The 67,550-nt window shown below is 53.8% G+C and overlaps 4 protein-coding genes and 2 long non-coding RNA genes across 33 annotated transcripts; 3 read left to right on the top strand and 3 right to left on the bottom strand.

Annotated features, from left to right (window-relative positions):
- Positions 1 to 4,382: 4,382 nt before the first annotated feature.
- On the bottom strand, positions 4,383 to 14,124 carry HEXIM2 (HEXIM P-TEFb complex subunit 2). 16 transcript variants are annotated; one of them, XM_074019897.1, is made up of 5 exons: positions 13,773 to 14,124; positions 13,086 to 13,192; positions 12,390 to 12,559; positions 12,163 to 12,272; positions 4,383 to 5,403 (listed from the first exon to the last, which is right to left on the bottom strand). In XM_074019897.1, exons 4-5 carry the CDS (start codon positions 12,226 to 12,228, stop codon positions 4,609 to 4,611), a joined length of 861 nt encoding a protein of 286 aa, XP_073875998.1. In that variant the 5' UTR covers positions 12,229 to 12,272; positions 12,390 to 12,559; positions 13,086 to 13,192; positions 13,773 to 14,124; the 3' UTR covers positions 4,383 to 4,608. The 16 variants fall into 16 exon arrangements, with proteins under 16 accessions (XP_073875998.1, XP_065387761.1, XP_065387762.1 ...); XM_065531689.1 differs by lacking the exon at positions 12,390 to 12,559 and having other exon boundaries at positions 12,163 to 12,275; XM_065531690.1 differs by lacking the exon at positions 12,390 to 12,559.
- LOC141408833 (uncharacterized) lies at positions 13,483 to 14,847 on the top strand. The gene is made up of 2 exons (XR_012425950.1): positions 13,483 to 13,560; positions 13,842 to 14,847. It is a non-coding gene; the product is annotated as an uncharacterized lncRNA (long non-coding RNA).
- Positions 14,848 to 26,044: 11,197 nt separating this feature from the next.
- Positions 26,045 to 28,225, bottom strand: HEXIM1 (HEXIM P-TEFb complex subunit 1). Its single transcript, XM_005584493.4, has one exon. It carries the CDS (start codon positions 27,507 to 27,509, stop codon positions 26,430 to 26,432), a length of 1,080 nt encoding a protein of 359 aa, XP_005584550.1. The 5' UTR covers positions 27,510 to 28,225; the 3' UTR covers positions 26,045 to 26,429.
- Positions 28,226 to 28,527: 302 nt separating this feature from the next.
- LOC141408832 (uncharacterized) lies at positions 28,528 to 29,104 on the top strand. The gene is made up of 2 exons (XR_012425949.1): positions 28,528 to 28,596; positions 28,775 to 29,104. It is a non-coding gene; the product is annotated as an uncharacterized lncRNA (long non-coding RNA).
- Positions 29,105 to 32,426: 3,322 nt separating this feature from the next.
- On the bottom strand, positions 32,427 to 40,898 carry ACBD4 (acyl-CoA binding domain containing 4). Of its 12 annotated transcripts, none has more exons than XM_065531700.1 (11): positions 40,834 to 40,898; positions 40,609 to 40,739; positions 40,326 to 40,450; positions 39,942 to 40,062; positions 39,786 to 39,870; positions 39,417 to 39,537; positions 39,101 to 39,187; positions 38,726 to 38,796; positions 38,569 to 38,647; positions 37,399 to 37,529; positions 32,427 to 33,165 (listed from the first exon to the last, which is right to left on the bottom strand). In XM_065531700.1, the coding sequence occupies exons 3-11, from the start codon at positions 40,411 to 40,413 to the stop codon at positions 33,037 to 33,039; spliced, it is 912 nt and encodes a 303-aa protein (XP_065387772.1). In that variant the 5' UTR covers positions 40,414 to 40,450; positions 40,609 to 40,739; positions 40,834 to 40,898; the 3' UTR covers positions 32,427 to 33,036. The 12 variants fall into 12 exon arrangements, with proteins under 12 accessions (XP_065387772.1, XP_073876002.1, XP_065387773.1 ...); XM_074019901.1 differs by having other exon boundaries at positions 38,569 to 38,644; XM_065531701.1 differs by having other exon boundaries at positions 40,609 to 40,734.
- A 2,492-nt stretch (positions 40,899 to 43,390) lies between these two features.
- PLCD3 (phospholipase C delta 3) lies at positions 43,391 to 65,903 on the top strand. 2 transcript variants are annotated; one of them, XM_005584492.4, is made up of 15 exons: positions 43,391 to 43,671; positions 55,532 to 55,693; positions 55,774 to 56,002; positions 56,441 to 56,570; positions 57,820 to 58,048; positions 58,366 to 58,567; positions 58,721 to 58,865; positions 60,368 to 60,520; positions 62,062 to 62,208; positions 62,316 to 62,466; positions 63,213 to 63,329; positions 63,970 to 64,136; positions 64,311 to 64,446; positions 64,554 to 64,703; positions 64,862 to 65,903. In XM_005584492.4, exons 1-15 carry the CDS (start codon positions 43,521 to 43,523, stop codon positions 64,948 to 64,950), a joined length of 2,358 nt encoding a protein of 785 aa, XP_005584549.2. In that variant the 5' UTR covers positions 43,391 to 43,520; the 3' UTR covers positions 64,951 to 65,903. The 2 variants fall into 2 exon arrangements, with proteins under 2 accessions (XP_005584549.2, XP_065387760.1); XM_065531688.1 differs by lacking the exon at positions 64,311 to 64,446.
- Positions 65,904 to 67,550: the final 1,647 nt, after the last annotated feature.

Genomic DNA, 67,550 nt, shown 5'->3' with positions numbered 1-67,550 from the left:
CCCTTCACCACGCCCAGCTAATTTTTGTATTTTTAGTAGAGACGGGATTTCACCATGTTGGTCAGGCTGGTCTCAAACTCCTGACCTCGTGATCTACCGCCTCGGCCTCCCAAAGTGCTGGGATTACAGCCGTGAGCCAGCGTGCCCGACCTAATTTTTATATTTTCTAGTAGAGATGGGGTTTCACCCTGTTGGCCAGGCTGGTGTCAAACTCCTGACCTCAGGTGATCCGCTCACCTCAGCCTCCCAAAGTGCTGGGATTACAGGCATGAGCCACTCACGCCTGGCCTTTGTTCAATTTTAAAGGGGCGAGTTCGTGGCATGTAAATTTCACTTCAAGAATGAAAAATAGGCTGGGTGCAGTGGCTCAGGCCTGTAATCCTGGCACTTTGGGAGGCTGAGATGGGCGGATCACCTGAGGTCAGGAGTTTTTAAGACCAGCCTGGCCAACAAGGTGAAACTCCGTCTCTACTAAAAATATAAAAATTAGCTGGGCATGGTAGCAGGCACCTGTAATCTCAGCTACTTGGGAGGCTGAGGCAGGAGAGTTGCTTGAACCTGGGAAGCGGAGGTTGCAGTGAGCTGAGATTGCGCCATTGCACTCCAGCCTGGGCAACAAGAGTGAACCTGCATCTCAAAAACCAAAACAACAAACAAAAAAAGAATGAAAAATAGGCTGGGCGCGGTGGCTCACGTTTATAATCCAAGCACTTTGGGAGGAAGATCACCTGAGGTCAGAAGTGTTCGAGACCAGCCTGGCCAACAGGGTGAAAACCCATCTCTACTAAAAATACAAAAATAAGCTGGGCATTGTGGCAGGCGCCTGTAATCCCAGCTACTCCGGAGGCTGAGGCAGGAGAATTGCTCGAACCCAGGCGGGGCAGAGGTTGCAGTGAGCTGAGAACGCACCACTGTACTCCAGCCTGAGCAACAGTGAGACTCTGTCTCCAAAAAAAAAAAAAGAAAGAAAGAAAAAAGAAAAATAATGGTACCAGTAGCTAAGAGTGGACAAGTGCTAAAGGGGTGGGGGAGGTAACAGGAAGGGCTGAGGGCTGGGAGAGGGGAAGACTTGGCAGAAACAGGTAAGGTTGAGGTGGTGGAAAGGTTCGAGGGAGGGTCCCAGGCTGCAGGTGAAGGTAGTCTGGAGGAAGCTGACTTTGATTCCTTGGCCAGCAGGGGAGAAGCAGAAGGAGTGGGATTCAGGGAAGGCCCTTGCAGCCTCTGGGCTGTTTGCTTCCTCTCTGACTGGAAGGTCCTGGTGGGGGGGTAGGGCCTGCATCCTTTGAGCTGTTTCACTTTCAAAGTGGCATCACAGGTGGATGGTTCTTTTAAAAACCCTGGCACCAATGGAATGAAATGGAACACGTAGGCAGCAGGAAGATTCGCCGCCGCCCACACCAGGGAAGTGAGGCTGGCACTGGGGCTACGTGTGTGCCACCTCCAGGCGGCCAGGAGACTCCCCAGGGCAGAGAGGGCCTGGCCAGCACCCATGACAGCTTCAGCAATTGCAGAGGGCAGCACCCCCTGGGGCCTGGGGTGGGGGAAGGGATTGGGTGAGCACCATGGGCTCCTTTGTCAGACCCAGGAAGGAGAAGTGGGGGCAGCTACCGGAAGTAGGGGGATGAGAAGCTCCCTCCGGAATGTATGCCCCCCCTCCCCTCCCCTCCCCTCCCCTCCCCTCCCCTCCCCACATGCACAGCCCCTGCACATGCTCAGTGTGCCCATGAATTGGGTTGGTTGGGGGAGGGCACTAACTGGCACCCCCACTTAAAGGGCCAGTGCCACACTTGTCTGTTCCCAACAGGGGCAATGGCACCTGGCTACCTTTCCCCCCAATACCGTTACTTCCCTTTGGACCCCCTTCCCCACTCCCTGACAGCTTCCTCCTGCTCCACCTCACCAACCTCTGCCCACCCCTCTCCCTCATTCCCTGACCCTATCGCAAGCAGGGTCTGTCCACTGGACACAGGAATTTCCACCTGGGGTCGGGGAGTTCCTGCCGGGGAAGAAAAAGGGATCCTAAGCCAGGCTGGGCTGGGGTGGTGGGAGGGTGGTGGGAGGCTTCAATAGTCACTCCCGTGAAACATCTGTTCTCTGCGCTTCCCTCCCCGACCCAGTTGACCAAGAGGGTCCCAGAAAGCACAGGGCGTGAGGGCAGCTCTGGAAAGGCCCAGGGAGGCTGTGTCCAAGCCCAACTTCCCCAGTTAGGGCGTGTGATGTGGGGGTAGGGGTGTCTTGTAAACTGGAGCTTCTACCATTGCAGTGGGCGGAGTGGAGGCCTAGGCTTCAAGACCAAGCAGCAGGTGTGGGAACAACTGGAAGCGGCGAAGGGGGCGGGGCACCAAGGGACCCAGGCCTGGCTCCCACCCACAGCTGAGCCAGTTCTCTCCAGTGCTAAGCCCCAGCTCTGGCCCCAGGACGATCTCCTCCCTGCACACCCCTTACCCAGGAATCAGGGAGCCAGACAGGGGGAGGGGCGGACAGGGACCCTCTTCACGGACCCCTCCCATTTGGGTTCAGACCCTCCCACACTCCCGGCTCGCATCCTCTCCTTTGTTCTCTTCTTGCCCCACCCGCCCTCCAGCGGGGTGAGGCGGGGGTGCGGGAATTAACCTACCGAGGTGATGCCCTATTTGCGCCCTTCAGCCTTTTATGTGAAGGGGGATGTTGGGGGAGCGGCTGGCAGCTTTCCTTCCTCCAGGCTCCGCAGCTTCTGGGCCAAGAAGGGCCAGACTCTTCACCTGCCCCTCCCTGGCACGACCAGCCCACAATGCGCCCCCAGCACCCGCACCCACACCCCTCCCCCGACACTCCAGCAGCCCTCTGGAATCTTCTCTCACCTCCTAGACACACATACACACACACACAGAGGCACCTCCGGGTAAACAACCTTTGTCCACCTTTGTCCCAGGCCTCCTCTCTCCCTCAGGCTCCATGCTGAGGAATGCAGCTGGGAGGCTGCCAGCAAATGCCAAGGGGCCTCTGGGTCCCAGGTTAGCACCCCACAGCACTCCACAGGGGCAGGCAGGCCTCCAGAGGCTCTCCTGGAATCCGAAAAGCCACTTCCTCGCTAAGCCTCCGGTTTCCCATCTGCAAAGTGGGGATGATCATTCCTGCTGCCCTTCCTGACTGAGCCGTCTGAGGACCCAGGGTTCTAGGGGCAGGTCTCCCAGGATGGGATTTTGCTTTCTCTTGAAACCCATGCGTTCCTAGAATCTGTTCTGTGTTTCATTGTAGGAGACTCTGGCCAGGCCTGGGTGTGGCAGGATAGAAATGAAAGTTGTCCTGGCAACACACAAGATTTCATCAACATTTCCATCCCCAGAAGCTCCTGGGCTGAGCCTCATCTTGCCCAATGTGGCCTGTCAAGATGAGGGCCTGGAAGAGAAGCCAGGCTGGGCAGCCAGGCCTCTGCCCCTCCCCTTGCCTGGTGGCACAGCCAGCACTGGCTCACTGGTGAGTTGACTAATTTCCTCCACCACCACTAGTTATCCATGTTCATTGCTGCCTGACACCCAACACTGGCCTGCAAGGGCACCAGGAAGGGATGGAAGAGACAGGGTGCCTGGGGAAGGGTGGGTCTGAGTATGAGTGGTGAGTGAGCTTGTCTCAGAGCGTGACACTGGCTGGTGGTATCTGCCTTACCCAGGCTGACCCAGCTGTCTCTGATGCACAGACAGGCAAGGGCCTCACACACTTCAGAGGGAATTCACACCCACATGATGAGGCTGAGAGGAGCAGGACGCACAGACGCACGGCAGGCACCAGGAGAGCCAGGCTGCTCTGCTCTGCGGGGGATCCATGTGCTGTCCCCCTCTGTCTCTTGACTTTATTTTCCACCAGGAGAGCACCTCCCTTAGTACCCTTGGGAGGTAAAGGGACAAACACAAACATATGATGACTAACCTCAGGACCAACCCCCTGCTGAGAGGGGCCGGGGTTGGGGGCTGTCAAGAACAAGGAGGTACAAGGCACCCAGAACCCGTCTAGTCCAGCCTTTAAACTGTGGGGAGAATACAGGGAGCTCAGCAGCAAACTCTGAAGGAACCCCTGGGTCTTCTCCAAAAACCCCCGTTCTCTCCTCTAGGGAAAGCTCACAACTCCTCACAGCGATCTGGTATTTTGAGCTTCAGTTTCTGGCCGAAACTGGGGGCTCCTGACGGAGTTCCCTCCCACCTAGAAAACCTTTCGTGCAGTCTGATTGCTCCAACACCCACAGAGCAGGATTCAGGTATCCTGGAGAACTTGGGAGGTCCCCATCCAGAGGTCCGCTGTCCTGCCAGGCTTGGGGCAGTGGGGACTGGGACCCCACTCAGACTTCTCTGGGGCAAATGTTTTGGTTCTCACAACAGCCCTAGTGAAATCAATCCTAGACACTCCCATTTGGTCCCACTAAGACCATTTAATTTATCTGTAAAGAGTAAGATGACACGAAAGAGCCAACTGTGGAAACGGTGAGGTGGGAGTCTGAACCAATTTAGCCGTTCTCAGGGGGCAAAGGGTGTTGACGGTGGTTTTCATCTGCCACCTGCCTCCTTGAGACCCAGCTGGCCTGAGTGTGCACAAAATGGGACCTTCTCCTTGGGTCCACCAGGCTGGGAGGCACCCCTAGGTACCCGGCTCCTCATCACAGCAGCAGCCCTCTCGGTTCCACATCTGGTTCTCCTGCCGAAGCCGCTGGTTCTCAGTCCGGAGCCTCTCGACCTCGGCAGCCAGCTCCTCCACCTGGCGGCAGGACTGCTGGCCAGTACACGCCTGCAGCTGCTGCAGCCTCCTAGTCTCCTCCTCTGCCTGCGACAGCCGCTTCTCCAGCTCCAGGTAGTCTCGCACCAGCTCCTGCTTGCTGCGGCCCTGCAGGCTCTCAGTGTGGAAGCGCTCGTAAGTCTCAGAGAAGTCCTTCCGCTGGAACTCACCGTGCGCTCGGCCCCGCCCATCACTGTCCCCAGCCTCACTCTCCCCACTGGAACCTGGGTGGGAGATCCCATGGGGCACATCCAAGTTGGGCTCCTCCGGGTCTCGGTCATTCATCAGGAACTGGGTGGTGTTGTAGGGGGCCACGGGCTGGCCTTTGGCGAACATCTCCTCGCGGACCCGGGAGGCCCTCTGGCTCTGCCTCTCATCCCGCTGTTGTTTCTCAGCCCAGCTCAGCTCCAGGTAGGGTCGCCAGTGCCGTTTGCGCTTGGACGGCCGCCGACGGTGTTTCTTCCGGGCCAGAACAGCCTCCGCTGAGCAGCCCCCTGGGTTCTGGGTCCGGGGACTCCTACTGTACCAGCCCAGGCCACCGACAGCCCCAGCAAGATCTTCATCCTCTGAGTGGCTCTCCATCCGGGGTGTCAGGGGCAGGGAACCACCAGAGTCATGAGGCCCAGGGGGTGTCTGGGGGCTCCCCGGGGCACCAGAGGTCTAAAGAGGGGGAGGAGGAAGAAGGATGGATCAGACAGCCTGTCCTTGGAGGTGGAACCCTTCCCTCTCTACCCAGTTTGAAGCCAACCTTCCCACACTCAGCTAACTTGGTCACTCTTAGCCCCTCACCCTTTTGCAACCATTTGTTTACAAAGTGACCTGTCTACTGTCTGTCCCCCAGCCTTCCCCAAGTAAACTCATGGTGACAGCAGGAATTTTGCCTGTGTGTTTCACTCTGTAATTTCAATGCCTAGAATAATACCTGGCACTGAGTAGGAGTTCCATAAATACTGTCCAAATGAGTAAAGTAGGAGAAGAAGAAAACTGGGATAGAAGACAGATCTTGATCCATTTGCTTGATCAGAAGCCCAAATGCCACTGGCTCTTCCCTCTTCCCAGAAAGCCTGACTTTCAAACACAGCTGGCTTCATGGGCAGGTGACCTGTTAAGTTCCACAGAGGCCTCACACCTGGCTTCATGCTGTCCTTGTCTTAAACATATTATTTTTAAAAACCCTTATTTTATTTCATTTTTTGAGATGGAGTCTCCCTGTCACCCAGGCTGGAGTGCAGTGGCGCAATTTCAGCTCACTGCAACCTCTTCCTCTGGAATTCTCCAGCCTCAGCCTCCCATGTAGCTGGGATCACAGGCATGTGCTACCACGCCTGGCTAATTTTTTGTATTTTTAGTAGAGACAGGGTTTCACCATGTTGGCCAGCCTAGTCTCGAACTCCTGACCTCAGGTGATCCACCCGCCTTGGCCTCCCAAAGTGCTGAGATTACAGGAGTGAGCCACTGCGCACGGCCTAAAATAAGTTGTTTTTTTTTTTTTTTTTTTTTGAGATGGAGTCTCTCGCTCTGTCGCCCAGGCTGGAGTGCAGGGGCCAGATCTCAGCTCACTGCAAGCTCTGCCTCCCGGGTTTACGCCATTCTCCTGCCTCAGCCTCCTGAGTAGCTGGGACTACAGGCACCCGCCACCTCGCCCAGCTAGTTTTTTTTTGTATTTTTTAGTAGGGACGGGGTTTCATTGTGTTAGCCAGGATGGTCTCGATCTCCTGACCTCGTGATCCGCCCGTCTCGGCCTCCCAAAGTGCTGGGATTACAGGCTTGAGCCACCGCGCCCGGCCGAAATAAGTTTTTTTTAGGCTCAGCGTGGTGGCTCAGGCCTGTAATCCCCAGCACTTTGGGAGGCCGAGGTGGGCAGATCACCTGAGGTCAGGAGTTTGACTCCAGCCTGACCAACATGGTGAAACCCTATGTCTACTAAAAATACAAAAATAAGCCAGGTGTGGTGGTGCATGCCTGTAATCCCCACTACGCTGGAGGCTGAGGCTGGAGAATATGGGAGGCAGAAGTTGCAGTGAGCCAAGATTGTACCACTGCACTCCAGCCTGAGTGACAGAGCGAGACTCCATCTCAAAAACAAACAGGCCAGGTGAGGTGGCTTATGCCTGTAATCCCAGCACTTTGGGAGGCTGAGACAGGCAGATCACGAGGTCAGGAGATCGAGACTATCCTGGTTAACAAGGTGAAACCCTGTCTCTACTAAAAATACAAAAAACTTAGCCAGGCGTGGTGGCGGGTGCCTGTAATCCCAGCTACTCAGGAGGCTGAAGCAGGAGAATGGTGTGGACCCAGGAGGCGGAGCTTGCAATGAGCTGAGATTGAGCCACTGCACTCCAGCCTGAGCGAGAGCGACACTCCATCTCAAAAACAAAAAAACAAAAAAGACCTTTTATTTTTAGAGACAGGGTCTTACTCTATTGCCTAGGCAGGAATGCTGTGGTGCAATAACAACTCCCTGCATCCTCAAACTCCTGGGCTCAAGCAATCCTCCTGCCTTAGCCTCCCAAGTAACTGGATCTACAGGCATGCACCACCACACCCGGCCACTATCTTTAACTTTTTAATAATTTTTGAATAAGGTGCCCTTCTGCACTAGGCCCCACAAATTATGTAGCTGATCTTGCTTCCAGCTACTTGCATGGCTGACTTTTTCTTCATCTTTGTGTGTGTGTGTGTGTGTGGGACAGTCTCACTCTGTTGCCCAGGCTGGAATGCAGTGGTACCATCTCGGCTCACTGCAACCTCCGCCTCCCGGGTTCAAGCGATTCTCCTGCCTCAGCCTCCTGAGTAGCTGGGACTACAGGTGTGCACCACCATGCCAGGCTAATTTTTGTATTTTTAGTACAGATGGGGTTTCACCATGTTGGCCAGGCTGGTCTGGAACTCCTGACCTCAAGTAACCTGCCCACCTCGGCCTCCCAAAGTGCTGGGATTACAGGCGTGAGCCACCACACCTGGGCTTTTTTTTTTTTTTTTTTTTTTTTTGAGACAAGAGTCTCCCTCTGTTGCCCAGGCTAGAGTGCAGTGGCCCGATCTCAGCTCACTGCAACCTCCACCTTCCAGGTTCAAGCGATTCTCCTGCCTCAGCCTCTGGAGTAGCTGGGATTACAGGCACCCACCACCATGCCCAGTTAACTTTTTGTATTTTTAGTAGAGACAGTGTTTCACCATGTTGGCCAGGCTGGTCTCAAACTCCTGATGTCAAGTGATCCACCTGCCTCAGCCTCCCAAAGTACCAGGATTACAGGCATGAGCCACTGCCCCCAGCCACCTTTTTTTTAACCTTTTAGAGCTTAGTTCCAATGTCACTTCCTCAGGGAGCCCCTCCTTGACCACCCTACCTAAAGTAGACTCCCCATCTACCCTCCCTAGTGATTCTATCATGTCACGCAATTAGCACACAGCATTTAGCATATGGCCATTTAACATCTGTCTTCCTCATGTAAGAACACATCTTGTCTGTCTGTCCAAGTCACCACTATATTCCTATGCACAGCACAAGGGCAGTGCTCAGTAAATATCTGTTAAGTGGCCTAAAACCTATAAGATAGGGAGATCCAAAAGATATTGGGAAATAAGACTTATGGACGAGCATGGTGGCTCATGCTGGTAATCCTAGCACTTTGGGAGGCCGAGGCAGGTGGATTGCCGAAGCCCAGGAGTTCAAGACCAGCCTGGGCAACATGGCAAAACCCCATCTCTACCAAAAATTACAAAAAATTAGCCAGGCATGGTGGTGAGCACCTGTAATCCCAGCTACTTGGGAGGCTGAAGTGGGAGGTTGAGGCTGCAGTGAGCTGTGATCACGCCACTGCACTCCAGCCTGAGTGACAGAATTGGAGTCTCAAAAAATAAACAAATAAATAAATAAAATAAAAATAATAATTTTAAAAAACAGACAAATAAGACTCCCCTCTCTATCCTTCTGGCATAAAGAAGATGTAGCAGGTTGGTCATGGTGGCTCATGCCTGTAATCTCAGCACTTTGGGAGGCTGAGGCTGGTAGATCACCTGAGGTCAGGAGTTTGAGACCAGCCTGGCCAACATGGTGAAACCCCATCTCTACTAAAAATACAAAAAAATTGGCCGGGCATGGTGGTGGGCACCTGTAATCACAGCTACTCGGGATGCTGAGGCAGGAGAATCGCTTGAACCTGGGAGGTGGAGGATGCAGTGAGGCGAGATCGTGCCACTGCACTCCAGCCTGGGCAACAGAGTAAGACTCTGTCTCAAAAAATAAAATTAAATTTAAAAATTAAATTAAATTAAAAAATAAAATAAAATGATGGAACATATTTATTCCAGGCAGAAGTTGGTAGTTGGCATCACTCTCCAATATGAATGGCAGGAAAGAGGTCCTCTCCAAGGAGAGGGAGGGTCGGCCTCCAGTCTGCAGTGAGAGAGTTCCAGAACTTATCTAAGAGGTAGAAAGATTCTGTCAAGACAGTATAGGCTCAGGGCATCTGTTTATCTCTGTTGTGGGAAGGGTGGGAGTACTGGGTGTGGGAGATGGGAAATGAATTGCTCTAAGTCTGTGGTTTGGACAATTTCTAATAATAACCACTACCACTGGTATGTTGTTGAGTAATATGCAATGTAGTTCACAGACATGTGAGCATGGGTCCATGCACACAGGGTGTGTACTGAGGAATGTGGTGTATGCGCAGCCCTTAAGAGCCAGGCATATGTCATGTGTGTTTTGCAGACCCTGAAGAGAATTTCAGGGAAAAGGAGGTATGTCAGGCTGTGTATGTGTATGGGGTATGTATGTATGTGGAGTTTGTTGTGTTACTTCACCTGCAGGGAGATCACTAAATATAAGCAATAGCCCTTGTCTCCACCAGTGGCTTGGGCCAAATGAGATAGAGCTGTCGCCCCACCTGGGACAGGCAAGGCCACTGGGACGCCAAGGCAGGGTGGCTTGTTGGTGTGCACAGTCACATGTTCCCAGCCCTCAGTAAAAGTGCCCTGTTGATCCTCCACCCTCACCCAAGCAAACCCAGCCCCCTAGCCCTACCTGCTGCCTCCCTCCTGAAGACTTGGCCCTCTACCACCATGACCACTACTGTAGATAAGCTGTGTGACCTGGCTGAACACTGTAGCCCTGACACGTCATGAATTCCAAATTCAGTCAATCCAGAAAACACGGAATAGGCTAGGCAGCGTGGGTCAGAAGCTCTCTGACCCCTCTCCTAAGCTCCCTGCTCATCTATAGGGAGGCATGGACTAAGGAAGAATGGGTAAGGGCAGGTAGTGAGAGAACACGGGCTGAACAAGCATGGGTTCCTGTTGCCAAGTTGGAAAGTGGCATCCTCTGAGGGTCTGATATGATCTTTCTCTCTCCTCTTTTGCGGGTTATATCCTAACCCCCTACCTCCATTCCAAATTATTTTATTGAGACAGTATGACTTCATCACCCAGGCTGGAGTGCAGTGGCGTGATCTCAGCTCACTGCAACCTCTGCCTCCTGGGGTCAAGTGATTCTCATGCCTCAGCCTCCCAAGCAGCTGGGATTACAGGCATGCCCCACCACACTGGGCTAATTTCAGGGGTTTTTTTTTTTGTTTTTTTTTTTGAGATGGAGTTTCACTGTGTTGCCCAGGCTGGAATGCAGGGGCGTGATCTCGGCTCACTGCAACCTCTGCCTCCCAGTTTCAAGCAATTCTCCTGCCTCAGCCTCCTGAGTAGCTGGGATTACAGGCACCTACCACCATGCCCAGCTAATTTTTTTGTATTTTTAGTAGAGACGGGGTTTCCTCATGTTAGCCAGGCTTGTCTCGAACTCTTTTTTTTTTTTTTTTTGAAGACGGAGTTTCCCTCTTGTTGCCCAGGCTGGACTGCAGTGGTGCAAATTCTGCTCACAGCAACCTCCACCTCCCAGGTTCAAGCGATTCTCCTGCCTCAGTCTCCCAAGTAGCTGGGATTAAAGGCATGCGCCACCACACCCGGCTAATTTTGTATTTTTAGTAGAGATGGGGTTTCTCCATGTTGGTCAGGCTGGTCTCCAACTCCTGACCTCAAGTGATCCGCCCACCTCGGCCTCCCAAAGTGCTGGGATTACAGGCGTGAGCCACTGCGCCCAGCTTCGAGCTCTTTTCTTTTTTTTTTTTTTTTGAAAGAGTTTTGCTCTTGTTGCCCAGGCTGGAGTGCAATGGCACGATCTCAGCTCATTGCAACCTCTACTTCACGGGTTCAAGTGATTCTTCTGCTTCAGCCTCCTGAGTAGCTGGGATTACAGCCGCCCATCACTACACCCATCTAATTTTTGTATTTTTAGTAGAGACAGGGTTTCACCATGTTGGCCAGGCTGGTCTTGAACTCTCGACCTCAGATGATCCACCTGCCTCAGCCTCCAAAAGTGCTAGGATTACAGGCGTGAGCCACTGCCTGGCCTGTTTTTTTGTTTGTTTGTTTGTTTTTTTCTTTTTTGAGATGGAGTGTCACTCTGTCGCCCAGGCTAAAGTGCAGTGTGTGATCTCAGCTCACTGCAACCTCTGCATCCCGGGTTCAAGTGATTCTCATGCCTCAGCCTCCTGAGTAGCTGGTATTACAGGCATGTGCCACCATGCCCAGTTAATTTTTGTATTTTTACTAGAGATGAGGTTTCACCATGTTGGCCAGGCTGGTCTTGAAATCCTGGTCTCAAGTGAATTGCCTGCCTGAGTCCATTCAAATTATGAACCAAAAACTCTTCTTCCTGCTTCCGACTTGGTTCATGGCCTGGACAAAACACATTCAACCCAGTCCCTCCATGCCCTCTTTGAACTTGAGGTCAAGGCAATGTTCAGTTGTCAGAAGGCCCTAAGTTTAAACCCTGGGTCTGTTGCTTGTAGACAGCATGATTCTGGAACAGGTATTTCAGGTCTCAGAACCTTGGCTTCTGGGAATTGGAAATAATTCCTGCCTGAAAGGGTTACTAGGATTCCTTTTTTTTTTTTTTTTTTTTTTTGAGACAGTCTCGCTCTGATGCCCAGGCTGGAGTGCAATTGCGAGATCTTGGCTCACTGCAACCTCTGCCCCCTGGGTTCAAGTGATTCTCCTGCCTCAACTTCCCAAGTAGCTGTGATTACAGGCATGCACCACCACCACGCCAGGCTAATTTTGCATTTTTAGTAGAGACAGGGTTTCGCCATGTTGGTTAGGCTGGTCTCGAACTCCTGACCTCAGGTGATCCACCCACCTAGGCCTCCCAAAGTGCTGGGATTACAGGTGTGAGCCACCACACCCGGCCAGTTACTAAGATTTCATAAGCTAGCATAGACTGGGATTCCGGCCTATTGCCTAGTGCATAGTAGGGACTCATCAAAATATTGGTTTTCCAAATCTACCAACATATCTGAGACAAGAAGTTTGGATCTCAGCTGCGGGACCCATGCTCGGGGTACTCGGGTGGGCAGGAGGGCAGGGGCTTACCTTGGCCTCCTCCAGGGCTATTGGTGACTCTGCATTACAGGCGGTCTGGTTCGGAGTGGCCATCATCTTCCGTTCCAAATCTTTCAGCAGACACCTGGAACTAGTGACACCTGCTTTGAACAACATCAGAAATCCAAGTTCTGAAGGAACGTTCTCAGGAAGACTCTGGCTGCCCAGAATTGTTTGCCCAGGCAGCGGCAGCCATTTTGTACCCCAGCTCTTCATACCCTTATTCTCAAATGCAGGCCCCGAAGGCTGCCTCCACCACTGGTTTTCACACCTCCAGCCAGCAAGGGGCCAAATGGGATTCAGGGGCCGTTTTCTCTGTCCTGCTCCTCGGGTCTCTCACCAGGTCTCATGTCCTGTACTGTCCTCCTGGAAGTCATCGAGGCCCAGGCTGGCAGCCAGCAAGCCAGGTGTAAGCTTTGTTTCCCCAACCACCAAAGGGGAAAAGGAGGACTGCCTGGGGAGGCTGGGAGTGCAGCGGGGCTGCTGCTGCCACGGGAGAACATGGAGCAAGCTCAGGAGTCCTTTCCCACTGTCTCCAGGGGCCTCAATCTTCATGCAGCCCTGCACCCCCAACCTTCTCCCCAAGCTGGGCTCCAAAGGCCAGAAGCACAGCTGGGACCTGGGCCAAGCCTAGTGCTGAGGCCTTTTCCTCTAAGGTCATGGCCTGCCTCCCTCCTTCCTCTCAGAAAGGGAAACAGGGGAAAGGGGAAAGAGGTCTTTGCGCTACATGCAGCTGAGCGGGAAACCCAACTGGGACAAGGATGGATTTCTTGGAAGAGGGGAGATAGTCATGGAAAGAGGTTTTGCAAAAGTGGAACTGACCTATTCGCTGTCAAGGGCTATGCACACCACTACATCTGTGTGTCTTTCTGTGCGACTGCCTGTCGGTGCAATTCCCAACGCCTCAGCCCTACCTCTTGCTGCAGTTGCAGCAGCTGTGGTCAAGCCGCTCAGGCCACTAAGATGGGGGAGGAGATAGCCTGGACGCGCGGTGCCTGCTGGGGATTGTAGTTCTTCTAGCCTGAAAAGCAATCCGAGCGCCTGTCACGTCAACAGCCACACCCGAGACTCCGAAACCCATCTACCCTTGAGCGGGGACAGACTGCGCGTGCATCGCTGCCTTCTTTGATTGGTCAAGCCTTCTGCCAATATTCTCACTTTTGGCAACGATTAGCTGTGAGGAGGCATAACTGGACCCGCCTTCTCCGAACTCAATTAAAGAGTTCATTGATGGCGTTAATCTTTACGGGGCAGAAAAGAGATCCGGCTAAGATGGGCGGGGCAGTATGCGCGGAGGGATCCTTGGCCTTTGAGGAAGGCGACGAGAAGATCGGCGGCCATCGCCGCCATTTTGGGCTGGGAGGAGGCAGCGGAGGGACTCGCTGCGCAGTGAGAGCACCCCGTGGGGGGTGGTCCGGGCGCGGGGAGAGGCCGGGCCGAGTGGGCTGCCTGAAGTGGCGGCGCCGGGAGAAGGCGGGAAGTGGGACCGGGGGCCAGGGAGGGTGAAGGTTGGAGTCTCCCCGGCCGAGCCCGGTCCTCAAAATGTCCCGGCAACCCCGCAGCCTCGCATCTCACAGAGTGCGGGGTTCTTCGGTAATTACCGCGTGTTTCCCGAGACCCTAGCACGGGAGAGACTGGTGAAACGGCTCTCCTCTGCCGTCCTTCCACAGGGGCGCAGATCCTGAGGCCGAGCTCTGCCAACTTCCTTCCCCACCCCCATTCGGCCTGGGTATGGCGGCGAGGTCCCGCACAGAGGGACTCCCACTTCGACTGGAGAAGTGGGGGCGACGCCAGATTCCAGAGGCTGGCGCCGCGGGGGAGGGCGGAGGTCGCAGGTCTGGCCGCAAGTCGGCGTGGCAGTCAACTGGAGGCTCCGAGAGCGGAGATCCCAGTGCACCCACCTTACCTCGCTTACACCAAAGCGCCATCTCGCCGCCCGGGTTGCGAAAAACCACGGCCGTCTTAAACTACTGTAGCAACCACTAATTCCCCCTGGGACCAGCTAGATAGGGGCACGTGGAAACCTTCACGAGCCCGGTGCCTGAAGGTCTCTGAGGCTCTTGCCCTCAAGATCTCTCCCATTCAGCCCCGATTCTCCGGACACCCTGACCTAGCATGTCGCCAGCCTGTTGGTGAAAAGCCTGAAGTGTGCTGCCCCACTTCTCTTGAAGGTTTACACCAAAGGGATGAGGTTTTGTGCTTTACAGGCTTGGGGCACAAAGTCGGAGTCACTGCGGCTCCGAAATAGAAATGGAGTTGCCCATTTTGTATGCTTCATCAACATCTGCTTGCATTTTGAAATCCGAGTCTTAACTTTTACAAAACTTGTAGAGAAATGGCTGCCCTCCTAGAGGGAAAAACGAACTACAGTAATTCCAATTCCAATGTAATAATCTTCATAAGGCTACAGAATCTTTCCAGTTTAAAGATGTTTTTCCCCCTACAGACTAAACAAAATCAGAGTATTTTGTGTTCTACTGATGCATTGTTACTAGGTAACCTCTATTTTGAAATTCCAAGTAATTGAAAGATCACTTTTGTAGATCCTAAATGCTACCAAAATAGAAATTGCAGTTTTTATCTACTTAATATATATAGGGTTTAAGAGATGAGGAGACCTGCTTTGAAAGAATAAACTCTTAACCTTACAGTATAGCTGTAGCAGCTTCTTAAAGATTGAAGTTTGATGTGAAGTTCTTTTACTGAATTGCAGGTTAAACCATCTTATTTTCTACTGCTTGAAATCTAAATCCAGAGAGATTTGTGGCTCAAGGATATCTTCAAATAAAAGTTTTGTTGCTAAAATGTCAGTTAAAATTATGGCTAGGTAGGTTCTGAAGTAGGAGAGGCTTTGACGTAGCAGGGTGACTGGCAGTGAATTTTGTGGGTACCTTGTGATGAGTGTCATTACTAGTTACAAATGGTCAAAACATGCCTAAGCCTTCAGCCTTACTAAAAGTTTTCCAAAACTTGGCCCGGCGCGTTGGCTCACACCTGTAATCCCAGCTCTTTGGGAGGCGTAGGTGGGTGGATCACCTGAGGTCAGGAGTTTGAGACCAACCTGGCCAACATGGTGAAGCCCCTTCTCTACTAAAAATACAAAAGTAGCTAGGTGTGGTGGTGCGTGCCTGTAATCCCAGCTACTCGGGAGGCTGAGGCAGGAGAATCGCTTGAACCCAGAAGGCACTGTTTGCCATGAGCCTCTCACCATTGCACTCTAGCCTGGGCGACAGAGCAAGACTCTGTCTCAAAAGAAAAAAAAAGTTTTCCAGAACTGAAGTTCTGCTCCTTCTATTAATAATTTTTCTTCAGTTGGAGTGACAACTCCATAGCGTTAACTTTTTTCCCTCTGCTCCCCAGATATCTTACAACTGGATTACAAAATAGGATCATCATTGACTAGGGTCCTCAATCCAAAACTGGAACCACTTACTCCTAACTGAAGCTTCAGTACACTTGATCCCTACCGTGGGTTGATTTTTTACCTACATATGGCATGTTGCCTCTACACTGATCAAGAGATGTGAGCTTTAAAAAGCTAACTAACTTGGTGGGACTTAAATAGTCATAGGAGCAGAAAAGGGGTTTAAAGATGATCTTTGTGGGTCTTCTGTCAAGAATTTAATGGTGGAGGATCCTAGATATTTGTGATTCATCCTCCATTATAAAGTAATCTAGTGAAACTTTTGAATGCTACTGAGTGGCAAATACGGTACCAGCAGCAGAAATTTGTTAACTCATTTGTAAATGAAAGTTACTATCCTTAAGGTTGACCCACAAGCTTTTCCATTCTTTGCTAAGAAAAATTGGGCATAGGCCAGGTACAGTGACTCACGCCTGTAATTCCAGCACTTTGGGAGGCCAAGGCAGGAGGATCACAAAGTCAGGATTTGAGACCAGCCTTGCCAATATGTTGAAACCCTGTCTCAAAAAAAAAAAAAAAAATAGGCCGGGCGTGCTGGCTCAGGCTTGTAATCCCAGCACTTTGGGAGGCCAAGGTGGGCAGATCAGGAGGTCAAGAAATTGAGACCGTCCTGGCAGACATGGTGAAACCCGGTCCCTACTAAAAATACAAAAATTAGCTGGGTGTGGTGGTGTGCGCCTGTAGTCCCAACTGCTTGGGAGGCTGAGGCAGGAGAATCCCTTGAAACGGGGAAGGGGGCGCGTGGAGCGGGAGTTGCAGTGAGCTGAGATCACATCACTGCACTCCAGCCTGGGCGACAGAGCGTGATTCCATCTCAAGAAAATAAAAGAAAAAAAATTAGCCAGGCGCAGTGGTGGGCGCCTGTACTCCCAGCTATGAACCCGGGAGGCGGAGGGTCCAGTAAGCTGAGATCGCGCCACTGCACTCCAGCCTGGGCCACAGAGCGAGACTCTGTCTCAAAAAAAAAAAAAAAAATTGGGAATAAAACCAGCATATTAATGGCCTCCTGGTTATCTAAAGAAAACACAGGACTGAAGGACTGAAAATTAGGAACTCCAAGCTCCATTTCTGTGTGTGCTGCCATTGACTTGGTTGGCTTGGCCAGAGGCCAAATACTGATGATGAGGCCAAGCTGGTCATTTTGTTGCTTAGTCTGTTGTTCATCTACTGTTCAACCAGACTTTCAACTTCCTCCTCAGCTGTCCCCTCTGAGATGAGTTGTGTTATGCTTTTATGACAAATTCTACAAACTCATGTTCTTTATGACAAATTCTACAAACTCTATATTCATAAGTTTCCTCATTTGAAAATGGTATCAGTACTGTCTCCCTCATAAATACCTAGAGGAGTAACTAGTCTTAGTCGCTATGTAAACACCTACTCCCTGTAACTTTGTTATATGAGAACTGCACAACCAATGCTTCAAAGATCATTGGGGCAGTTGGAAAGCCTGCCTTACCAAAGTGTGGCCTTAGTTGTCCATAGCACCACAAAAGAGCCATCCAAGTAGGCTGAATGAGGATCAGTCTCTCAGGGTGCCCAGTGGTTGTTTCCATGAAGTCATGGATGCTCATTTTGCCTGATGGCCAAATCCTAGGGACCAGAGACTATGTGTGAGTAGGATTTATTGACAGAGGTAGGAGTTATTTGTTTTTCCTACTGCCTGTATAATTGCAGAAAAGGACTGATTCTTTACAGTGATTCCCCCTCTTTGGGATGAAGATGCTTGCTTCTCTTTGGTTTCCACAGTTAATCAATTTTTTTTCTTTTTTCTTTTTTTTTGAGATGGAATCTTGCTCTGTCACCCAGGCCGGAGTGCAGTGGCACGATCTTGGCTCACTGCAACCTCCGCCTCCTGAGTTCAAGCGATTCTCCTGCCTCAGCCTCTTGTGTAACTGGGATTACAGGCACTTGCCACCATGCCTGGCTAATTTTTGTATTTGTATTTTATTTTATTATTTTTTATTATTTTTTTGAGACAGAGTCTCACTCTGTTGCCCAGGCTGGAGTGCAGTGGCATAATCTCAGCTCACTGCAACCTCCGCCTCACGGGTTCACGCCATTCTCCTGCCTCCCGAGTAGCTGGAACTACAGGCACCTGCCACCATACCCGGCTAATTTTTTGTATTTTTAGTAGAGACAGGGTTTCACCATGTTAGCCAGGATGGTCTCGATCTCCTGACCTCGTGATCTGCCCGCCTTGGCCTCCCAAAGTGCTGGGATTACAGGCGTCAGCCACCGCGCCCAGCCTATTTTATTTTTTTTGAGATGGAGTTTCGCCTGGTTGCCAAGGCTGGAGCGCAATGGCATGATCTCAGCTCACCACAACCTCCGCCTCCCAAGTTTGAGCGATTCTCCTGCCTTAGCCTCCTGAAGAGCTGGGATTATAGGCATGCGCCACCATGCCCAACTAGTTTTGTATTTTTAGCAGAGATGGGGTTTCACCATGTTGGTCAGGCTGGTCTTGAACTCCCGACCTCAGATGATCCTCCTGCCTCGGCCTCCCAAAGTGCTGGGATTGCAGTCAGTGAGCTACCGTGCCCGGACTGTATTTGTATTTTTAGTAGAGATGGGGTTTAACCATGTTGGCCAGGCTGTTCTCGAACTCCTGACCTCAGGTGATCTGCCCACCTCGGCCTCCCAGTGTGCTGGGATTGCAGGTGTGAGCTACAGTGCCTGGCCAGTTAATTTTTTATGCTCCTTTGTTTAGGCCCCAACATCCTGTTCTTGATTTTTTTTGGCAAAAATTTGGCCAAAGATTGAAACTTTGCCTCCTGGAGCATATATTTTGCTCCAGTTGCAAAGTATGATTACTATCCTTTGGTCAGCAGTTTAGGGCTAAATTTGACATTCTTTTTTTTTTTTTTCTTTTTGGCACGATCCTGGCTCGCCACAACCTCTGCCTCCCAGGTTCAAGCAATTCTCCCTGCCTCAGCCTCCCAAGTAGCTGGGATTACAGCAGCTCACCACCACACCCGGCTAATTTTTGGAGGTTTTTTTTTTTTTTTTTTTTTTTGAGACAAAGTCTCACTCTGTCACCAGGCTGGAGTGCAGTGGCGCAGTCTCGGCTCAATGCAACCTCCACCTCCTGGGTTCAAGCGATTCTCCTGCCTCAGCCTCCCGAGTAGCTAGGATTATAGGCGGGCGCCACCATGCCTAGCTAATTTTTTATGTATTTGTAGTAGAGACGGAGTTTTACCGTATTGGCCAGGATGGTCTCGATATCTTGACCTTGTGATCTGCCCACCTTGGCCTCCCAAAGTGCTGGGATTACAGGCGTGAGCCACTGTGCCCGGCCAATTTTTGCAATTTTAGTAGAGACGGGGTTTCACCATGTTGGCCAGGCTGGTCTCCAACTCCTGACCTCAGGTGATCTGCCCATCTTGGCCTCCCAAAGTGCGGGGATTATAGAGCCATGAACCACTGTGCCTGACAACATTCTCTTTTTTTTTTTTTTTTTTTTGAGACAGAGTCTCGCTCTGTAGCCCAGGCTGGAGTGCGGTGGCCTGATCTCAGCTCACTGCAAGCTCCGCCTCCCGGGTTCACGCCATTCTCCGGCCTCAGCCTCCCGAGTAGCTGGGACTGCAGGCGCCCGCCACCTCGCCCGGCTGGCTTTTTGTATTTCTTAGTAGAGACGGGGTTTCACCGTGTTAGCCAGGATGGTCTCGATCTCCTGACCTCGTGATCCACCCATCTCGGCCTCCCAAAGTGCTGGGATTACAGGCTTGAGCCACCGCGCCCGGCCAACATTCTCTTTTTTTAAAAAAATAACTTTTATTTCTAGCCTCAATCATTTACACTTTGTGTGAGAAAGAATAAAGTGGAATTGTTATTGCAGTGATGTTGTGCAAATGTGAAAAATAGTACTTTCCCCCAAAAAACAAACCTTGAAACCCCACAAACTCAAGTGTACTTGAGTACTTAATTTTCAAATACTAGTTAACTATAACCAACTTTTCCACCACACTGTTGTGAATATTTGTTGCTAGCTGTTACGGGTATAAGTGATCAAGGGAACAACTGATGCATTACCTAATGCTTGACTAAATATAGCCAGCCCTTGAGTAGGTAGACTATTTGGTTGTGGCTTTCGTTGTTTAAGTCTGTGGAGTCCCTCTTTGGTTTCTCTAACTTTTGCAGTCATTAGGGCAGAGTATATTTATTTACATTTCTCCGAGCAAAGTCGTGCTCTTTTGCCTAGGCTGGAATACGGTGGTGCAATCTCGGCTCACTGCAACCTCCACCTCCCAGGTTCAAGCAATTGTCCTGTCTCAGCCTCCTGAGTAGCTGGGATTAGAGGTGCCCGCCACCATGCCTGCCTGGCTAATTTTTGTATTTTTAGTAGAGACAGGATTTTGCCATGTTGGCCAGGCTGGTTTTGAACTTTTGACCTCAAGTGATCCATCCCAAGTGAGCCTCCCAAAGTGCTGGGGTTACAGGTGTGAGCCACCATGCCTGGCCTAAATTTACTTTTTAATAGAGAGGAGGCTGGTGTTTGTTGCCTGTGTTGGTAACTATGTTGCCTAGGCTGGTCTCGAGTGCCTGAGCTCAAGTGACCCTCCTGCCTCGGCTTCCCAAAGTGTTAGGATTACAGGCATGAAGCCACTGTGCCTGGCCTGTCTAATCTTTATTATGCCTCCCCTCTTTAGAGATACCTAGTATATTTTTCAGAACTAAACCAATCTGGAACTCCCTGGCTCTCTCTCCTAAAACTCTGAAGTCTAAAGGACCCTGTCTCCTAAGGGCTCTAAGAAAAGCTGTCCAGCTAGCTGTGTCAGTTTGGGAAGCAGTTTTTCCTGATTGAATACCTAGGCCCCAGGAGGAAAAAGGGAACAAACTGAAATTGCTAATTTGTAAGCCTGGTCTTTTGAGCAGCTCAGTTAAAATGCTTGACAGAGGACTTAAGTGAAAGGCTAGCGTGGGCTTGGGGATCATTTGTCATCAAAGCCCCCTGTTTAATATAGGTAAATCAGCTGGGTGTGTTCGTACCCGCCTTTAGTCCCAGCTACTCAGGAACCTGAGGTGGGAGAATCACTCAAGCCCAGGAATTTGAGGCTGCAGTGAGATATGATAGTGCCACTGCACTCTAGCTTGGGCAACTTGGGCAACTAAGGGAGACCACAGCTTTGGTTTTTTTTCCAATTTTTTTTTTTTGAGACGGGGTTTCACCATGTTACCCAGGCAGGCCTCAAACTACTGAGCTCAAGCATTCTCCCCACCTTGGCCTTCCAAAATGCTAGGGTTACAGGTGTAAGTCACCGGGCCCAGGTGAAACCCCAATTCTCAAAAAAAAAAAAAAAAAAAAAGCTTTTTTTTTTTTTTGAGACAGAATCTTACTCTGCTGCCTAGACTGGAGTGCAATGTGGCATGATGTCAGCTCATAGCAACCTTTGCCTCCCAAATTCAAGTGATTCTCCTGCCTCAGACTCCCGAGTAGCTGGGATTACAGGCACCCACCACCATGCCCAGCTATTTTTTTTTTTTTTTTTTTGAGACAGAGTCTCGCTGTATCACCCAGGCTGGAGTGCAGTGGCAGAATCTCGGCTCACTGCAAGCTCCGCCTCCCGGGTTCACGCCATTCTCCTGCCTCAGCCTCCCGAGTAGCTGGGACTATAGGCACCCGCCACCTCGCCCGGCTAGTTTTTTTGTATTTCTTTAGTAGAGACTGGGTTTCACCGCGTTAGCCAGGATGGTCTCGATCTCCTGACCTCTTGATCCGCCCATCTCGGCCTCCCAAAGTGCTGGGATTACAGGCTTGAGCCACCACGCCCGGCTTTTTTTTTTTTTTTTTTTTTTTTTTTTGAGACGGAGTCTCGCTCTGTCGCCCAGGCTGGAGTGCAGTGGCACGATCTCAGCTCGCTGCAAGCTCTGCCTTCCGGGTTCATGCCATTCTCCTGCCTCAGCCTCCCAAGTAGCTGGGACTACAGGCACCCACCACGCCCAGCTAATTTTTTGTATTTTTAGTAGAGACAGGGTTTCACTGTGTTAGCCAGGATGGTCTTGATCTCCTGACCTCGTGATCCGCCCACCTTGGCCTCCCAAAGTGCTGGGATTACAGGTGTGAGCCACCGCCCCCGGCCAATTTTTGTATTTTTAGTAGAGACAGGATTTCACCGTGTTGGCCAGGCTGGTCTGGAACTGCTGACCTCAGGTGATCCACCTGCCTGGGCCTCCCAAAGTGCTAGGTTTACAGATGTGAGCCACTACACCCGGCTTCTTCTTTTTTTTTTTTTTTTGTGGAGTTTCACTCTTGTTGCCCAGGCTGGGGCTCACTGCAAACTCCGCATCCCGGATTCAGTGATTCTCCTGCCTCAGCCTCCCAAGTAGCTGGGATTACAGGCATGCACCACCACACCCGGCTAATTTTGTATTTTGTATTTTTAGTAGAGATGGGGTTTCTCCATATTGGTCAGGCTGGTCTCAAACTCCCGACCTCAGGTGATCTACCCCCCTCAGCCTCCCAACGTGCTGGGATTATAGGCATGAACCACCATGCCCGGCCTAACTTTTTTTTTTTTAATTAAAATATAGGTAACTAATTCTCCTCTCTGCCAGGAGAGCAATATGCTAGTTAAATATTTCAATAGAAAGTGTAGAACTAGGAGACCGGGTGCAGTGGCTCACACCTGTAATCCCAGCACTTTGGGAGCCCGAGGCAGGCGGATCACGAGGTCAGGAGATCGAGACCATTCTGGCTAACACGGTGAAACCTGGTCTCTACTAAAATTACAAAAAAATTAGCCTGGCATGGTGGCGGGTGCCTGTAGTCCCAGCTACTGGGGAGGCTGAGGCAGGAGAATGGCGTGAACCCGGGAGGCGGAGCTGGCAGTGAGCCGAGATCGCGCCACTGCACTCCAACCTGGGCGACAGAGCAAGACTTCACCCCCCCATCCCCCCCCAAAAAAAGTGTAGGAATAGGCTGGGCTTGGTGGCTCACAATTGTAATTCTGGGAGGCTGAGGCTGAGGAGGGCGATTGCTTGAGCCCAGGAGTTTGAGACCAGCCAGTGCAACAGGGTGAAACCCTGTCTCTCAAAAAAAAAAAAAAAAAAAAACCCCAGGAAAAAAAATAGCTAAGCATGGTGGCAAGTACCAGCTACTCGGGAGGCTGAGGTGGGAAGATCGCTTTATCCTGGGAAATGGAGGTTGCAGTAAGTCCAGATCACGACACTGCACTCCAGCCTAGGCGACACAGAGAGACCCATCTCAAAAAAAAAAAAAAAAAAAAAAGGCCGGGTGCAGTGGCTTATGCCTGTAATCGCAACACTTTGGGAGGCTGACACAGGCAGATCACTTGAGGTCAGGAGTTTGAGACCAGCCTGGCAACCATGGCGAGACCCCGTCTCTACTAAAAATACAAAAATTAGCCAGGCGCGGTGGTGTGCGCCTGTAATCCCAGGTACTCGGGAGGCTGAGGCATGAGAATCGCTTGAACCCAGGAAGCGGAGGTTGCAGTGAGCCGAGATCACGCTACTGCACTCCAGCCTGGCGACAATGAGACTCCATCTCAAAAAAAGAAGTGTAGAAAGTATTAATACAAAATTGAAATTTTGAATAAACCTCATCATTGTAAGAATATAAATGCAAAATAAAAAAGGTAAAATGCTAGTGCCTTTGAAAGCAAAATTCAGACATGCATAGCTTAAGGTAAACTGATGTAATGTATAAGAGTTACTTATAGCCAGGCACGGTGGCTCAAGCCTGTAATCCCAGCACTTTGGGAGGCCGAGACAGGCGGATCACGAGGTCAGGAGATCGAGATCATCCTGGCTAACACGGTGAAACCCCTTCTCTACTGAAAAATACAAAAAACTAGCCGGGCAAGGTGGTGGGCGCCTGTAGTCCCAGCTACTCGGGAGGCTGAGGCAGGAGAATGGCGTGAACCCGGGAGGCGGAGCTTGCAGTGAGCTGAGATCCCACCACTGCACTCCAGCCTGGGTGACAGAGCGAGACTCTGTCTCAAAAAAAAAAAAAAAAGTTACTTATAATTAGATATTTGTGTGTGTGTGTGTGTGTGTGTGTGTGTGTGTGTGTATATATATGTATTTTTTTTTTTTTTTTTTTTTGAGACAGAGTTTCGCTCTTACCTAGGCTGCAGTGCAGTGGCACAGTCTCTTCTCACTGAAACCTCCGCCTCCCGGGTTCAAACAATTCTCCTGCCTCAGCCTCCCAAGTAGCTGGGATTACAGGCATGCACCACCACACCCGGCTAATTTTTGTATTTTTAGTAGAGATGGGGTTTCTGTATGTTGGTCAGGCTGGTCTCTTAACTCCCGACCTCAGGTGATCTGCCCATCTCAGCCTTCCAAAGTGCTGGGATTACAGGCATGAGCCCCTGGGCCCAGCCTAGATACTTGTATATTTGAAGACTGGACTGAATTTGTCTTCTAAAACATACTTTTTCTGATGATAAATGCATTTATAGTCTTTCCAAGATTCATTTTGTAAATATTTTTCTAATAGTAGGGGAAACAAGATATTCATAGATGAATCCTTCTTTAAGAAGAGGGTCTTAGCCAGGCGCAGTGGCTCATGCCTGTAATCCCAGCATTTTGGGAGGCTGAGGCGGGCAGATCACTTGAGGTCAGGGTTCGAGACCAGCCTGACCAACATGGGGAAACCACGTCTCTACTAAAAATACAAAATTAGCCAGGCGTGGTGGCACATGCCTGTAATCCCAGCTACTAGGGAGGCTGAGGCAGGAGAATCGCTTGAACCTGGGAGGCGGAGGTTGCGGTGATCATGCCATTGCACTCCAGCCTGGGCAACAAGAGCGAAACTCCATCTCAAAAAAAAAAAAGAGGGTCTTATATCAGAGATAATCACTACTGCATCTTACAGTTAAGTCAAAATGAGCCTTCAGCTCTGCACTGTAAAGCCAGAGGGCACTGTTGCTGCCTTTCCAAGCAGCTGTTTTTCTGGGGCTGCTGCATGACGTCATAGCAGAAGAAAAATTAAAAACACGAAGAAAACTATTTCAAAATAAATGTTTAATATAATTTTTAGGCCAAAGAAAAACACAATCATACATTGTCTCCAGTGGACCATATGTGCCAGAACAGGACCAACTCAGTCCAGCTTTGAAGGCCCTGATTTAGTCCTACTGGTGTAATCTCCCTTGATTTATTGATTTGTGTATGCTTCTTATGCATCACAAGGTGCATTTTACTCTTGAAGTCCCTATCACCTCAATCACCGCCATTTAACTGCAAAAGCATGCTTCCTAATGGGAGGGTTTTCTTCCCCCTTCCCTGCAGGGGTTCTGAACCTTCAAGGAGTTTGACAATCTTATGACTCTCTTGAACTCCCCAGAAAAATGTACATATAACACAAGTCTACAAATAATTTCATGGGGTTCATGGACCCCAAGGCCCACAATGGTTTCTAAGGCCCCAAGTTAAGGAACCTCTGTGTTAGTGATTTGAGCAACGCAGTTGCCCTCAGGAAACACTGACACAGGGCAGGTGAAGGACTGGGTTAACCAAAGTGACAGGAGGGAATAATCTCATAATTTCTATTTTTATTTTGGGGCAAAAATTAGTTCTCAGGGCCTCCCTACATTTAAGAGCAGAACTACTCAAGAACCTAAACAGCTATCAGCATAGTTTAGGCGATTTAGAATAGGGCTGTTCAAGGAAATGTACAGGGTTCCTCGTTCAGCTGAGGACCTCATTTAGCTCCTTAACTGGAAGCTTTACATTTGATCTGCAGTGAGGGGACATTTCTAATTTTAGTTTGACCCACATGGAAAGGTGGATAGCTCCTATTCCTTTTTTTTTTTTTTTGTATACAGAGCACGTAGTATTGGACAATTAGGGTAAGTCCTTGGAATCCCCCAAACAGCCATTTCCTTTATAAATCCAGTATTTCCCACCTCTGAATGTCTTAAAGAGCTGCCCCACAAATTAATCTAACCATTGCTTGCACTAAGAAGTTTGCTAAGAGCCTCTTCCAGGCATCCAGGAACTTCTTCCAGCCTTACTGGGGGGATGGAAGAGATCACTGAAAACCAACTTGTAGGAATGAAATGCTGACAGTTGTCTAACGTAACAAACTGTCAAATTAGGTTTACATTTTTTGTTATTAGACTTTTGAATGGCGGAGGCAGACTTAAATTTAAAATTTTGGATTGTAGCCACTTTCCAGTCACCTAAACACTCAACACCGGTTTATTTTTCCAGCATCAAGAAAGAAAACCAAGGCACTAGAAAGCAAGCACACTTAAGTATTGAAGATAATTAAATCTTTATATTTTGCCTGAACTGTGTATTGTAGCATACTTAAACCCAAACCCATTCAAGGAAAAAATTGGCAAATTGAAAATTCTCCCATTAAAGACTGATATTTTTGCAAACTGACAAATTTAACGATTTCGGTACCCCTCCCCAAAAATGCAATCACATAAAATAATACTATTTTGAATTAGCTCTAGAAATCACACTGAAACTATGTTACATTTACAAATATTAAATTTATTATAACTAAAATGAATTTAATTGTTCTCAGATTTGGCCACCTTATAGCTCCGTTTAAGGAGGGGATTTGTTAAAAACAAAAATGCATTATAACTTGGTCAAATTACTTTCACATTAAGGAAAAAAATCTTCTAAAAAGGAAAACAAGAAAAGCAATTCTTCAGTTTCACATAATTAAAAGAACAGGAGAAAGCACGCAAGCTACATATAGCTAAATTTACGAAACCAACCAAAGCCAGGGGGATTTCTCTTCTGATTATGTGTCATAAAAAGGTCCACTGTCTTATATACACATGTATATAATGTTACATTCCATCACTGTAAAAAGTCCCCTTTGCCCCCTCCCCCAAAAAGTTTCAGTCTAGTCTCCAAACTTGGAAAGCGGCGCTCGCTCCTGCTGCCGGTGCAGTTCGTTCTCGGTCAGCAGCTGGAGGTTCTCGGCGCGCAGCCGGTCCAGCTCCAGCTCCAGCTCCCGCACACGCGCGTCGTCGCCGCCCAGCCGCTTGCTCTCCAGCCGCAGCCGGTTGTTCTCGTCCTCCATGCGCGAGAGGCACTTCTCCAGCTCCAGGTACTCCTTGATGAGCTCCTGCTTGCTCATGTTCTGTAGGCTCTCTGTGTGGTACCGCTCGTATGTCTCCGAGAAGTCCCGCTGCAGAAACTCGCTGCCGTCCCCTCCCATCCCATCGCTGCCCCCATCCTCCTCACCCCCTTCTTCCATGAAGTCGTCATCGCTGGTGTCGTCGGATTTGGCGGCGGCCCGCTTGGAGTACAGGCCGGTTTTGAGATCCGGCTCCTCCTGGTCGTGATCATCCATGAGGAACTGCGTGGTGTTATAGGGCGCGACCGGCTGGCCCTTGGCGAACATCTCGGCTCGGATCCTTGAAGCTCGCAGGCTCTGTTTCTCGTCGAACTTTTTCTTCTCCTCCCAGGTCAGCTTGTAGTATGGTTTCCAATGCCGCTTCTTCTTGGACGGGCGTCTCCTATGTTTTTTCTTGCCCAGCTGTCTCTGCTGCTGTCCCCACTCCTCTTCGCCCCCTGCGGCAGGAGCCCCCAACTTACTGGCCTCGGAGTCATGACAAGGCTGGGCGAGCAGCTCGGCCTCGGGCTTCGGTTCCCCTTCTGCCGGCGGCGGGAAGTCGCCGCCAGCGGACAAGTCGTCCCCATTCTGGCCCTTCTCGCCCTTTATCAGGCAGCTAGATTCTGGACAGGCCTGGGGCTGCAAGGGAGGTGGCTGGGACTCCAGGCTCCCTTCCCCCTCCGGCCCCGGACGGCCACCCAACTGGGGGAACGCTCTCGATTGCCACCTACTGTCCTCCTCGGGCACCCGCTCCTCCGCGCCTGGGGGGCGCTCAGGGTTCGGCTCTTCCTGGACAGCAGCAGCACCTGTACAGTTGCTAGTTTGAGGCTGGTGTTGATATTCTGACAAGAATGGCTCGGCCATGGCTAGTAGAGTCCTCGAAGTTTGAGAAATTTTGGCTACTAAGTCCTCAAGAAAAAAAAAATGGAGTTTTTCTTAAAAAAAAAAAAAAAAGAAAAACAGTCCAACAGAGTCCTCTTCAGTTTGTAATTCCTGCAGTGACGCCTTTAGCTAGTCCTTCTATCAGCAAACTCCAACTGCAATCTGGGGAGCTCAAGTCAGTAAAGGGTTAAGCGTCCACAGTGCGGCCAGCTAGCGGGTCCAAGGGGGTGCAGCGGCAGGAACAGTACGTAATGTGCGGAGGTGGGCCTCAAACCTCCAAGCGGAGCACCCCAATAAAGGAGTTGGTAAGCAAGGTGATGAGGGTAAGTCCAGTGGGTGAAACCCAGCCCCGAAGGGGTTAAAACTACCGATGACGCTGCCTCCGAGGGGCCAGATCCACAAAGGGTTAAATCCCCTGCCGCAGAGCCCACAAGGGGTTAAAGTCCCGGAGCCACCTCCTCCCACTTCCACGGGTGTCGCTTCCACCTAAGCTCCCAGTTCCCTAGGCCCGGCCGGAGCCTCAGCAGAGGACAGACAAACTCATCTCCCCTTTGGCTCGATGCTCTGCTCTGCTCAGTTCTCCTCCGCCTCCTCCTCTTTTCCTCCCTCCCTCCTCCCGCTTCCCACAGCTCCTCTTCCGCCTCCTCCCCCGACTTTCCCTCCCAACCTGCCTCTCCACCTGCCAACTTCCAACTGCTGCCTCCCAGCCCTCTGCGCCCCTTTTATATAGAAGCTTGTTCGCCCCGCCCATGCGCATGCGTAATGGAGTTCCCATTGCGGGGAGCCGGGAGTCGTAGTTCTTATCTTTCGGGCCCGCCGTCCTCGCGCGCCGTGCGACGTAGCCAATCCCAGAACGCGTAGGGGGCGTCTCCCTGGCCACCTCCTTCCATCGCTTAGCCCTCGCTAAAGAAACGCGAGCGGCCATTGGTGAAAAATCACACGACTCACTGAGGAAGGACGGCCAATCGCAGAGAAGATGGGGCGGGTTCTGGACCGTACCATTCTGTTTCAGGAATACGAGAAGATTCGATGGCCTATGAGAGTCCACACAGAATATTTTTATGAAAAGGTGCGTTATAAAGGCTACTATCCTATTCTGTTCTCAGCGGAAGGGTTCCGAAGGTTATGAACCTTTATTAACTAATGCAAGAATGGTTTATTCCTAAAAAGTAGTCCCTAAAATGTATAAGAATTAAATCCTATAAAGAGAGATGTCGGCCCACGGCTGGTAACTCGCGATTCTTAAGATTACAGAAACGGCTTCAAGGCGGCTGGTGAGTGCCTGAGATTGACACTTGCGGAAGGATATCGCGAGCACATTTTGTAAAGAACGAAAAGCGCATGAAGAAGTAAACAAATGAAGAATAAAAAGTGCCGCCTTAAAGGGACAGTGTGACTGAGTTTAGCGCAGCAGGTTCGCACTAGGCCTTGGAAGACGAAAAGGCAGGTTCGAGTCCCGGTGACGCCGACTCCCGGACAGACTTCGGTACCCTTAGCTGAAGGTGGTGGAGTCCCAGCCCCAGCCTGGTCTCAGAAAGCCGCCCACGCCCCAGGGGCCAATGCAAACCGGTGATTCGCGGCCAAGCCTCTTCTTTGGGCCGAGATCGGAAAGCGTGGGGGCGGGGGAATGGAAGGGAAGCAGGGGGAAGGCCTCGCCCCCAGGCCTCAGCTTCTGTCGAAGAAAATGGCCTCCTGGGGCCGATTTGGTCTTTTCACTTCCGACCGAGATCATTTCCTGAGCCGGGACAGGGGAGGTTTGGGCCGGCCATGAGGCTGTTTGTTGGGAAAGGTTCGAAATGATTAATGAGTTGAAATCATCAGCCCTGGCTATCCGAGAGGGAAGCCGGTCTCACCTGCAGAGGCCCTTCCTCATAAGTGGGCGCTGGGCAAGACTGGGAGGGAAGCATGGTGGAGACCTTGCCCCGAAACTTGCGGCAGGGGATTCTGGCGCAGGGCTGGGGGGCCGATTCCCCCGGGGGCATAGTTTCTCAGAGAGAAATTCTCCAGACCCCAGCGCCCTGCCCTCCATAAACAGGGACTGAGAGGACCCAGAGAACCCTCCATACCAGTCACTGGGACCTAAAATCTTGGCGCCCTTTCCACTTCTCCCTCGCCACACACCCAGTGACCCTTCTTACTGCTTCCTTAATAGCATCCCTGGCATTCCAGCACGTTTGCACTGTGCACCTTTTACGCACAGAACCATGTGACCTCACCACAGCCTGGCGAGTTAGGCACGATAGGAATGACTGTCTCCATTTTGCAGATAAGGCATCTCTAAGACACCCGGAAAATAAGTGACTTGTCCAAGGTCACATGACAACCATGGGGCAGTTCTGGCTACAGCGCGGGTCTTTGTGACCTCCCCATGCCATTTTTCTGTCACAAACACAAAACCCCGTTTTTTCTTAAAATCGGGGAAAACTCTGGATTTCGTTCTTTTCATTCCCAACAACTTCAACCTTATTCGGCCCCTATATCATTTGGCACCCAGGAGGGTACAAAGAGGGGTGGAATGCCATCCTTGCCTTCAAGTTGCTCATGGACTGTGGAGAGGCCATCAGACCACAGCCAGCCAAAATGGCAAGTGAGGGAAATCCCGGTGGGAGCCAATGAGCTGAGTGCGTGGGAGCTGGGAATTATGGACAAGTGTCAGGAGCAAGTGACTTCTGGCTGGCTCTGAAGGATGAAGAACTTTCAGGCAAAATGGCATGAAGAGGGGCATTTTAGGAAGACCAAGCATTATGTGCCAGGAAAGGGCTAGTCTGGGACCTCGGTGGCTCTGGGGCAGTATGAGATATGGGGGGGGGGCGGGGGCCAGTGGTGATGGGCATGGCCAATGTAGACGCCTCTAAGGGGAGCCGCAAGCATGCGGGCCTCTGGGCACAGCTGTATGTTCTGAAAATGAACACTTTCGTTTGTTTTCTCTGGGCTTCCAAGAACTCCGGTCCACCTGAAAAGCTCCCCGCTCTGTGTGGCTTCATCCCTTAGCAGGCTTCCTGAGAGCAAGAACTGCCCCTCAGAGCACTCCTGGAGGAAAAAGGGGTTTTGCAGAGAACTTGGTTATCACAGAGACCTCCAAATTGTTACCACATCTTCAGACCCCAGATGATTCTGGGGTACCCCAATTTGGGGCATTTGGAAGGTACAGCTGAGCCCAGCCTCAGTGTCCTGGACTGGGCTCCATTGTATGGTCTCATTTGTCATATTGGGGGAGAGGTGGACTGAGGAATAGCTTGTGGAATTCTAGAATTCTGTCAAGGGGCCAGGCAACTTTACTATTAGCTGGGTTCTAACCCTTTGCCAGACATTTAACATGCCCCATCACTGGTAAACCCCAGGACTGCCTTATGAAGAAGAGATCAACCCTATTTCACAAACAAGGCCACCCAAGCCCAGAGCAGTTAAGAATCTTCCCCAAGAGCTGGGGGCGGGGGCGCACGCCTGTAATCCCAGCACTTTGATCATGAGGTCAGGAGATCGAGACCATCCTGGCTAACACGGTGAACCTCATCTCTACTAAAAATACAAAAAATTAGCCGGGCGTGGTGGCATGTGCCTGTAGTCCCAGCTACTCCAGGGAGGCTGAGGCAGGAGAATCGCTTGAACCTGGGAGGCAGAGGTTGCAGTGAGCCGAGATCGCACTACCGCACTCCAGCCTGACAACAAAGCCAGCCTCAGTCTCAAAAAAAATCTTGCCCAAGTTCCACAGCTACTGTGCAAGTAGTGGAGCTGGCCTCAGCCCTGGGCTTGCATCCCCCACCAAGGTGGCCCTGCTGTTGTCTGTCCTGCTTGCTGCAGTCCAGCCATATCACAGGGGCTATTCAGCCTGTGCTTGTGACCCTGGGCTGAGCCGTGCAGAGTGCACCGTCTAGCTTCAGGGATGCCTTCCCGGCTTGGAGAGGACTGACGACTAAAGAGTGACTGTGGCTTCCAGTGGGGTCAATGATGGCCAAGCCTGGGGCGGTGGTCAAGACTAGAGGCTGACAGGGAACTCAAGAGTGTAAGGATCTCAGCCAGGGACCTTCAGAACTGCCTCTTCCTTACCCGGGGATAGGAAGGTCCTAGGGCCCAGGTGGTGGCAGCGGCGGGGGACTCTGGTAGGGACCCTGGCCAGTGGACTTGGAGGCGCTGGCACCAGGCGGCGCCCAGAGCGGCCAGTTTCGCCGTTGAATACAGGCCGGGCCGTGGCTTGAGCCAAGGCGGCCCACGGACGACAGAGCTGGTGCTGACAGAGGGAGGCCAAGGCCTCTGGCCTGTACCCCCCGGAAGGCGAGTGCACGCGGGCGCTCGGCCCGCCCCGACGGGGGCTTCCAGGCGCGCAGGGTCCTGCCCTCTACTCAGGGCTGGGCGACGACGAGGTTCTCGCCGGGCCTTGGCCTTCCAGAAAATTCCCTGGGAAGGCCCAGGCCCAGAGGTCAAGGTGGGGCACCGGGAACAGGCAGCTGAGGAGGGGGCAGCGGACATTTCTGGGGCCTGGGGCTCCGAGCCCCATCCCTACGCCCGGGGCGCGGAGCTGGAGCTGCCGCCGTCCCCTTCGGGCGGGGGCCAAACCAGCTCCTCGACCCCGGCCGGCCCTGCTCCGCTCCTCCCCGCCACCCCCAGCTCGCTCGGACCCCGCGTCCCCGACGGGGCGGCGGGCAGGGCTCCGCCCTCCCAAGGGTGCCCCCCCTCCCGCCCCGGGCCACCCTTGGTTCCCCTCCCTCTCCCCTCCACACCGAGGCCTGTTTTCCCTTCGCTTGCCCAGGGAGGAGGGAAAATATTCCCCATTCAGAAACACCAACCGCCGGCCTCTTTCAGGGCCATCAAGGGGGCACTGGGTGGGGAGCAGGAAAGGGACTTGTGCTTCTCCCGCTCCAGGCCCCGCTCCCCGCTCCCTCCGTAGGGGACCAGACAGTAGAAGATTATGGTTTTCTTTTATTGAGTGAAACATTCGTTTGTAAGTGAATCTTCAGTGAAGACGTCCTGAGTGTGTGTGGGGGCGGAGGGGGCCGGCAGGGGAGGAAGACGAGCAAACTGCGCTCATCCCCCTCCCCCGGGGCCTGCTCCCTCCTCCCAACTGGTCGGGGCCTCCTGGCCTCCCTCCCGCAGCCTCCCAGCCAATCATTCTTCCAGGCCCCGGCCCGAGTCCCAACTTGCCCAAGAGCTGAACCTCCTCGGGGAGAAGCAGGGGTGGGAAGAGAGTCAGGTGACCCAGAGGGTGGGGAGGGCAGGGGCTGAGACCCGATAGCCCCGCCCCCGAGTCACGGCCAACCCAGCACCGGGGACGTGCACCACAACTGCAGCCTCCCAGGAAAGCCTGGGTGGTTGCGGGGAGGGAAGGAAACGTCCCTATGAAGGTGCAGGGAGGGGTGGGGTCTTATTTGCACCCCGCGCTGCGTTAGGGGAGGAGGTGCGAAGGCAAACACTGACAGGAGGGGGAATTTTGAATGCTGTTCTTCTAAACCCTAGGAAGGCTCATGGCACACAAGATAGTCTCAGTTGGCTGCAGAGACCCCTCCAATGACAGTCACCTCTTTTGGGTCCGAAACATTCGGAAGAGCCACTGGACGACGAAGGGCCACAGGAGGAAGAACAGCAGCGTGGGCCCCGGGAGCCCAAGGGGCCATGGCCGAGCACTGGGCCTGGGCTGCGGCCTCTGCAGCCAAGAGGGAAGGAGTCAGAGGCCAGTCCAGGCCTCAGCACAACCTCCCTAGGAACCTGCTTCCAATTCAGTGGGAGACTGGAAGGACCCTGCCCCAAGTCTGCAACACTAGAAGGGAAGTGGCCCCCAGGTGGTCCTGACAGGTTGAATGCCAACTCCCTCCCATATCTTCCTTCCCAGGGCAATCCCAGTGTCAAGAGAGGCTGGAAAGGCTGTGGGTAGAGGGAGCGGCTTCCATGCCATCTTCTCTGGGCCACAAAGCAATGACCGTTGGTATTACCTGAAGACTTCTGTTGTTAAGGATGTGCCACATATTTCAAATGAGGACCCTGGGTACCCAGATTTTAGTTTCCAACTATCATTCTCCACTAAAAAGGAGCTAAGGCTCCTTGGAGAAGTGGTTGATTCCAGGCCTAGGGCAGGGAAGGTGGGAGTGAATGTGGGGCGCCTTGTACCAGGAAAGCAAGGCCACTTTTAAAGATTCATCAGGTCGTGTTATAAGAACATAGGACCTGGTTTGAAAGGGTCTCGAATGGCCAAAGTTGTGACTGAGCATCAAAAAGAATGACTGTGGCAGATTGGGCACGGTGGCTCACACCTGTCATCCCAGCACTTTGGGAGGCTGAGGCGGGCAGATCACGAGGTCAGGAGTTCAAGACCAGCCTGGCCAAGATGGTGAAACCCTGTCTCTACTAAAAATACAAAAAAATTAGCCGGGCATGGTGGCAGGCACCTGTAATCCCAGCTACTCGGGAGGCTGAGGCAGAGAATTGCTTGAACTGGGAGGCGGAGGTTGCAGTGAGCCAAGATTGTGCCACTGCACTCTAGTCTGACTGACAGAGTGAGACTCCATCTCAAAAAAAAAAAAAAAAAAAAGAAGAAGAAGAAGAAGAATGACTGTGGCTCCTGGGAATACAGAATCTGTGAAATCCATGAGCCCACAGTGATACTCAAAAGAAAACTGGAATTTTGTCACCATTTAGGTAGGTGGCTTTTAAATTAATTTCTTTCTTTTCCTTTTTTTTTTTCTTTTTCCTTTTTTGTTGAGATGGAGTCTTGCTCTGTCGTCCAGGCTAGAATGCGGCAGCACAATCTCAGCTCACTGCAACCTCCGCCTCCTGGGTTCAAGCGATTCTCCTGCTCTCCTGCCTCAGCCTCCTGAGTAGCTGGGATTATAGAGGCCTGCCACCATGCCCAGCTAATTTTTGTATTTTTAGTAGAGACGGGGTTTTACCATGTTGGTCAGGCTGGTCTCAAACTCCTGACCTCGGGTGATCTACCCGCCCACCTCAGCCTCCCAAAGTGCTGGGATTACAGGTGTGAGCCACGGTACCCAGCCTAAATTAATTTCTTACTTTAAAAATAGATAACTAAAGATAAAGAATGAAGCATTTACCCTTCCTTTCCACTGTATTTCAGGGAAACCCAAGATGATGAGGGAAACAGTACACAAATGATAGCTAATAGATGTTAAAGGAACCGTAGCATTTAAAAGTCAGCTTTTTTTTGGCAATCACTAAATTATTGACTCAGGCAAGGATTAGCAATTGTCAAAAACTGGCAAATGGAGTTGATGCGGGACTGGATATTATCTGACTGCAGGAGCAAAACATGACTTTACAATGGTGGGATCAGACTCCCTTCAGCCATGCCAGTGGTCCATGCTAGAGTTACTAATGGTGGGACATCCAGATAGCATGTGTCCTCTGCCATGAAAAAACATCACCTCTGATGTAGTCTGGTCCAAAATGTTGCAGTTTTTTGTGTTTTGTGTCTTTTTGAGACAAGGTCTCACTCTGTCGCCCAGGCTGGAGTGCAATGACACCATGATAGTTCACTGCAGTCTCAATCTCCTGGGCTCAAGCAATCCTCCTGCTTCAGTCCATGCCCAGCTAATTTTTAAAAATATATTTTGTGGAGACAGGGTCTCACTATGTTGCCCAGGCTGGTCTCAAACTCCTGGGCTCAAGCAATCTGCCTGCCTCAGCCTCCCAAAGTACTGGGATTACAGGCGTGAGCCACCATGCCCGGCCCAAATGTTTATTTGACTCTAATCCAGTGTTTAGATCTAACCCCCAGTTCATAGGAAATGTATATCGAGGAACCACCCATGAGGATGTAATTAGACCCAAAAGGTGGAACATTCTATAGGACACCAGCTCAGACTGGTCAGCAAGTCAATAGCAAGGAGAAGGACTAAGCTAGATTAACAGAGAATTGAAAAGGGAACAGATGCAATGTGTGGTCCTAGACTGGAAAAACAGCAGCTGGAAAAGGTGGTTTCAGGATAACTGGAGAAATTGGAATTTAGATTGGATATTTCATGATATTAAGAAATTAATAATTGTGTATAATATGATGTTTGGGCTAGGTAGAATGTTCTTATTTTCAGAGATATGTTTTTTGTTTGTTTTTGAGACGGAGTCTTGCTCTGTAACTTAGGCTGGAGTGCAATGGCACAATCTCGGCTCACTGTAACCTCTGCCTCCCAGTTTCAAGTGATTCTCCTGCCTTAGCCTCCTGAGTAGCTGGGATTACAGGTGCCTGCCACCTCGCCCAGCTAAGTTTTGTATTTTTAGTAGAGACGGGGTTTCGCCATGTTGGCCAGGCTGGTCTGCAAATTGCTAGGATTACAGGCGTGAGCCACCACGCCTGGCCTATTTTGAGAGATATGAACCCAACTCTTTTGGGGTGGAACATAATGATGTTTATAATCTGTTTTTGCTTGTTTGTTTGTTTGAGACAGGATCTTGCTATGTTGCCCAGGCTGGTGTTGAACTCCCAGTCTCAAGAGATCCTCCCTCCTCAGCCTCCCAAAGTGCTGGGATTACAGGTGTGAGCCACCATGCTGGCCTGTAATCTACTTTAAAATCTTCAACATTTAAAAGTAGTAAATGGTAGGAAAAAAAGAAAAGGGGGCCTGGCGTGGTGGCTCACACCTGTAATCCCAGCACTTTGGGAGGCTGAGGTGGGTGGATCACGAGGTCAAGAGATTGATACCATCCTGGGGACCATGGTGAAACCCCATCTCTACTAAAACTACAAAAATTAGCCGGGCATGGTGGTGCCGCCTGTAGTCCCAGCTACTCTGGAGGCTGGAGAATCACTTGAACCCAGGAGGCGGAGGTTGCAGTGAGCCGATATCATGCCACTCTACTCCAGCCTGGGCGACAGAGCAAGACTCCATCTCAAAATTAAAAACAAACAAACAAAAAAAAAACAGAAAAAAAGAAAAGAAAGCAAGCCCTGTTGAGGGGGAGGGGCAGTGTTGAAAAGTTAGCCATCGTGGATCTGAGGAAATCCTGCTGCTGTGGGCTCACCCCTGCTGTGCTGAGTGGGTTAGAGGTCACCCCAGAGACCCCTCACATCTGGGAATCCAGCCCTCTCCTGCCCCCACCACCTCAGGCTTTTCAAGAACAGACCCGCTCAGAATTAATGGTGGGTACCAGCTTTGCAGGCAGACAGACTAGGGACCACTGCCAACTCCATCGCTTAGTGTTAATATTAACAGCAATAGTAGCAACAGAACCGACTGGAGAAGGCTTTCTGTGTGGTGGGCACCACGGAAGCACCAACATGCATGGTTGAATCCTCACAGCAGCTCAGAGAGGCTGTCCCAGGCTGTGTGCCCTCAGGCAAATTAGCCCTTTGGAGCCTTAGTTTCCCTCTCTAAAAGGGAGGTGAAAAGAAACTATCCCTAGGGCTGTTGTGTGAATTCAGTGGGAAGATGCCCATGAGTGTTTGGCGCCTAGCGGGGCTCCAGCAATGGCAGCTGTTATTTAGTTTGCAGAAGCCCAGGAGCCCAAGTGTCAGGGGCAAGCAGAGCTAGGAGGTGAGAGGGATGCAAGGGCTGAACCATTTGGGGCAAATCCTAATTCTGGGAATGGAAGACCTGACAGAGGGACAACAGGGACCAGCGTCCTCAATGCCCAGAGCAGACACATCATGACCTTCCCACGCGGGATTAGTCCTGCGGCTTAGCTTCTCTCCAGGCAGAGGGAGGGGAGAATGGCAAAGGGCCCCGCCCACTCTGCCTTCAGAGTGGAAGCACGTCAGCCCCCTCCACCCTCATCCCCACCTCCTGTCTGCTGCAGGAGCCACGCCATTCTCTGGAGAGAGAGTTGGGCAGGTGGAGGCGTGAGGACAAAAACAAAAGGGGCTGGATGAGGAGCCCAGAACAGAGACCAGATTCTGCCGTCATCTTGTCCGATGGGGTGGGGGACTCACCTGCTCGGGGGGCCGGGGCATGCTCTCCAGGCTCTGCACCCTCGCCTGCACCTCCTGCATGCTCTCCTGTAGTGCTCGAACTGTCCCCAGCAGCCACACGTCCAACTCCTGGGGCCCTGCTGTGCTCCCCTCTGCAGAGCACAGACACACAGGGAAGGGGGCTCAGGAGGCAGTTCAGCTCTGGGCAGTGGGGCGGCAGGCTGGGGCAAGCCCAGGAAAGTGTGGGAGTGGAACCCAATCCTTGGACCAAGTGTGATTCTTGCAAAGTCCATCTATGTAGCTGAGTAATGGGCTGCTGGAGGTTTAATCCCAGCACGGCCGCTTACGATGCAGGTCAACTCATTAACTTTTTTTTTTTTTTTTTTTTTTTTGAGACAGTCTTGCTCCGTCGCCCAGACTGGAGTGCAGTGGCACAATGATCTCGGCTCACTGCCACCTCCGCCTCCTGGATTCAAGCAATTCTCCTGCCTCAGCCTCCCGAATAGCTGGGACTATAGGTGCCCACCACACCTGGCTAATATTTGTATTTTTAGTAGCTACAGGGTTTCACCATGTTGGCCAGGCTTGTCTCAAACTCCTGACCTCAGGTGATCTGCCTGCCTTGGCCTCCCAAAGTGCTGGGATTCCAGGCGTGAGCCATCAAGCCCGGCCAAAGTCATTAACTTCTCTGGGCATCATTTTGTCATCTAAAAATTAGGAGAAGATGTCATCTCCTTCACAGGGCTGCTTGCTCAGAGGAATAAAGGAGATACTTTTGAAAATGTCCATACAGGACCTAACACACAACAGGAGTTCTAGAAGGGAAGAGGGCAGAACTCATTGTCTTCTGAGATTTCCAAACGGGGGTTCCAGAGAGTATAGATGACTTCCCGAGGCTGTGCAGCTGTAGGTGGGAGAGCTGGGCTAGGACTCCCATCCCGCTGGCCTTACTCAGCACCTGCAGAGGGTACAGACTCCTGGGTGCCCTTTGGGGACAGGAGGGGGGGCGGGGACTTTGCCCACCCAGGCAGGTATCTGGCTGATTGGCAGCCCCTCCTGGACAGAGGCTTCTCGCTCAGTGCCCAGCAATGGACTTTCACCTCTGCCCTAGGAAGGCAGCCAAGAGAAGGCCTGGGATGCCAAGACCACAGGAAAAGGCAGAAGTGGGTGAAAGGTTGGGCAGGAGCTCACCTTTCTCTGTAGGGGGCACAGGGCTGTTCCTGGGATCACGCTTTCCTCCAGATGCTGCCTGCTGCTCTGCCCAACCCTGCTGAGATGAGTCAGAGGGCTGAGGGTGGGAGTGGGAGCACAGCAGAGTGGGAAAAAGGGGAATGGGGACTGGTCTCACCAGCTCAGGCTCCAGCTGCTCCAGGGAATCACAGAAAACCTCGGAGTCCAGGTCTCTGGGTGGATGGGACTCTGTGGAGGGATTGGTAGAGTTACTGCCCAGAGGGAAGCTGTGGACGGAGAGCAGAGGTGTGCACTGGACAGAAACAACTGTTTAGGAGACACTAGAGATACAAGGCACTGGAGATATCACCACCTGAGGCACAGATGGGCACCAGAAGCAAGGCCCTGGAACAGGAATCCTAGACCCCAGTCCCTGCCTTTGTGAGCACAGGAAGTCTCAGTGTCTGTGGAGGGCACAGCGTGGCATCCAGCCTTCTCCCTTCCAGCCCTCCCCCAGCCTGGTTTGGTCCACCCCTCCTGCCTAAGCACTAACCTGGGCTTGGGGGTGCCGGTTCCTTGGGGAGGCAGGGAGGCTCTGAAACAGCCCCAGCATCTCCATTCACAACCTGCTCTTTCCAACCTGCCAAGACACAGCACCCAGAGGTGGGGCTGGGGAGAGGTTGGCACCTCCCAGTGTGATCAAGCCCCTATTCGGGATGAGCCATGGATGCTGCCTGAGATCCACCTCTCAGGGGCGTGGGGGTTCTAACAGGGATGTCACCTGGAGCCCTCTGCCCCCAGCCCACCTCAGGCTAGACCTAGCCTGAGTTCACTCAGCACTTTTGGAGCTCCCAGCCTGGGAGTCTGACCTGCGACCCTTCTCAGGAAGGTCTCTGGGGGCCTCGGCATGTCAGGGATCACCTGGTACAGGGGCTCGAAGTAACCAAACATGTCCTCTGCCACCTCACCCAGGGGCACTGTGTCGATCACCTGTGGGGGAGGGGGTCTGTTGGGGAGAGAGTGGCCTCCTGTCCCTTCCGCCCTGCTCCTGCCCTGTCACACACCTCCACCCTGTGCCCAGTCAGGGGCCAAAGATAGGCAGGGCTGGGGGTAACATGAAGGTGGTGATTCCCACGAGGGGGTCCATGTTTAGGAAATGTAGTGGGGGTCAGAACTGGAAGGGCAAGGGGCAGGCCAGCTGTCCAGGAGCCTGGGGACAAAGAACCTGCAGCCCCTACCTTCTGTGCCACCAGTTTCATTTCAGTGATGTAGGCAGACATGGCCTCCTCCCTGCTCATCTTGCCCAGACTGTTCCAGGCGTCCCTGGGGACAGAGGGCTGTGAGAGGGCTGCTTGACAGCTGAGGCTTGTTTGCCCAGCCAGCCGGGAGCTCACCACTTATATCGTCCAATGGGGTCCCAGAATCCAGGCCGGGGGACCAGGCAGGGCCCCATGGTGGCCTGCTTGTAGTAACTGTAGAATCGCAGCATCTCTTCATAGGAGGGGCGGTAAGAACCTGGGCAGAGTTCGGAAGCCAGGGCAGAACATCACTCCCAGCTCCAAGGGGCGGAGGGGCGGGAGAACCCCGCTTGGAAAGGGCAGAGGTGGAGATGGGTCCCACCCAGGGCATCTGGACTGGGGCAGGAAGTGGAGGGAACCCCCAGGACAGCTCAGGCAGGGGCGTCTGTAAAAACTACAATGATCAGGACCATTCTTTCTTCAGAATCAGACCCCAGGCGTCCTGAATGCGAGTCCAAATGCGAGTCCCCGCAGCCTCACCGTTCTTAGGCAGGTTCTGGATGACGCTCACTGCAGCCTGAAACTGTTTCTGGCAGTCGGGCTCTGGGCTTTCTCTCTCGGTGCCCATGCTGCTGCGAGCCCTGGGGCCCTACTTTCGAGCGACTCTGTAAGAAGCAGCCTTCGTGTGAGGGGGCCTCCAGGGTACCCCCGGCACCAGAAGCCAAGGATCCACTTCCCAGAGGGGCAAACTAAGCTCTTCAGAGGCCCGAGGGAGACACCCTGGGAGGTCAGAAGTTGTGGTTGAGGAGCCTCCTTTTCCTACCTCAAGGTAGCGTGGTGGGGCCAGGGTCGCCAGGGCCTCGGTGGGTGGAGAGGCAGGTGGCGAGGGCTGCAGTGCCAGATATGTCCGTCCCCAGATGCGCTTTCTTTAGCTGCACATCTCCGACTCCTGGACTGGCAGAGAAGAGAGGAGGAGTCAGGGCGGGGCGAACAGTCTCCCACCCTGGCCGCCTGCACCTTGGCCCAGCCTGCGCCCCGCGGCGCTCACTGTCGGGACACCTGGGTCCTCTCTCGCCACCACCCCGCGGCTTCCTACTGTCCCCGGTGTCCAGCAGGGCCGGGATGGCGACGCAGAGCGAGGGGGGAAATTTAAGCCAATGAGAGAGCTTGTTTCACAGTCGGCTTATCTACCTCAACCATTCAGCACGGCCCTTTCAAGATAATGCAAATAGTTTCTCAGAGCCTTTCCCAATTAGGCGGGGCTTAATCCTAGGGTCGGACTTCCCAGTCCGGGATGGCCAAGGCGGGCGGCAGCGCCCCCTGGTGCACATAGTGAAAGGTCGTGGCGTCCTAGCGCCCCCTGGTGGAAATCCGCATCTGCTCGCGGATATCCAGGCCTGGCCGATCCTAGGCAACCCACTCAGCTCTTTAGACGTTTAGGCACTGGGGATTTAAAAAAGTCATGTCCTGTCGTCAGGCGTTCTGGAGGAGGGACATCACAGTTGAGTTTTGGAAGATGGTCGGGCACCGTGGCTCATGCCTGTAATCCCAGAACTTTGAGAGGCCAAGGCGGACGGATCATCTGTGGTCGGGAGTTCGAGACCAGCCTGGTCAACATGGTGAAACCCCGTCTCTACTAAAAATACACAAATTAGCCGGGCGTGGTGGTGCGTGCCTGTAATCCCAGTTACTGCGGAGGCTGAGGCAGGAGAATCGCTTGAACCCGGGAGGTGGAGATTGCAGTGAGCCAAGATTGCCCCACTGCACTCCAGTCTGGGCGACAGAGTGAGACTCCATCTCAAAAAAAAAAAAAAAAAAAAGCAAAATGTAGATTGCAGAATGATAGTTACCAGAGGCTGGGAAGGGTACTGGGGAGGGGGGGAAATGGGTACAAAAATACAGTTAGAATGAATGAGATCCAGTATTCGGTATTCGGTAGCACAATACAACGATTATAGTTACCAATAATGTATTGTATCTTTTTAAATTAATTATTTTATAAACAATTTTTGTAGAGGCAGAGGTCTCATTATGTTGCCCAGGCTGGTCTTCAATACTTGGCCTCAAGTGATCGTCCCACCTCTGCCTCCCAAAGTGCTGGGATTACAGGCCTGAGCCACCGCATCCGGCCAATTTATTGTATATTTCAAAATAACTGGATGGGACATGGTGGCTCAGGCCTGTAGTCCCAACACTTTGGGAGGCCAAGGCAAGAGAACTGCTTTGAGGCTGCAGTGAGCTCTGATAATGCCACTGCACTCCACCCTGGGCAACCAAGTAGTGAGAACTTGTCTCTAATAAATAAACAAATAAATAAAATACAAATAAAAATAACTAGAAGTGGAATTGGAATGTTCCTAATACAAAGGAATGATACATGCTTGAGGTGATGGGTACCTCAATTACCTTGATTTGATCATTACACATTTTATACCTGTACCAAAACATCACATGCATCTTCATAATTCTCTGCAACTATTAAGTATCCATAACAATTAAAAGAAATGTAGACTTAGCTTATCCAACAACAACAACAACAAAAGAGTAAACCAGGAGAATAAGGAAGGGTTGTTCCTGGAGGAAGGAATGGTAGGATCAAAAGTACAAAGGCGAAGACGATAATTAGGAAGAAAATTCAGGACCCCAGAGCGGCGTAGGGACCCAAGCCAGAGTGCGGAATCTCTGGGCGTGGGGGATCTGAGGATGGGGTAGAGCAGGGCAAGCAGGTGGCAAATCCAGGCCCTGAGCACTAGCCTCTCTGTAGGATGCCACGCCGCTGGCCGCCGCTGAGTGGCGGTGTGCGCCCATCTCTCTGCCGGACCCAGGCCACCCGCTGCAGAAACGCTGCCACCTGGACGTCCCCCACTTCGCGCACGCACTCTGGTGCTTGCATATAATTAATAAGTGCACACCCGACTCGGCCACCAGAACCCGCACGCGAATGCCCACCCACGGGTTGACATCGCGGACAACTACATCGCAGGTGCCAGGCTGGGGTGCCGGCCTGTCTAAGCCTCGAACTCAGAACCAGTTGCTGGGGACCCCAGGCTTGGCTCCGCCTCACGCTTCCCAGGTCCGTCAGCTCCGAGACTGTGGCTCTCCGAGGGGGCAGCACCTGGCCTGGCACAGGGAGGTTAATCCTATGACGTCACTGCCAACCCCCCCCCCCCACCCCCATGCCCATCCCTTCGGGTTCGCGCTGCCTCGCGCGGCTCAGCTCCTGGGGTTCTGCCTTCGCTCCCGGCCCTGCGTCCCGTCCCGGGTCTGGTTCCCTGCTGAGGCCTGCGGCACGACGCGGACGCGGAAGGGAAGGAGGAGGGGGTCCCGCGTCCGCCTCGAGTCAGGGTCCCCGGGAAGGAGAGGGTGTCTGTGCCAGAGGACGGCCCTCGTCCCCGGTGCCGGCTCCCAACCCCAGCCCCGCAGCATGGGGGCTCTGGTCACTGTCACGGCCAAGATCAGAGGCTCGCCGGGACTGAGGGGAGGCGGACTCACTAGCTGGGGTGAGCGCTGAGGCTCCGAGGGTCCAGGCCACCGCCTGGCCCCGCCCCCGCGCTGCCCTGGACCCGCCCCCTTCCCATCCCGCCCCACCTCCTGCTGCCTCCTCCGACTGTCTCCAGCGCTGCTAAGTTTCTTCGCTCGCCGCCGCGCTCAGAGCTGGGGCCGGGCCGGAGCGGCGCCCCGCTGCCCTGTCCCCGTGTGCAGACCCCGGGCCCGGCCCCGGCCCCCTGCCAAGCCATGCTGTGCGGCCGCTGGAGGCGCTGCCGCCGCCCGCCCGAGGAGCCCCCGGTAGCCGCCCAAGTCGCGGCGCCGGTCGCGCTCCCGTCCCCGCCGACTCCCTCCGATGGCGGCACCAAGAGGCCCGGGCTGCGGGCGCTGAAGAAGATGGGTCAGTGACGGGCAGGGGGCGGTGGGGTGGGCACGGACCGTTCCCAGGGGCCCAGTCTGGGGCGCTCCAGGGAGCAGTTCGTGGACTCCCCAGGCTGTACGGGGCTGGGAGGCTATGGCTAGGGGCGGAGGGCCAGCGCCGTCCAGCCGGGGGTCGCACCTGGGGTCATCCGCGAGAGTCCCGGGGCGAGCCGGGCGCCTAGGATGCTCTTTGCTTCCCACCAGGGGGCGCCCGCGGGGCGTCTGGAGCGCGAATTCGGGCACGGGACGCTGGTGGGGTCCCCAGGGAGAGTGGAGCGGGAGAGGGAGGCTTGCAGTGTCCCTCGCCCGGCTCCCCAGCAGTATCTAGGGTCTGCCAGGGTGTCTCGGGGTCTTGGCAGCCCTTAGGAAGGATGCGAGTTTGTGATTGGCCTCCGCAGAAGAGGCTGGCCTCCGCAGCAGCCCTCCAACCCGCCGCCCCACAGGGGCAGCCACAGCCACACTGCCTGGCAGGACTGGTCTAACCAGTGAGAAAGCCCAAAAGCCAAGGGTCTCATGTCAGATTTGGGGAAGTCAGTCGTGGAGAAGGAATGTAACTGTGGCTCACTGGAACATCAGAGGCAGCTGGCACTTGGTGGGTTACACAGGTGGTGTCTTGCAATCTTCCTCAACTTCCTAGGTGGCAGGTGAATCCTCATTTCACAGGTGAGGAAACTGACTCAGAGACAGCAAGGAATTTGCCTGTGACCACACAGCCAACAAAGGGCAAAGTGTGACTGGCACGCTGGTGGTGCCCCACCACATGGGCCCTGGTACTCTCTCAGAGTCTGGGAAAAGTGGGACCCGCAGGGTGGTGGAGGGCTTGAATGAGAGGGTGCATGCGAGAGTGTTGTCTGACGTGGAAAGGACCGCACCACTGAAGTGCTGCGTTGGACCTGCCATTGGTAGAGTAGTCAGTGATGGAGAAGCTAGGTGTGGAGCTCTGGAGCAGAAGGACAAGGCTGCCAGGCACCCTGTGTGAAACTTGGGGCAGAATTCAGGGGTACTGATTGCCAGTTTTGCCTTCTTGTTACCTTCACTCATTCCACCTGAGTGCTGACTATGTCTGGGTGCTGTGCCTGGCACTCTGTTTACTGAGACATAGGACACCGTCTCTACCCTGCAATCCATTCAACTGCGCATGCATTGAACAAGCACTTATGCAGTGCCCATGGTATGGTACTATGGTACAAGCACTTGTGGAGTGCCTATGGTATGCTCCACCCTGGGGCTCCTGCATGAGAGAGCTGAGGTTCCAGCAGGGAGATCGGACAGTGAAACAAAGAATAGGACCCTGGGGATGGGGGAACAGGGGACAGTGCATGAGGGGTTGGGGAGCCAGCGAGGGCCCTGGCTGGCCCCAGCTGAGGAAGACCGGAGTGGCAAAGGGGAGAGGCTGGGGTTGGGAGGAGCTCCTCAAGGCCCTCCCTGGAGAGTCATGGACTTTATCTGGAGGGCATCAGGAGCCCCAGAAAGGGCTCAGGCAGGAGTGAGTGTGGAGAGTGGGGGGCAGGTTGGACGAAGGCAGGGGAGAAACAGGGAGACCCAAGGAGGGAGGCTGAGGAGTCAGTTGGGCAAGGGGTGGGGACCAGACTTGGGGGATACCCAGGATGGACTCCAGAACTCCCAGGAGATAGACTGGGCTGGACTCTGTGATCGACAGGTGTCATTCTCTGGACTAAGAAATGGTGTGGTTTGGGGATAGCTGAGGGCAGCCCTGGGAGTCAGCCCCAGCAGGGTCATGGGTGCCACAGAAGGGCTGAGGGGTGGCCCCGTGCCCGTTGGCCTCTTCATCCCACACGTTTTTTGAGCGGCATTAGTGGGCCAGGGTGCTGTGCCAGGGCCTGGGGCTACAGAGATGAGTAGCACAGAGCTTTGCCCTCAGGAAGTGCACAGTTTAGTGGGCAGAGTCACATTCAGACAAATAATTACAGCTGAACCCGGGCCTCGGTACCCGTCCGCTGAGTAAGGCTGCACGGGAGCTCTGGGCACCTCATCAAGGTGACACTCTGGGGAACTACGTAGGTATCAGAATGTCATCTCAGCCACCCTCATTCCTCACCACTGCCCTGTCCTGCTGAGTGACTGCAGAGAGAGGAATGTTGAGTCCGAGTCTGTTGGGAATGTCCCTTCCCCAGGCCATAGGGAGCCCAGGGACAGGGTGGAGAAGGAAACCCAGTCTTGGGGCCCAGCCCCTTGGGCCATCAGGGGCCAAGACCTAGGCCTGTCACCCAGGTAGCCTCCCCTGCCTTGCTCTGCCCCTGCCATCACCACACCCCTTAGCCTAACAGAGAATAGATTTTATGTCAAATCAGGTCAAGGGACTAGGGCAGGGAGTGGCTCAGAGGGGCCTGAGGAAGGAAAAACCTTTAGGGCCACACTAGGGAGACCCAGATGAGCAGGGAAGGAGGAAGAAAACACCCCCACAGTGAGTGGGAGTCCTTTGTCCCCACTCCAGTCTCCCGCTCTTGGGCTGGGCTGCTGACTTGCAGGGAATCATTGAAGAGAGAGGAGCGCTAGAGCCCAGTGATCACCTGCCATGCGCGAGGCACTGTGCTGAGCTTGCATCAGACCTGATCCTGCTTAATCCTCAGGCATGCCTGTGCGGGAGGTGCTGTCCTCATGTCACATTACAGACGGGAAGCTCAAGGCAGAGGGGTGAAATCACTGCCCAAGGCCACATGCCTGCCTACTGCCAGAGCCTACTTTTCCATGATGGCTCCCAGTGAATACTTTTTGTTGTTGCTGTTGTTGTTTATGAGACAGCGTCTCATTCTGTCACCCAGGCTGGAGTGCAGTGGCATGATCATGATCATGGCTCACCGCAACCTCAAGTTCCTGAGCTCAAGTGATCCTCCCACCTCAGTCTCCCGAGTAGCTGGGACTCGAGAGACTGGGAGACTGGATACCACCACATCCAGCTAATTTTGTTTTTATTTTTTGTAGAGTTGGGGTCTCACTATGTTGTCCAGGCTGGTCTTGAACTCCTGGGCTCAAAGGATCCTCCTGCCTTGGATTCCCAAAAGTTCTGGGATTACAGGTGTGAGCTACCATTCTTGGCTAGCCTGGTGAATACTAATGAACAATTTTGTCACTGTCCCAGGTGCTTTTCGCATATTATCTCATTTAATGCTCACAATAATATGAGGTAGGTAGTACCGGTAGTCTTCTCTTACAGATGAGGAAACTGAGACTCAGAGAGGTTTGGTAACTTGCCTAGGGTTCAGAGCCAGGAAGTAGCTGAGAGAAAATTTGAACCCAGGCAGTGTGGCCCAGAGTCTGTGCTTGTCACACAGTGACTGATAGAGAAGCTGATACCTGCAGGGGGCCTGCTGGCCACTCCTCTCCCACGGGGCACCTGCCAGCCCCCACGAGTGTCCTCACAGGGCTGCCAAATAAAATACAGAACACCCAGTTAAGTTTGGAATTCCACTAAACGTGAAATTTGGAATGTATTTACACTAAAAAATTATTTTTTATCTGAATTTCACATTTAACGTGTGTCCTGGATTTTCTCTGGCAGCCCTGTATCCCCAGAGCCCTGTGTGTGCCTCTGCCCTGATGCTCCGCCCCTGCCCCTCATCCTCCCCACGGGCAGAGGCCTGAGTGGGCAGAATCCCGCCCCCTTCCCTGCCCGGCCTGCATACACTACGAAGTGCCCCTGAGCGAGAGGGCTCGGCCCATGGCCTGCCTGGGATGTCTCCCGCAGGGTGAGTGGGACTGCTGTGGGTGGGCTTGACAGGTGAGGGTCTTCAGAACAACCCCCAGCCCTGGCAAGTGCCTGGCCTGGGTGGTGGGTAAGCTGGGTGGCCCTCCAGGCTAAGCAGGGGCATGCCAGGTGGGACTAGGGGGCTGGCTCTGCCAGGCCCTGTGGTCTCCCTCATATCTTTCCCTGTCCCCCACCCTGACTTCTGCACCCAACCAGGCTTCATGCCTGTTCTGGCCCCACAGAAAAGGGTGCTGCCACCCCCCCTTGCTGTGTCCGGCCCAGGGCCAAGGGAGGCACCGCCTGCCTTTCCTGACTTTGTTGGTTCTCCAAAGAATGTTATGGACTCTGGCACTGAGCCCCCGCCAGGCCCCAGCCCTGGGTGTGGCAGCCAGCTGGGTCATGGGGGACATGATTGGTGTTTGAGGTTCGGAGGCTGCCTGCTGGCTAAAGGATTAGGGTGGGAGGGTCTTTGGGACCCCTCACCATTTTGTGTCCTCTCCCAGGGCCTCATGGCCCCGGCCACCTGGAAACGCTCTTTCTCTACTCCCTGCTTGGCCTTGGCCATGGCTGCTGGCTGTAGCAGTTCCCTGCATGACTCGCATTCCTGCGGAGTCCTGTGTGCACCTCCCAAGTGCGAGCTGCCTATTTCCCCCAGGCTGGCCCACCGTCCACCCTCTCCACCCATGAACTCTGTACACACACACAATCACACTCACACGCACACACACACTCACATTCACGCTCATACACACACACTCACTCTCTCTCTCTCTCCCCCTCACACACACACACACCCTGTCTATGTATACACCCCGCACACACCCCGCCCTGCATGCCGCCCCTCCGGGACATGCCTGGACAGAACTCCCACCCTCTCCGCCAGCTGCCCTGGCGCCTGTCTCCACCGCACAGCCTCTGTATCCATCCCTGCCTGGGGCAGCCTGCACTGTCTTTAGCACACAGGGCTTGTCCTCTCTGAGCTCAGTGGTGCACCTGTGAAAAGGGTGGGATTTGGGGCCCCTTCCGCCTCTGACATGAGGTAGTTTCTGGTCCCTGGTCTTGGCTACCTTCACAGAACTGCTCAGGCCCCAGACCATCCACGCCCCAAACCACCGGGCTGCCTGTGGAAGTTGAGAAACTGGGCCTGCCCTTTCCTCACCACGCCTGACCCCTCTCTGGAGGCTGAGATAAGCGGGCAGCTTGGGAAGGTGTCTGAGCCCCAGCTGACAACACTGAATTGGGCGGGAGGTGCCGCTGTCCTGGTCGGGGGGAAGGTACCAGCTGGAGGCCATGGGACTAAGGGGACAGATGGATCAGAACGTGTGGGTGCCTCTTTCCACCTGGGGCACTGACTCACTTCCCCAGAGCCCTGTCTGAGTTTCCTTCTTTGTGATCATTTACTAAGCACCTACTATGGGCCGGGCCTAAACCAGGCTCCATGTGCTTGTGCCTGTTGTGGCCACTCGCAGCCCTTTGGGGTCAGACTCCCCCAACTTCTACCACATTTCAGCTCCACCGGATGCCGACCTGGCTGTCTGCCTCTTTAACAGCATTTTTGAGATATTAATTCACATACCTTATAATTTATCCATTGAAAGTACACAGTGGGGAGCACCTTGGGAGGCAGAGGCTGTTGAATCACTTGAGGCCAGGAGTTTGAGACCAGCCTGGGCATCACAGTGAGACCCCAACTCTACAAAAACATTTAAAAATTATTCAGGCCTGGTGGTGCAAGTCTAGTCCCAGCTCCTTGGGAGGCTGAGGCAGGTGGATTGTTTGAGCCCAAGAGTTTAAGGCTCTGCAGTGGGCCATTATTGTACCACTGCACCCCAGCCTGGCTACAGAGCAAGACCCTGTCTCAGAAAAAAAAAAAAAAAAAATGTATACAATGGTTTCCAGCATATTATATCATTATACTTTAAAAATTATGGTAAAGTAGGCCGGGTGCTGTGGCTCACGCCTGTAATCCTAGCACTTTGGGAGGCCAAGGCGAGTGGATCATTTGAGGTCAGGAGTTCGAGACCAGCCTGGCCAACATGGTAAAACCCTGTCTCTACTAAAAATGCAACAATTACCTGGAAATCACTTGAACCCAGGAAGTGGGGGTTGCAGTGAGCTGAGATCGTGCCACTGCACTCCAGCCTGGGCAACAGAACGAGACTCTGTCTCAAAAAAAAAAATTGGCCGGGCACGGTGGCTCACACCTGTAATCCCAGCACTTTGGGAGGCCAAGGCGGGTGGATCATGAGGTCAGGAGATCGAGACCACCCTGGCTAACACGATGAAACCCCGTCTCTACTAAAAAATACAAAAAAAATTAGCTGGGCGTGGTGGCGGGCACCTGTAGTCCCAGCTATTCGGGAGGCTGAGGCAGGAGAATAGCGTGAACCCAGGAGGCGGAGCTTGCAGTGAGCTGAGTTTGCGCCCCTGCACTCCAGCCTGGGCGACAGAGCGAGACTCCATTTCAAAAAAAAATTATGGCAAAATATATATAATGAAATTGGCCATTGCAACCATTTTGAAGTGGTTAATTCACTGGCATTAATTACATTCACACTGTTGTGCAACCATTACTGTTGCCTATTTCCAAAACTTTTTCATCATCCAAACAGAAACTAACCATCAAGCAGTAACTCTTCATTACCTCCCCATTCCAGCCCCTGGTACCCTCCCAGCTACTTTCTGTCTTTATGAACTTGTCTGCTCTGGGTACGTCACATGGGTGGAATCACATAGTATTTGTCGTTTGGGGTCTGGCTTCTTTCACTTAGCATGATGTTTTCAAGGTTCATCCATATTGTAGCGTGCATCAGATTTCACTCCTTTACATGGCTGAATATTATTCCATTGTATTGATAAACCATATTTTGCTTATGCACTCATTTTTTGTTTGTTTTGTTTTGTTTTGTTTTGTTTTTTGAGACAGAGTCTCGCCCTGTTGCCCAGGCTGGAGTATAGTGGCGCAATCTCAGCTCGCTGTAACCTCTGCCTTCCGGTTTCAAGTGATTCTCCTGCCTTAGCCTCCCTAATAGCTGAGATTACAGGTGTGGGCCACCATGCCCGGCTAATGTTTTGTGTTTCTCGTAGAGACAGGGTTTCACCATGTTGGTCAGGCTGGTCTCGAACTCCTGACCTCAAATGATCTTCCTGCCTCGGCCTCCCAAAGTACTGGGATTACAGGTGTGGGCCACCATGCCCGGCTAATGTTTTATATTTTTCGTAGAGACAGGGTTTCACCATGTTGGTCAGGCTGGTCTCGAACTCCTGACCTCAAGGGATCCACCTGCTTTGGCCTCCCTAAGTGCTGGGATTACAGGTGTGAGCCACCATGCCCGGCTAATGTTTTGTATTTTTCATAGGGACAGGGTTTCACCATGTTGGTCAGGCTAGTCTTGAACTCCTGACCTCAAATGATCCGCCTGCCTTGGCCTCCCAAAGTGCTGGGATTACAGGCTCATCTGTTGATGAGCACTCGGGTTGTTTCCACCATTTGACTCTCATTTACCCTCATTTTCACCGCTATTATTCTGTGATTGTCTCCACCCACTCAGTCACTGGCCCAGCAGCTGCAGGATCAAGGCAGAGATGGTTCAATAGATAGAAACCCCACGGGAACAGTAGGAGGTGGGCGGCTTGTGCACCTGCTCAGAGCAGGTAGGAACAAGGTCAAGGCAACATCTGTGGGTTTGGGCCTTGCAGGACCTATAAATGTTTACTGGGTGGCTGGACAGAGAGCCACGGTCCTCGTAGCATCACTGCCCTGGCCCTGAGCCCTCCCTCTGACCTTGCCTCCTTACCTGTTGGTCCTGCCCTTCCTGCTGGACACCCTAGTCCTCTCACTGCTCCAGGGTTCAGAAGCATGAACAGTGGGGAAACAGAAGCACCCACTCAGGGACTCAGCACCTGGCCCCGCCTGGGACTGCACTCTCCTTCTGTTTGGCTTTTCCATTGGGTGTGTGGTTGGGGGGCAGTGCCAGTTTGTGGGGCAGCCTGGAATGTCACCCCTTACCCTAGCAGGTTCCTGGGGAGCTGAGGGTAAGGGGCCAGGAGTAGGGGCCCCCTCCATTGGGAGACTGCCCCAGTGGGGGCCCAGTCAGGCGTTCAGGCTGCCTATGTTGATGGCCTGTTTGCAGAAGGCTCTGGACAGAGCAGGCCCCGGTGACTCACCCCCATTTCCGGTCTTAGTCACTCACCTCCCCCACACCCATGGGCTTGGCATCAGAGGGCTGGCCTAGGTAGGGGAGGTGGCCCCGGCTGCAGAGCCTGGTTGTCGTGGCAACGAGCAGTCCCCTTTCCCACGGTGGAGGGGGTGTAGGAGGGTGTGCCTAAGTGTGGTGGCACTGCAGGCTCCCCCTAACCGTTCTGCCCTCACCCTGTCATTGTTCAGGATGGGACCATTTAGAGGCTACCTAGACTTGGTGGGTGGGGGGGCGTCTGGTGAGCCCCTCGGCCTGGCACATGCCATGTATGCCCAGTTCTTTGTCTGGAGAGGAAGGTTCCACTTTCCCCTTCCTGACCAGGGGGCACCAAGTGGGCATTCACTCAGAGGGCCACAGTCTAGACCCTGAGGGACCCTCTAGAGCCGTTAGGGCCACAGGCTGGCCCCAGAGGGGTCATGGCCTCTTAAGGAGGTGGATTTCTCCTCTTGCCCGAGACCCTGATTTTCAGTCATGGTCCGAGTGGTTTTTAAAAATACAGAAGCCCGCCGGGCGCGGTGGCTCACGCCTGTAATCCCAGCACTTTGGGAGGCCGAGACGGGCGGATCACGAGGTCAGGAGATCGAGACCATCCTGGCTAACACGGTGAAACCCCGTCTCTACTAAAAAATATAAAAACTAGCCGGGCGAGGTGGCGGGCGCCTATAGTCCCAGCTACTCGGGAGGCTGAGGCAGGAGAATGGTGTAAACCCGGGAGGCGGAGCTTGCAGTGAGCTGAGATCCGGCCACCGCACTCCAGCCTGGGTGACAGAGCGAGACTCCGTCTCAAAAAAATAAATAAATAAAAAAAATAAAAATAAAAATACAGATGCCCAGGCCCCATCCCACACCAGCTGGGTGAGATGCCCTGGGCCATGGTGTCTGCAGCCTCCCCCAGGTAATTCCGATGCACAGCTAAGGTTGAGAAACCCTGACCTGCCAGGCCTTTGCCTTGAACTCCGGACAGATGGGGCAGAGCTGGGGTAGAATTCCCTCAGTCCCCCCATCTGCCTGTCTACCTGCCTGCCTCTTCAGTCAACACTAGCTGGGAGCCTGGCTCTGGGATGAGCACTGTGGTGAGGAGATAAGACCTCACTCTGGCCTCAGATTTATTAAAATTTATAGGTGGGTTTTGTGTTTTAATTAAAGCAAAAAGTGCTGTTAGTGGTCAGAGAGGGAGAACGCCCACTTGAGGACAAATCAAGGAAAGCTTCCTGGAGGAGGTGATATCTGAACTGGTCCTTCAAGGACTCAGATAGGAGGAAGAGACGGGAGAAGGATCCTACAAAAGGGTCCAAGAGAGGGTGAAAGGAGATGGTCCAGAGATATAGACTCAATTCCTTAGGTCAGAGTTTGCAACTGGGCAAGCAAGGGCCTTGGGGTCGCAAAGCCAAACCCAGTATTAAGGGTCTGTTGAAATAAAGGGAGGAAGAGAGGCCCACTGTCATACTTCTTTTGGCCCATACAGGGGTTATTGGTTTTTGTCTTTTTCAATTTGATTTCGTTGCCAACATTAGAATATCTGGAGGCTTCACACACAGATCTAGATTCCGGTTCTCTGGAAACTCTGGGCCCTCATTCACTCTGGGCTGTGCCCCACCTCCAAAGGCCATGGACTCTCCGTTTACCCAGTTCCTACCTCCTCTAATGTCCCATGGCTCAAAAATCTTTGGCTGTGACTCTCATTGAGGCATTGTAGAGCAGGGTGTGGCACCATCTGGGCTGGGCATCACGTGTTCCAGGGGGCCAGAGCCAAAGGAAGGCCGAAACTCTCTGGGGTACAGTGTCGGTCACGCTGTAGAAACCTCTGAATTTTGGATTTTGCAGCAGGTATGATTGTGGTCTCCATTTTATGGATGGAGAACATGAGGCTTAGTGCCAGGTTAGTGCCACCGGGGCTATGTATTAAATAGCTGGGAAGTGACAGAGTTGAGACTTATTCCCCAGACTTCTGAATTTAGAAGCACTAGAAGAGCCATGCAGTACAGGGCCCAAGGGCAGAGGTGCTGGAGCCCGACCTCCAGAGCCCAGAGTGGCTTCTACCAATATGGAATTCTGACAACTTACTTAAGCTTCCCTGAGCCTCAGTTTCCTTGTCTGTTAATACATGAGCAGGGCCTGCATACACGAGGTGCTTTTATTTATTTATATTTTAGAGACAGAGTCTCACTCTGTTGCCCAAGCTGGAGGGCAGTGGCATAATCTCAGCTCACTGCAACCTCCGCCTCCCGGATTCAAGTGATTTTCATGCCTCAGCCTCCCGAGTAGCTGGGATTACAGGTACATGACACCATGCCCGGCTAATTTTTTTTGTATTTTTAGTAGAGATGAGGTTTCACTATGTTGGCCATGCTGGGCTTGAACCCCTGTCCTCAAGTGATCCGCCCACCTTGTCCTCCCAAAGTGCTGGGATTACAAGCATGAACCACCATGCCCAGCCAACTTTAAATTTTTTTCTAGAGGCCAGGTACGGTGGCTCACGCCTATAATCCCAACACTTTGGGAGGCCGAGGAGGGCAGATCATGAGGTCAGGAGACAAGACCATCCTGGCCAACATGGTGAAGCCCTGTCTCTACTAAAACTACAAAAATTAGCTGGGGCATGGTGGTACGTGCCTGTAGTCCCAGCTACTTGGGAGGCTGAGGCAGGAAAATTGCTTGAACCCAGAGGTGGAGGTTGCAGTGAGCCGAGATTGCACTACTTGCACTCCAGCCTGGGCAACAGAGCAAGACTCCGTCTCAAAAAAAAAAAAAAAATTTTTTTTTTTTTTTTTTTTTTTTGTAGAGATAGGGTCTCACATTGTTGCCCAGGCTGTTCTCCAGTTCCTGGCTCCAAGCGATCCTCCCATCTTGGCCTCTTGAGTACCTGGGATTACAGGCATGAGCCACTGTACCCAGCCAACATTTGCTTTTATTGAGGAAGGTGGACACTGTGGCTGCAGAGTGCATGTGGGCTGAAGGGTCATGTGGTGGGTGGCACTGGCTGGGCAAGAGGGAGCACCAAATGTCACAGGACACCTTCCTTTTGGCAGGGCCCCACCAGGCACAAAGAGGGCACCTAGAGATCAGCCGGGCAGGGCTGATCCTGGAGTCCTTGGCCTGTGACCCTGGGGCTAGGGTGGCCTCTGCTGTCCTCCTTGTCTTTGGGAAAGCAGAGGCAAGGTGCTTGGGTTACAGCAAGAGAGATCTAGGTTAGATGGTGAGACCTTCCTGATGGCTGTGGTTTCACATCAAGGGAAAAAGACTCTTGGTGGCAAATTCTGAACTTGATGGCTGGAAGCCATGTGGTGGGGGATAGTGGCAGAAGGGCAACTTTTTTTTTTTTTTTTTTTTTTAAGACTCAGTCTCACTCTGTTGTTTAGGCTTCAGTGCAGTGGCATGATCTTGGCTCACTGCAACCTCTGCCTCCTGGGTTCAAGCAATTCTCCTGCCTCAGCCTCCCAAGTAGCTGGGATTACAGGCACGTGCCACCACACTCGGCTTATTTTGTATTTTTAGTAGAGATGGGGGTTTCATCATGTTGGCCAGGCTGGTCTCGAACTCCCGACCTCAAGTGATCCGCCCTCCTCGGCATCCCAAGTGCTGAGATTACAGGCGTGAGCCACCGCACCTGGCCAGAAAGGACAACCTTTAGTGAGGCCTGAGTCCCAGGCATTGCCCGAGGACAGTTCCACACTGAGGGACAGCAGAGGCAGCTGCTTGGAAGGAAGGAGGGAGATGGGGTACGGGTGGGGGTTGGGGGACGCTTAACGCTCCAAAGCCTAAAGCCAAACCCAGTGCAGGAGGCTTCTTACAATCGGGGAGGAGGGGAGGCCTGCGAGGGGCAGGGAAGCTCACTGTGGAGCGAAGGCCTGGGTTTGGAGAGGCTGGAGGAAGGGGCAGCAGGGGGAGCTTCCGGGCAGGGACTGCCTGAAACCCGGGTCCTCCCGCCCCGGCAGGCCTGACGGAGGACGAGGACGTGCGCGCCATGCTGCTGGGCTCCCGGCTCCGCAAGATCCGCTCGCGCACGTGGCACAAGGAGCGGCTGTACCGGCTGCAGGAGGACGGCCTGAGCGTGTGGTTCCAGCGGCGCATCCCGCGCGCGCCGTCGCAGCACATCTGTGAGAGGCCGGGGAGCGCCGGGTGGGCAGGGAGGTGGGGACAGGCCGGGTCCTCCGCCCTGACCCGGCCCTACCCGCAGTCTTTGTGCAGCACATCGAGGCAGTCCGCGAGGGCCACCAGTCCGAGGGCCTGCGGCGCTTCGGGGGTGCCTTCGCCCCGGCGCGCTGCCTCACCATCGCCTTCAAGGGCCGCCGCAAGAACCTGGACCTGGCGGCGCCCACGGCTGAGGAAGCGCAGCGCTGGGTGCGCGGTCTGACCAAGCTCCGCGCGCGCCTGGACGCCATGAGCCAGCGCGAGCGGCTGGACCAATATCCTGCCGGGGCTGGGAGGGAGGGCCCCAGGGAGGGCGCCATCCTTGGAGAGACCCCAGGCCCAGGGGAGGCAGGTCCCCTGTCCTGAGGGCGCACAGTCTGGGTCGGAGCCCTAGGTCTTTGAAACTGAGAGTGGGGACACGTGCCCTGGCTAGGTCCGAGCTCCCACCAGGAGGGGTGGCGCGGCCCCTCCTTCAGGGAGGCCTGAGGCCTTCTGAGGATGGAGACAGGGAGGCCTGAGGCCTCCTGTCTTTGGTGAGCCCTAGTCCTGCGGAGGAGACACTGCTACCGTGCTGGGGGAGTCCACAGGCCAAGGGGAAAGTACAGCCCCTAAACCAGGGAGCCCCCAGATCCAGGTGGGGATGACTTACCGGCCAGTTACCTGGGGGCTGGGGGCAGCCTGGTGTGTTACTGTTATTTCCTGAGCACCCACACCTGGATCCACTCGTATCTGCACCGGGCTGACTCCAACCAGGACAGCAAGATGAGCTTCAAGGAGATCAAGAGCCTGCTGAGAATGGTCAACGTGGACATGAACGACATGTACGCCTACCTCCTCTTCAAGGTGGGCTTCCGCCCTGAACCCCAGCCCCTGGCTTTGCCATCACTCTGACCTCTGCCTGCCCCCAGCCGTCTGAGTCATCAGCTCCCCTGCCCTCTCCACCTGCAGCTTTTTTGGAGAAGCAGCCTTTCCCTGCATAAAGGCAACATCTGGGTTTAGTTAGCCTTTGGCCTCCCCTGAGGCCACTGGGCCAGGAAGGGAGTGGGGAGCCAGGGCCCAGAACTTTCCTCCCCCTCAGTTCCTACCCCTCCAAAGTGAGCAGCAAAGCTGTTCTCATTTCCCTGAGTCTGCAGGGCACCTTTTGCATGTGGGGGCACAGGCAGGAGCCAGCCTACAGGCGTGCATGTGCACAGATACATGTGTGCACCCTTCTCCACGCAGACCCTCCACTGTGGCACGTGTTGGCACCTCATGCATGGGAGCACAGGGGCACACAGGAGTGGGCTCTGCAGCTACGGCCCAGCTGGAGCCCCTGGCAGACCTCTGTGTGCATGTGGACAATGGGACCCACCTGTGACCCCGAAAGACAGGAGAGCCCATGGCAGCTGGACCCCTGGGCCACAGCTTCACAGGGATGCTCCATGAATTCTCATTGACTTGTTCAGTGACCCTGGGTGTGAATATGTGCATGTCAGCATAGTAACATGTCCACCTAGGGGAGTGAGGGCCCAGGGGTCCTGTCTTGGCCCAGGATCACCATTTTTCCTTCCACATCTTGATTCTTGGGGTAGGTCATGGTGCAGAGGGGCAGGCATAGAACCAGAGAGACCTCCCTTAAAGTCCAGCCCTGCAGGCCAGGCTTAGTGGCTCACCCCTGTCATCCCAGCACTTTGGGAAGCCTAGGCGGGAGGACTGCTTGAAGCCAGGAGTTTGAGATCAGCTTGGGCAACATAGCAAGACCCCATCTCTACAAAAAATACAAAAATTAGCCAGGTGCAGTGGTACACACCTGTGGTCCCAGCTGTCCAGCTATTTGGAGGGCTGAGGTGGGAGGATCCCTTGAGATCACACGTTGGATGCTGCAGTGAGCTATGATCATGCCACTGCATTCCAGCCTGGGTAACAGAGCAAGACCAAACAAACAAACAAAAAACCCAAAAAACAAACAGAGCTGGAGTCACAAGTCTTACTCTGTTTCCACCTGTGAAATGGGGAACGTTGCCTTCTCAGATGTGGTAGATGACAGATGGGTTAAAGGGGCCAGGTTTCCTGGAGTGTCTGCCTCCTCTGAGCTTCTCCCTCTGCTCCCCAGGAGTGTGACCACTCCAACAATGACCGTCTAGAGGGGGCTGAGATTGAGGAGTTCCTGCGGCGGCTGCTGAAGCGGCCGGAGCTGGAGGAGATCTTCCATCAGTACTCGGGCGAGGACCGCGTGCTGAGTGCCCCTGAGCTGCTGGAGTTCCTGGAGGACCAGGGCGAGGAGGGCGCCACGCTGGCCCGCGCCCAGCAGCTCATTCAGACCTACGAGCTCAACGAGACAGGTGGGGGGCGGCACGGCCAGGTCGTGGCACCTGACAGGGCTGTGTTCCCAGCTGAGTGGGTTCTGCTGCGGGCTGGCTGCGGGCACTGTCTCGGCCAGGTTAGCTTGCCTCCTCCAGACTCAGCTTCCACATGTGTAAAATGGCACAACAGCGTGCCTTCCTCCCAGGGTCTGGTCGAAGGTTAAGTGGCATGACTTACAGAGTCTAGTCAGTAGATTGTCTAGTCTATTCCTAAGTTGAGTGGGCCTTGGGGGCATTGAAAGCTGGACATGGGGGATCCCCATGTGGCCTGATGCCCTCTCCTGCCACCCCTGCAGCCAAGCAGCACGAGCTGATGACACTGGATGGCTTCATGATGTACCTGTTGTCGCCGGAGGGGGCTGCCTTGGACACCACCCACACGTGTGTGTTCCAGGACATGAACCAGCCCCTCGCCCACTACTTCATCTCTTCCTCCCACAACACCTATCTGACCGACTCCCAGATTGGGGGGCCCAGCAGCACCGAGGCCTACATTAGGTACTGTAGTAGGGGGTGAATGTGCCCGGGAGCCCCACCTGGAGAGAGACATGGGGCTGGCTTCCTGGGGCCTTCCTGGCTCAGCCTGCCTGCTGCCCTGCTCTGTGGCACTCTCCCAACACCTTGCCCGTCCACCCATCTGTCCACCCACAGGGCCTTTGCCCAGGGATGCCGCTGCGTGGAGCTGGACTGCTGGGAGGGGCCAGGAGGGGAGCCCATCATCTATCACGGACATACTCTCACCTCCAAGATTCTCTTCCGGGATGTGGTCCAAGCCGTGCGTGACCATGCCTTCACGGTGAGCCCCTGGGATGCCCAGCCCCAGCCCCACAGCCTTCGCAATGACCTCCGTCCACACCCCCGTGCCAGCTGCGCTCAGTCCTTCCAGGGGAAACCCTTGCCCAGAGAATCATTCATTCACCAAGTGCTGCTGGGATAAGTGGCCAATGGGGTGGAATAAAGCTGAATGAGATGCCACTCTCATATTTGGGAAATATGTTCCCTCTCATATTTGGAAAATGTCTTAAAATCACAGAGTGTCCAGAAGAAAACCTTTGGGGGAGTGAAGGACTTTTTTTTTTTTTTTTTTGAGACGGAGTCTCGCTCTGTCGCCCAGGCTGGAGCGCAGTGGCCGGATCTCAGCTCACTGCAAGCTCCGCCTCCCGGGTTCACACCATTCTCCTGCCTCAGCCTCCCGAGTAGCTGGGGCTATAGGCGCCTGCCACCTCGCCCGGCTAGTTTTCTGTATTTTTTAGTAGAGACGGGGTTTCACCATGTTAGCCAGGATGGTCTCGATCTCATGACCTTGTGATCCGCCCGTCTCGGCCTCCCAAAGTGCTGGGATTACAGGCTTGAGCCACCGCGCCCGGCTGGGAAGGACATTTGAATCATGACTTCCAAAGAGTAAGCTGTAAGAGAAGCTCACCAGTGGCACCTACATAAACTGCAGCTTCGGTCACAGTGTGCAGATCTTCCCATCAGCAAATGATGGCAGGAGAGTTTTCAACATCATTGACATGGTCAATGTCATTCACATGTAAAAAGCATTTATGGGACCAGGTGCGGTGGCTCACACCTGTATTCCCAGCACTCTGGGAGGCTGATGCAAGGATCACTTGAGGCCAGGAATTCCAGACCAGCCTGAGCAAATAGCTGTATCCTGTCTCAACAAAAATAAAAATTAGCTGAGTGTGGGGGCATGTGCCTGTAGGCTGAGTTACTCAGGAGGCTGAGGTGGGAGGATCACTTGAGCTCAGGACTGGAGAATGCGGGGATACTGACTGCGCCACTGCACTTCAGCCTGGATGATGGAGCTAGACCAAAGCATAAACAACAAAAATTGGCCGGGCGTGGTGGCTCACACCTGTAATCCCAGCACTTTGGGAGGCTGAGGTGGGCAGATCATCTGAGGTCAGGAGTTTGAGACCAGCCTGGCCAACATGGTGAAACCCCGTCTCTACTAAAAATACAAAAATTAGCTGGGTGTGGTGGCGGGTGCCCGCAATCCCAGCTACTCTGGAGGCTGAGGCAGAGAGAATCGCTTGAACCCGGGAGATGGAGTTGTAGTGAGCTGAAATTGCATCACTGCACTCCAGCCTGGGTGACAGAGCAACACTCCATCTCAAAGAAAAAAAAAATCATTCCTGCAGCCTCCCTCAGCCTCCTGGACAGTCTAGCCCTTCCCTGGGTTCTCCAGAGCCCTGCTTTGCCTGCTTGTCCTGAAGGGTCTGGGAGCCAGATGTTGGGAGGTACTGGCAGAGGGAGGGGAGTGGCTCTGAGCCACTGCCCTTCCCCACACAGCTGTCCCCCTACCCTGTCATCCTATCCCTGGAGAACCACTGCGGGCTGGAGCAGCAGGCTGCCATGGCCCGCCACCTCCGCACCATCCTAGGGGACATGCTGGTGACACAGGCGCTGGACTCCCCAAATCCTGAGGAGCTGCCTTCCCCAGAGGTGATGCACCCCAGCCCCCAGCCTGGATGGAGGGAGGTCTGGTGGGAGTCCGCCTCCCCCAACTGGTTGTGCCACCTCTCTGGCTCGGGACCCCTCACCTCTCCCTGCCTTAACCTTTCTCCGTTCCTCTGTTCATCTGATGTCTGCCACCCCCTGGTCTTGTCCTTCTGCTGCCCTCTGGCTCTCCATTCTTGACTAGACCCCCCCACACACACACCCTCTTCCATGACCTGGCTCTGCCCTGCTGGCCCTGTGTCCCTGCTGGTAGAGTCCTGCAGGCTCTGCCATTCCCTCCTGCAAGGCCCCGTTTGACAGTTTCTCCACCTGGAAGTCCCTTCCCAGCCATCCACACTTGCCGAGCATCACCTGCTTAGAATTCAGCTCAACTTCAGCCGCCTCTTCCGTGGCCTTATCCACTTCCCCAACTCTTAGGTCTGAGGCAGCCTGCTGCTCTCCCCCAGACCGCAGAGTGCATCCTCGGCCCTCTCCAGACGTTTATCCTGTCGGGCTCCTTGAGAAAACTCCCCTCCTACTTCCAATCCCCAACATGCAGGCAGGGTTGACTCACCCTCGTGTGTGTGAGACGTGATTTTTGTTATTAGTATGACAGTCACACCCATATGGTAAAAGAAAACTGAGCTGTACCAAGGGACACAATGAACGGTGCCTCCCTTCCTCCACTGACCTGTCTTCTTTCACAAGAAGTAACCATCTCCAACTTTCTTGCGTGTGCTTCGAGAATTTCCCCACACATATTACCTGTGTACATGTGTGTACTGTCTTCTCTTTTAAACGGTACCAAAAAAGGACTGTGTGATTCCAGGTTGTAGCCCCACTTCTTCCACGTTGTAGCCCCACTTCTTCCACGTTGTAGCCCCACTTCTTCCACGTTGTAGCCCCACTTCTTCTACGTTGTAGCCCCACTTCTTCCACGTTGTAGCCCCACTTCTTCCACGTTGTAGCCCCACTTCTTCCACGTTGTAGCCTCACTTCTTTCACGTTGTAGCCTCACTTCTTCCACGTTGTAGTCTCACTTCTTCCACGTTGTAGCCTCACTTCTTCCACGTTGTACCCTCACTTCTTCCACGTTGTAGCCTCACTTCTTCCACGTTGTAGTCTCACTTCTTCCACGTTGTAGCCTCACTTCTTCCACGTTGTACCCTCACTTCTTCCACGTTGTAGCCTCACTTCTTCCACGTTGTAGCCTCACTTCTTCCACGTTGTAGTCTCACTTCTTCCACGTAAGATCTTTTTTGAAGAGGGTCGCTTCCCTTTCAGTCCTGAGCTGTCGCGTGCATCATAGTGGCTGCTGTGTATATTCTGATGTTGAGCATCCCTTCCTGATGCTTACTAAGCATCCCTTCCTGATGGCTTCCTAGGCCGTTCTCCACTCTTTCCTATTAGACACTCATCTCTGTGTCTCCTTTCCTGCCTCCCACCCCCAGCCAGCCCTTCACACGGTGGTGGTTGAATAACTGACTGACCGGCCGCCGCAGGGGTGAGAAGGCCTAACCCTTCATCCTCCACATTGGCCCCCACAGCAGCTGAAGGGCCGGGTCCTGGTGAAGGGGAAGAAGCTGCCTGCTGCTCGGAGCGAGGATGGCCGGGCTCTGTCGGACAGGGAGGAGGAGGAGGACGATGACGAGGAGGAAGAAGAGGAGGCGGAGACTGCAGCACAGAGGCGGCTGGTGAGAGCTGGTGGGCTGGGGTGGGTGGGATGGGGAAGCGGGGGAAGGTGGGAGGACGGGTGTGGGAAGCGGGGGCTAGCTGAGCCCTGCTGAGGCTGGTCTCCTAGGCTAAGCAGATCTCCCCGGAGCTGTCGGCCCTGGTCGTGTACTGCCACGCCACCCGCCTGCGGACCCTGCACCCTGCCCCCGACGCCCCGCAGCCCTGCCAGGTCAGCTCCCTCAGCGAGCGCAAAGCCAAGAAACTCATCCGGGAAGCAGGTAGGAGCCAGGGTGCTGGGTGTCTGGGGCGAGAGGGCGATGGGGGCACCTCCCGAAGGGGGCCTGGAAAGGAGTTGAGGGGGCTTTGAGGGACAGTAAAGAGGTCAAGAGGACCCCAGAGAGGGGCTGGGCTGAGGGAATGAGGGCCCTGCACATGCCAGGGTGGATGGAGGGGAGAGTGGCAAGCTGAGGGCGGCCTGCTGTCTGCAGCCTGCTGTCTGCCTTCAGAGGCCTGTGGTGGGGCTGGCCATAGAGGGAGATGGGCCAGGCTGGGCTGGGGGTTGGGGGAGCCCAGCCGCTGCTGCGACACTGGGGAGGAATTCCTGGGGCAGGTGATGCTGAGAAGACACATCACCTGGAGGACTAGGAAGCAGCCAGGAGAAGAGGCGGGAGGGCTTTCCAGACAGGAGGAACAGGCTGTTGAAGGCCTGGAAGCTTGGCCTGGAGAAGAGTTCCAGGAACCATGGTGGAGCTGGAGGGCTGTGGGCATTCACTGTACTTGGTTGGAACTTTGTCAGGAGCAGGGAACTGGGGGCTGGGGATGTGGAGCCAGGCTGTGTGGGTGGAGGGGATCCCTGCAGCCTCCTCAGTGAGCTCCCCTCTCAGCCTAGGTCAGAAGAGAGTGAGGAGCAGGGGCAGGGTGAGCTGGGGATGGGCTTGGCCTCTGTTCCCTGGAGGTTATAGGCCGGGGCTTTGGGTGAGGGACCCCCGGGGTCTGTCACAGTCTCACCCCAACTCTGCCCCAGGGAACAGCTTCGTCAGGCACAATGCCCGCCAGCTGACCCGCGTGTACCCGCTGGGGCTGCGGATGAACTCGGCCAACTATAGTCCCCAGGAGATGTGGAACTCGGGCTGTCAGCTGGGTGAGTGGGGGCCACATGAGCGGGAGCAGGCGGGGTGCCTCAGTGTGGGAGAGGCCTCAGCAGTGAGGGCCCACACAGCCTTCCAGACGGTGGAAACACGCATTTTGTTGATTATTTTTAAAGTTGCCAGCAATGTAGGTGGGAAAATCAAATCAGGCTCGCTTATTCTTGACAGTGTACAGGTCTCGCATTTTTATGATGGTAGAAATTAAAACCTCCACTCCCATGTTCCCTGGACACACACAACCCCCACACACCTGGCAGTCCCACTAAGTCAACACTGATAAGGGTGGGCTCTGGGGGACGCTGAGCCCCACCAAAGGAGGCCGTATTGTCTCCTTGGGGTAAGGGTGGAAACAAGCCCAGGCTTCCTCAGACCCCTGGCTCTGACCCAAGCCTGGCCCTGAGGGTGGGGGCTTTTCCAGCACTTTCCAGCCTGGAGGGATCCCAGGGCGGAAGTACAGGTGACAGTGGGGGCTGAGTCCATGACCCTCTCCCCTAAAGTCATGGTGGGGGCAGAGCAGCACTGAGCAGACAGTGGGACCCCAGGCCCTTTGTAGAGAGGAATACAGTCCCCTGAAACTGAGTAGTGAGAACAGGGCCGCTAAGAGCCCCTGCTCTGACCCTGCTGTGTCCACAGTGGCCTTGAACTTCCAGACGCCAGGCTACGAGATGGACCTCAATGCCGGCCGCTTCCTGGTCAATGGGCAGTGTGGCTACGTCCTGAAACCTGCCTGCCTGCGGCAACCTGACTCGACCTTTGACCCTGAGGACCCGGGACCTCCCAGAACCACTCTCAGCATCCAGGTCAGCAGGCTGGAACGGGCCCCAGCCTGGGGTCACACTGGTTCTAGAGAGGCTCTTTGTGAGGTGGAGGAGGGGCTGGGGACAGGTTGGAAGTGACGGGTGGTCTGAGCTTGAGGCCCATCGGGATGGCCAAGGTGGGCGTGGGCCCCAGCTGCTCCCTCCCTCACCCCACAGGTGCTGACTGCACAGCAGCTGCCCAAGCTGAACGCCGAGAAGCCACATTCCATTGTGGACCCCCTGGTGCGCGTTGAGATCCATGGGGTGCCCGCAGACTGTGCCCGGCAGGAGACTGACTATGTGCTCAACAATGGTGGGCAGCTGCTGGCAGAAGTGTCGGGGGGAGACTGCAGAGAGCGAAGGGGGGTGCAGGGTGGATCCTGGGGCCCTGGGGCTCTGACTGCCGCCCCTGTGCCCTAGGCTTCAACCCCCACTGGGGGCAGACCCTGCAGTTCCAGCTGCGGGCTCCGGAGCTGGCGCTGGTCCGGTTTGTGGTGGAAGATTATGACGCCACCTCCCCCAATGACTTTGTGGGCCAGTTTACACTGCCTCTTAGCAGCCTAAAACAAGGTTGGTGGAGGCTGGTGGGGATGGAGAGGGATGTGGGTACAGGCCCTGCAGACCCTGTTCACCTTTGTGCCTCGAATTTCCTGCCCTGAAGCGTGCCCAGGCTGGGCCAGACCCCCAGGGTACGCAGAGGACCTGAGGCCTGGCTGTCCTCTCCACAGGGTACCGCCACATACACCTGCTTTCCAAGGACGGGGCCTCACTGTCACCAGCTACGCTCTTCATTCAAATCCGCATCCAGTGCCCCTGAGGGCCCAGCTCACCCGCCCTGGGGTTCTGCGAGTGCCAGTCCACATCCCCTGCAGAGCCCTCTCCTCTGGAGTCAGATGGTGGGAGTACCAGCCCCCAGCCCACCCACTTGGCCCACTCAGCCCACTCACCAGGCGCTGGTCTCACCTGGGTGCTGAGGGCTGCCTGGGCCCCTCCTGAAGAATCAACAGGTGCTCATGTGACTTCAGTGAGCTCCAACCCTGAGGCCCTGAGATGGCCCCAGCTCCTGTCCTCAGCCTGCCCCTCATTGTGACTTATGAGGAGCCAAGCCTGTTGCTGCCAGGAGACTTGGGGAGCAGGACACCTGTGGGCCCTCAGTTCCCCTCTGTCCTCCCGTGGGCCATCCCAGCCTCCTTCCCCCAGAGGAGAACAGTCCACCCCACTTGGCCCGGACCCCGGGCTTAGCCCCTAAGCCCTCCTTTACCCTAGGCCTTCCTGGACTCCTCCCTCCAGCTCTGGAACCTGAGTTCCCCTTCCCTTCTCAAAGCAAGAAGGGAGCGCTGAGGCATGAAGCCCTGGGGAAACTGGCAGTAGGTTTTGGTTTTTATTTTTTGAGACAGGGTCTCGCTCCATCGCCCAGGCTGGAGTGTAATGTTGCAATCACGGCTCACTGCAGCCTTGAACTCCCAGGCTCAAGCGATCCTCCCATCTCAGCCTCCTGAGTAGCTGGGACTACAGACACAGGCTACCACACCTGGCTAATTTTTAAATTTTATGTAGAGATGGGGGGTACTCCCTATGTTGCCCAGGCTGGTTTCGAGCTCCTGACCTCAAGTGATCCTCCTGCCCCGGCATTCCATAGTGCTGGGATTACAGGTGTGAGCCACTGCCCTGGCCTAGCAGTAGGTTTGTAACTGTTTCATAGAAGAGCCCTGGAGAAGACAGTAGAATGAGCCTATCTAGTTTAAAAAATAAAGAAGCTCATTTATTTTACCACTGCCACTCCCTGATCACCTCTATGCTGCCACCCCCACAGGCCCATGAGGAGGGACAGGGCTGGATGAGTCCCTTGGCCCTCTCCCCTCAACAGGGCATGGACTTGTCTAAGACAGCCAGGGGGTGGCAGCAGGAGATGCCACAGCTCAAAATAGCCTGACCCCTGCTCCTGGCTTAAAGCTGCTGCGAGTATCACAAGACTGTCTGAGGATGCCAATTTACAAGGTCAGCGCCTCTCCACGACGTGCGCGCGTGCGCGCGCGCACACACACACATACACACAGAGGGGCCTTGAATGAGGAGGGGACAGGAGTCTGAGGGACCCTCAGACAGACTGCCACTCCCACGCTTAGCTGGGATCAAGGCCCCTGTCTGCTCAGTAGGGCAAATCCCAAGGACACGGGCTTTCCTTCCTTCCTCCAGCCAGCCAGCCTTTTTACACAAAGGCTGGAAACACTGCTTGGGCCGCCTCTACAGGAATGCTGGGAGAGCGCACTGGACACTAGACAACAGAATCCGGAAAAAATCCTGCACCCCCCGTCAGGGTGACAATGTGGAGGCCTGGTGTTTTAGGTTCTGCCAGGCGACAGTGCCGGCACTGAACAAGGGCAGAACTTGACATTAGTCCCCAGAGGGTGGCCTGGAACTGGGCTGGGATAGGCCTTGAACTGGCCCCAAGCCCTGCAGAAACCAAAACACAAGGCTGGGGCAGACTCCACCTTCTAGCAACTCCAAGAACGGATGCAGAAAGTGGCAGTGTCCCCCGCTCCTTCATGCTGGGAGTGGCATTTGGCTCTGGTGAATCTGTCTGTCTGAAAGAGGATAATCAGAATCAAAAGGGCCCAGAAGGAATGGGCCGGGCCAGGCAGCCCAGGCATCTGGCACTCCGGGCTGTCAGGAGGGTCAGGCTGCCAAACTGCAGCCTCAGGATGGGAGGCACAGAGAGGCTAAGTCCAGTTTTAGCAAATGAAGAGCTATTAGCATTGCCTAGCCCCTGCAGAGCCAGCTCTGGCTGGGGGGGTCTGGGTCCCCATCCTGCTTGGCTTCTCTGGTTTCGTATATGGTACCAAGAGGAAGGAGTGAAGGCTAGGACGAGGGCCCAACACTGAGAAAGCTGCCTTGAAAGGGCAAGAGTCTTTTTTTTGAGACAAAGTCTTGCTCGTCCCCCAGGCTGGAGTACAGTGGCGCAATCTCGGCTCACTGTAACCTCCGCCTCCCAGGTTCAAGCGATTCTCCTGCCTCAGCCTCTCCAGTAGCTGGGATTACAGGTGCGCACCACCATGCCTGGCTAATTTTTGTATTTTTAGTAGAGACGGGGTTTCACCATGTTGGCCAGGCTGGTCTTGAACTCCTGACCTCAGGTGATCCACCCGCCTTGAACTGCCAAAAGGGCAAAAGTCCTTAAGGAAGTGAACTGGGAAGTGGAAGTGAGGGAGAAATCACAGCTTTTTTTTTTTTTTTTTTTTTTTTTTTGAGATGGAGTCTCACTCTGTCGCCCAGGCTGGAGTGCAGTGGTGCAATCTCGGCTCACTGCAAGCTCCGCCTCTCGGGTTCACACCATTCTCCTGCCTCAGCCTCCCAAGTAGCTGGGACTACAGGTGCCCACCACCATGCCCAGCTAATTTTTTGTATTTTTAGTAGAGA

This window comes from Macaca fascicularis, chromosome 16 (assembly GCF_037993035.2).
Source record: "Macaca fascicularis isolate 582-1 chromosome 16, T2T-MFA8v1.1".
Classification (NCBI taxonomy): domain Eukaryota; kingdom Metazoa; phylum Chordata; class Mammalia; order Primates; family Cercopithecidae; genus Macaca; species Macaca fascicularis.
This window is presented reverse-complemented; position numbering and strand designations above follow the sequence as displayed.

Coding starts and splice junctions, on each gene's coding strand:
- HEXIM2 (XM_065531689.1), bottom strand. CDS start 13,891: ATGGGGGTGGGGAAGGAAGTTGGCAGAGCTCGGCCTCAGGATCTGCGC. Junction 12,276..13,085: donor TGCTGCAACTGCAGCAAGAG/GTAGGGCTGAGG, acceptor TGTTGTTCAAAG/CAGGTGTCACTAGTTCCAGG. Junction 5,404..12,162: donor TAGCCCTGGAGGAGGCCAAG/GTAAGCCCCTGC, acceptor CCCCCTCTTTAG/ACCTCTGGTGCCCCGGGGAG.
- ACBD4 (XM_065531700.1), bottom strand. CDS start 40,413: ATGGGCACCGAGAGAGAAAGCCCAGAGCCCGACTGCCAGAAACAGTTT. Junction 40,063..40,325: donor CCAGAACCTGCCTAAGAACG/GTGAGGCTGCGG, acceptor AACTCTGCCCAG/GTTCTTACCGCCCCTCCTAT. Junction 33,166..37,398: donor TGCCCCGGCCCCCCGAGCAG/GTGAGTCCCCCA, acceptor TCTTGGCTGCAG/AGGCCGCAGCCCAGGCCCAG.
- PLCD3 (XM_005584492.4), top strand. CDS start 43,521: ATGCTGTGCGGCCGCTGGAGGCGCTGCCGCCGCCCGCCCGAGGAGCCC. Junction 58,049..58,365: donor CTACGAGCTCAACGAGACAG/GTGGGGGGCGGC, acceptor CCACCCCTGCAG/CCAAGCAGCACGAGCTGATG. Junction 64,704..64,861: donor TCTTAGCAGCCTAAAACAAG/GTTGGTGGAGGC, acceptor TCCTCTCCACAG/GGTACCGCCACATACACCTG.
- HEXIM1 (XM_005584493.4), bottom strand. CDS start 27,509: ATGGCCGAGCCATTCTTGTCAGAATATCAACACCAGCCTCAAACTAGC.